The 72089-nt window shown below is 41.9% G+C and overlaps 3 protein-coding genes across 4 annotated transcripts; all 3 read right to left on the reverse strand.

Annotated features, from left to right (window-relative positions):
- Positions 1-268: 268 nt before the first annotated feature.
- Positions 269-3298, reverse strand: LOC311498784 (uncharacterized protein). The gene is made up of 7 exons (XM_084559516.1): positions 3101-3298; positions 1698-1763; positions 1540-1602; positions 1303-1374; positions 1073-1214; positions 616-752; positions 269-525 (listed from the first exon to the last, which is right to left on the reverse strand). Exons 2-7 carry the CDS (start codon positions 1756-1758, stop codon positions 464-466), a joined length of 537 nt encoding a protein of 178 aa, XP_084415642.1. The 5' UTR covers positions 1759-1763; positions 3101-3298; the 3' UTR covers positions 269-463.
- A 10923-nt stretch (positions 3299-14221) lies between these two features.
- On the reverse strand, positions 14222-16475 carry LOC311498515 (uncharacterized protein). Its single transcript, XM_084559145.1, has 7 exons — positions 16356-16475; positions 15656-15721; positions 15498-15560; positions 15260-15331; positions 15030-15171; positions 14573-14709; positions 14222-14482 (listed from the first exon to the last, which is right to left on the reverse strand). Exons 2-7 carry the CDS (start codon positions 15714-15716, stop codon positions 14421-14423), a joined length of 537 nt encoding a protein of 178 aa, XP_084415271.1. The 5' UTR covers positions 15717-15721; positions 16356-16475; the 3' UTR covers positions 14222-14420.
- An 8280-nt stretch (positions 16476-24755) lies between these two features.
- Positions 24756-33624, reverse strand: LOC311498785 (uncharacterized protein). Of its 2 annotated transcripts, XM_084559518.1 has the most exons (7): positions 33376-33624; positions 26358-26423; positions 26197-26259; positions 25942-26013; positions 25709-25850; positions 25216-25352; positions 24756-25125 (listed from the first exon to the last, which is right to left on the reverse strand). In XM_084559518.1, exons 2-7 carry the CDS (start codon positions 26416-26418, stop codon positions 25064-25066), a joined length of 537 nt encoding a protein of 178 aa, XP_084415644.1. In that variant the 5' UTR covers positions 26419-26423; positions 33376-33624; the 3' UTR covers positions 24756-25063. The 2 variants fall into 2 exon arrangements, with proteins under 2 accessions (XP_084415644.1, XP_084415643.1); XM_084559517.1 differs by lacking the exon at positions 33376-33624 and having other exon boundaries at positions 26358-27023.
- Positions 33625-72089: the final 38465 nt, after the last annotated feature.

The following is a 72089-nucleotide window of genomic DNA, read 5'->3' on the forward strand; positions in this document are numbered from 1 at the left end:
TTTGGTTGCTACTTTCGACCCCTTCATCCCATCTCCTACCTTTAATTCCCCTTAACCTGGTCAAAATAAAGATCTTTGGATATACTGCAGTGCAGTCTTGTTAGTGAAGTCAGAATTGTACATCTTTTAATGTGCAAAGACAATATCCTGGTTCCAAACCTTGATTCATCTAGAACTTTATTCATCCCTCCCTGTCAGTGTGCTGCATGAAAACCACATGCGGCCTTGTCAGTCAACGGATGGAAAAATTAAACTTTCTCAACATGGGTTAAGGTTTATAAAAATTTTATTTCAATCTTTAATCATCAAACTTCTTTACATATCCAAGCTTGGATCGTAGGCTACTGGTTAACAATCAGAAAACAAAGCAGAGAAATAACAGTTTTAACAATAATCAGGTTTTTTTTTTCCATTTATTCTGATTAATGATTGTAAAATATGTGATAGTACTTCAAGAGAGTCTTCAGTACGTGTTGTATTTCAGGATGATTTGCTCGTTGGATTTGGGAATGTAACATCCAATGCCTGCAAACAAGATCCACAGCACATTACCAGTTGAACTGTGTGTCATGGGTCATCAAGCAGACAGGTAATGGTTGTGGCTGACTCACTCACCAACATTCGGTCTTAAGATTTTGTTGTTCGGTTTCCTGACCAGAAGCTCCCAGTAGGTGCGATTTTCAAAACTACCAGGCAGACCGTTCACGCTCTCCAGGAACGGGCCGTAGTTTGGATCCTCTGTGTAGGTAAAGCTGGAAGGACGACAGAGGAGGACGTTTGAGGAGTTAAGACACAGTCAGATGCAAGTGTAATATTGTTGTCTACCTCTACTGCACAAAGTCACAGCATGACATTAAAAATGGAGATCAATATTAAGTAAAACAGAAATGAAAGCAAAAGTGACTCATGAGGACTGATATGGATCTAAATCTAACCAGTGAAACCTTAAAGTTGTCATTTCTAAAGACCTGGAAAATACACAGATGATTTCATTTTGACTCTGTGGTGCCTAACCACAACATTGCACAATATTAGCCAGCTGACAATCAAGATAAAAATCACAAGATCTTACCTAAAGCCTGAGCTGGACTCTTGCAGCCTCCTCAGCCCGCCCAGGAGGATCCCTCTGTAAACCACATAAGTGCTGAAGGTCTGATTGGGAGGGTTTGTCACAGAGTTTGCCACCAGGACGGTGATGTTAGTTTGACTGGGGACTGAAAAAAAAAAGAAGAAGGTCAAGTTTAGTACAGAAGATATAAAAAGGAGCCTGAAAAACTAGATGAACTGTCAAAGAGAGGCAACCTGTGGTGGGTTGATCGTCCTCCTCCTCCTCGCTTGATTCCCCAGAGCATTTACCTCCATGTCTGCCTGAATCTTTAAGGATACAACAAGAAAAGAAAATCACTTTACATTGTGCTGAGGGTTCGATTTGGAAGGTTTTTGCAGTTTGAAAACAGGACATGAGTTTTTGATTGGAGACCGAAAAAGGTGTTTAATGCGCAAGATGCAACGAGGAGCAGAAAAAAAAAACACGCGTACCTCCTCCGTCCAGCTCCTCCTCGCTCGAATCTCTGCCACGTTTACCTTCGTGCTTGCGAGACTCTTCAAGGGTAATACGAGAAAAGAAAATGACTGCATCACCATTCTTGGGCCAGAATTATTCATTCAGAAAAAATGAGAAAAAAACAACAACTCACTTTTAGCTTCAATCCCGGAAACCAGCAGAAGCAGCAACAAGGTGACACAGAGAATCTTCATTTTGGCTGAAGGACAGGCAGAGGACAAAATATACACCAAAAACATCATCCTTATATGATTTATTGGAAGAAGAAGGGCAGGAGTGCTACTATATGATCAATATTATTAAAAGTATTTTATTCAGTTCAAGAGTCATGTCTTAAAGCTTCAAGTTCATTTTTCTTGTCATTCAAACATATATTGTCACGTAGCCTACGAATAGAGCTTAACAAACAGATAATATTGCAGCTGAATCATTTTCCCATTACCTTGGTATTGTATAGTTATTTTTTAAAAGCTACCATTTCCTCAGTTTCATGAAATACCTCTGAGACAACACAAACACATCTGGGCCAAGTCCAGGCCACTTTTGGCACTTAAGGCTGAGATAGGGCATTGGCAGGCGTTGTGCGGGCCAGTGATGGCCCAGATTGAGCAGAATGGTGTGCGTGCACAAAAACCGGCCTGCCCAAATGGAATGCCATCACACTGCCTATACTGGTGTGATGGCAGTTAGACTTCTCTGGGTTTTTGCTATTTAGTAGTTTTAGTTCACTCTGAAAATTATCATTTCTTTCTTTTATTTATCCTTCTATTTTTTATATTTTTTTTTAATAGTCGAACCCGTTTACTTTACCCGTTGCTGGGTAAAGTATTAATAAACTGAACAGTAATTAATCTCTGATTATTTTGTTCAATAATTATTGGATGATAATTGCATATCACAAACTCAAGTCTAATTAAATCATGGCTCATGCACACAATGAAGTCATATCTGGTGCAATGACGCATACACATGCAGCAATCAGATATGCAATCCGTGTTGCGTATTTCTGCTTCTAACGGTGTGTTGCTGAAGTGGCCAATAGAGTACCTGTTCAAAGATATATGCATTTTATTTATTTGAGTAATATCTAGCTGCTAGACGTCAGTCTGGTTGTCTCTCAACTACTGGAAAAGAGGAAGAGTGAGAATATTATGTCAGTGAATTGATGTATTTTATTTTATTATTAATATTTATTTAGTTTTCTCCAGGTCACAATGCAGAAAAAAAGTTTTCCCTCCTTAGCTCTGTTCTTGATTCTGCATGAGGTAGCTTATCTTAGGTGAAATGTCTAGTGATGGATTTTTCATTGTAAATATATTGTCGTTTATTTATGTGAATTTATGCTCTTACAAATCTTGGGTGAGGGAGACAAGTGGCAGTAGTGTAGAAGCTGGTCTAATGTTTAAGTTCCGAGTCAATCTGTGATTCAGTGCAGGTAACAAAATTATCTAACAAAACTTCTTAGATTTCTCAATAAGTAAATTAGCAAGCTCAATTTAATATAGCAAAAAAAAAAAAAATGAAAACATTTCTTACCACAAACAGATGTGTAAGAGTGCAGGAGATGGTGTTCTCTCTGAGTAGATTATGGTCCCCTTGGATGAACTACGGGGCAGCAACTTTTATTCCTTTCCTCCATACGTCACCTCATTCTGAAACAAAGAATCGTCACATTACATAAGATTCCGTCCCTTGTCAATACCGGTTAGCCAGGTCACCGCGATAAACAAGTCTTGCAGAAGGCAAGTTGGTTTCAGGACACATGCCAAGATATGTACCATTTTGTTCAGCAACATCAGTGTATGAGGAAGAGCCCAGTGTGTATCATTTACTTGAGATACAATACACAATGTGGAAATAAAACCTTCCATTTCTTAGAAGACGAGGAAAAGTACAAAATTTCATTATGTCTGTGGGTGCGGTCAGAGAGCACAATGACTAATGTCACACAAAAGCATACTGGTTTATTTTTGACCTGGCCTCCAAATTCACTAGATCCCAAGGTGATCAAGTATCTGTGGGATGCACTGGAACAAGCCTGATCCACAGAGGTCCCTCCCCTCAACCCATAAGACCCAAAGGTCCCCACTAACAACATTCTGTTGTTAGTTCTGTTGTTCTAGCTTCCTCAATTAGGCATTATAAATTATTCCTGGCACAGATTGAGGAGTGATAAGAATCTGACAGATGTTCAAGTGTGACGCAAAGAGCCTGTGTTTATCAGCTACAGTGAAACCATATGGTACACAGCACCATCCTTATTGTAAACTAGTTTTCCGGTACACCACGTTTTGTCTTACGTTTTTCACGGCCTCACATCAGAATGTTATTGTGTGCAGGGATGGTTCCCACCACTCCATTTAAACGGAAATACAGAACAGTATGCCTCTAATCAATTTACACCTCCACATCAGTCTCATGGTACCATACGCTCCTGTGGTTAAAGGATCATGACGCATGGATTTTCATCTTATAGGCAATCTTATTTAAGGTCTCGTCTCGTCTCGTCTCGTCTTCTTCCGCTTATCCGGGTCCGGGTCGAGGGGGAAGCAGCTTCAGCAGGGAAGCCCAGACAGCCCTCTCCCCGGCCACTTCAGCCAGCTCCTCCGGAGGAACCCCCAGGCGTTCCCAGGCCAGACGAGAGATATAATCCCTCCATCGTGTCCTGGGTCAGCCCCGAGGTCTTCTACCGGTGGGACATGCCCGAAACACCTCTCCCGGTAGGTGTCCGGGAGGCATCCTTACCAGATGCCCTAGCCACTTCAACTGACTCCTCTCGACGTGGAGGGGCAGCAGCTCTACTCTGAGCTCCTCCCGTATGTCCGAGCTCCTTACCCTATCTCTAAGGCTGAGCCCAGCCACCCTACGAAGGAAATTCATTTCGGCCGCATGTATTCGCGATCTTGTTCTTTCGGTCATTACCCAAAGTTCATGACCATAGGTGAGGATTGGAACGTAGATCGACCGGTAAATTGAGAGCTTCGCCTTTCGGCTTAGCTCTCTCTTCACCACGACGGACTGGTTAAGCATCCGCATCACTGCAGATGCCGCTCCGATCCGCCTGTCGATCTCCCGCTCCCTCTTACCCTCACTCGTGAACAAGACCCCGAGAACTCCTCCACGTGAGGCAGGACCTCCTCCCCGACCCGGAGTGGGCAATCCACCCTTTTCCGACTGAGGACCATGGCCTCAGACTTGGAGGTGCTGATCTTCATCCCAGCCGCTTCACACTCGGCTGCGAACCGCCTCAACAAGAGCTGGAGGTCGTTGTTCGATGAAGCTAAGAGGACCACGTCATCTGCAAAAAGCAGAGACGAGATCCTCCGATCACCGAACACGATACCCTCCCCCACCCGGCTGCGCCTAGAAATTCTGTCCATAAAAATTATGAACAGAACTGGTGACAAAGGGCAGCCCTGGCGGAGTCCAACCCTCACTGGGAACAGGTCCGACTTACTACCGGCTACACGGACGAAACTCGCACTCCTTTGGTACAGGGACTGAATGGCCCTTAGTAAGGGACCATCCACCCCGTACTCCCGGGGCAGCCCCCACAGGATGCTTCTGGGGACACGGTCGTAAGCCTTCTCCAGATCCACAAAAAACATGTGGACTGGTTGGGCAAACTCCCATTTCCCCTCCAGCACCCTAGTGAGGGTAAAGAGCTGGTCCATGGTTCCACGTCCGGGACGAAAACCGCATTGTTCCTCCTCAATCTGAGGTTCAACCATCGACCGGACCCTCTTTTCCAGCACCCTGGCATAGACCTTGCCGGGGAGGCTGAGGAGTGTGATCCCCCTATAGTTGGAACACACCCTCTGGTCCCCTTTTTTAAAGATGGGGACCACCACCCCGGTCTGCCACTCCAGAGGTACTGCCCCCGATGTCCACGCAATGTTGCAGAGACGTGTCAGCCAGGACAGCCCTACAACATCCAGAGCCTTAAGATACCCAGGGCAGATCTCATCCGCTCCCGGAGCTCCGCCGCCGCGGAGTTGTTTCACTACCTCGGCGACTTCTGCCCCAGAGATTGGACGATCCCACCCCAGGCCCTCTGGCTCTGTTTCCTCTATGGAATACGTGTTGGTGGGATTGAGGAGCTCCTCAAAGTATTCCTTCCACCGCCCGACGATATCCCCAGGTGATGTCAGCAGCTCACCACCCCCACTGAGAACAGTGTGAGCGTGTTGCTGCCTACCACCCCTGAGGCGCCGGACGGTTTGCCAGAACCTCTTCGGAGCCGATCGATAGTTTTCTTCCATAGCCTCACCGAACTCCTCCCACGCCCAAGTTTTTGCCTCAGCGACTGCCCTTGCCGCATACCGCCTGGCCATCCGGTACCGGTCAGCTGCTTCAGGAGACCCACAGACCAGCCATGCCCTGTAGGCCTCCTTCTTCAGCCTGACGGCTCCCGCCGCACCAGCGACCTTGTGGCCGCAACTTACAACAGCTGCCTCCACAATGGCGGAGCGGAACATGGCCCATTCGGACTCAATGTCCCCCACCACCCCCGGGACGTGGTTGAAGCTCTGCCAGAGGTGGGAGTTGAAGACCATCTTGACAGGTTCTTCCACCAGGCGTTCCCAGCAGACCCTCACTACTCATTTGGGCCTACCAGGTCTGCGTGGCGTCTTCCCCTGCCATCTGATCCAACTCACCACCAGGTGGTGATCAGTTGACAGCTCTGCTCCTCTCTTTACCCGAGTGTCCAGAACATACGGTCGCAGGTCAGATGATACGACTACAAAGTCAATCATCGACCTACGACCCAGGCCGTCATGGTGCCAAGAGCACCGATGAACAACCTTATGTTCGAACATGGTGTTAGTTATGGACAGACTGCAACTCGCACAGAAGTCCAATAACTGAACACCGCTCGGGTTCAGATCAGGCAGGCCGTTCCTCCCAATCACGCCCCTCCAGGTCGTTGCCCACATGAGCGTTGAAGTCTCCCAGCAGGACAATGGAGTCCCCAGTCGGGGTGCCATCCAGCGTCCGTCCTAGGGCCTCCAAAAAGGGCGGGAACTCTGAACTGCTGTTCGGTGTATATGCGCAGACAACAGTCAGGACCGGTCCCCCGACCCGATGGCGCAGGGAAGCAACCCTTTCGTCCACCCGGGAGAACCCCAACGTACAGGCGGATAGTCCAGGGGCAAGCAAAAAGCCCACCACGGCCTTCCGCCTCTCACCTGGAACAACTCCAGCAAAGAAGAGAGTCCAACCCCTCTCAAGGACTTGGGTTCCAGACCCGACGCTATGTGTCGAGGTGAGGCCGACTATATCTAGTCGATAGCGCTCAACCTCTTCCACAAGCTCCGTCTCCTTCCCCGCCAGAGGGGTGACATTCCATGTTCCAAAAGCCAGCTTCCATAACCGAGGATCAGACCGCCAAGGCCCCCGCCTTGGTCTGCTGCCCGATCCACACAGCACCGGACCCTTCATAATCCTCCTGCAGGTGGTGGGCCTACAGGGAGGCAAGCCCGTGTCTCCCGTTCGGGCTGGGCCCGGCCGGACCCTATGGGCGAAGGCCCGGCCACCAGGCGCTCGCCCACGAGCCCCAGCCCCAGGCCTGGCTCCAGGGTGGGGCCCCGGTAACCCTCCGGGCCGGGTACACAGGCTCTTCTTGTTATTTCTCATGAAGGGTCTTCTGAACCGTTCTTTGTCTGGCCCTTCGCCTAAGACCAGTCTGCCTTGGGAGACCCTACCAGGGGCAAATTGCCTGCTGTCAGCATAGCTCCTAGGGTCATTAGGACACTCAAACTCCTCCACCACGATAAGGTGACGGTTCAAGGAGGAGCTTATTTAAGGTAATTCAACAAAACTGTCTATTTTTATTTGTGTTTGTTATTATTTTTAATGTGTTATCATTGTTTCCAGTATTTGTGGTATTATGAAAAACTATGGGAGAAGTCTTCTCTTCTGGTTCTCCAAATATTCTGCAGCATCACTTAAAGGGCTGCAATTACATCAAATCACACTTCTGATGGTAGCTGAAAGTTGGCAACCTTGTACCTCAGCATTTCATTGCGAGGCTGTGGAAATGAGATTTCAAAAAGTAAAAGGACAAGCTGTAGCAGCATACGAGTACATGCGAGTTAGTCCAGCTCAAGGCTTCTCAAACGTTCATAATTAAATAAATAGATAAATAACTGGTATTTAGGATCTAGTCATCACATACAAAAATGTGAGCTTTGATTCCTTCCTTTCTTTATATTCATTTCACTCTGTCACAACTTGAAATGGTGAAATGAGTATTGGGTGGTTAACCCCCCAGGTCTACAAGCACCAACAACGCCTCTGCAGTGCAAGGTAAACGGCATATTCATGTATTCAGCGAGAAAGCCAAAGCTACAGGACTGGGACAAATGTTTCCAGCGGAGGACAGGATGTGTTCAGTCAGATATATCTGTTAGATCACCGGCTTCTTATGTGTCGTTGAGTACCTGCTGCTGTCCTGGTTAGGTCAGTGAAGTGCGTGAACACAGGGATGGTGAATCATTTCTGGTGTTTACAGTTTGAACCTGAAAATCTGTCGCAGCGGGTGACGCAAGGCTGGAACTGAAATTGTCCGTGATGTCCGGGTGAGGCCGCAAAGGCAGAGGAACTGGTCACAAGTTAATAGTTTCACTCCTTTCCTTTGAATGAACCTGTTGGCTTTTTTTGGGAATCACATGTTGACAGGTTCATATTGTAACTCTGTAGATCCTACACAAGAGGGAGCCATACATAAAGCAATATTCAATATCAATGTTCACGCAAGATTTAGACTCATTCGTTATGAATCTTTGCAGTATGAACATCTGTTTAGCAGCCTGCTAAGAGCACAGATAGGCTAGAGTTGAATGCGAGTAGCAGCTCATGGAGCTCAGAGCATCAAAATGGGTAAAAGTTTCTGTGTTGTTCCCTTTGACTCTTGACTCTAAAGCACCTTTCTGAACCAACAACAAAAACATTTCAATTTCAGTGCCCGAGGATGAACCCTACCAAACTGGGTCTGTGCAGAATGTAATAAAATATCTTTGTATTTTCAGTTTGCGGCTCAGCGAGCCTCATGGGGTGGACTTAGCTGTGGATATATGACACCTACTCTCGTTGCCTCGTTCAACCTCAGGCTTCTGAGCGACATCCCTTTCCTGGAACAGACTATACTGTAGAGTAAGTGGAACAAACACGCCCAGACTTCTTTTATCTTTGCTGCCTACGAGATGCAGTAGAATAACTTTTCATGCCATCAACACTAACACTCCTAAATCTACAATCACACAAGAGAATGAACAAGTAATTCTCTAACTGTTAGTGTGGTATATAGAAAAAAAATTTAATTGAACTAATGCTTTTATAATTTGCCTTTCATTTGATAAAGTAATGAAGAAAATAGTAAGGAAGGCAGGAAAGACAAGGTAAGATCTAGAAAGCAATAACAATAACGCTGATACAGGACACAACTATGAAATACAAGATGTGCTCCAGAGATTCAAGATTAAATGTTTTATTGTCAGTGTAATATATGTATATATATATATATATATCTATATATATATATATAGATATATATATATAAACAAGACGCAAGAGAAATCTGTTAAATCAAATGCTAAAGAGCTTAAAACCTGAGTTTTAAAAGTGCTCTGTGCGTTGTGCTGCAGATACAGTCAGTGGGAGTGATGGGGAGCTGAGGCAGTGTATGAGCTGTTTATGAGGGTGGAAACTGTTTCAAAGGTCCCTGCTCAGGAGTCACTAACAGATGACGGGCTGCGTTTGAGCAGATATGTCAGAGATATCATGAGCAGTCAACTAAAAGCATGGGCAAAACTGTGGGAAGTAAGCAACTGCCTAGGGACACCCAGGATTCCCAAGAGTTGCTATTTGAGCGTAAACAACATACTCCTTTCTAGTATGACATGTCCTTCAGCTCCTGCAGGCTGTGTCAATATGCTTACATAAGATGAGAAGATACGAGAAAGTAAGAAGGACTACTGGTTTTTTTTTGTTTAGTTTTTTTGCTGCTAATTTGTGATGGATGTAGTGCTAACACTAATAGAATACACCGATCAGCCACAACATTAAAACCACTGACAGGAGAAGTAAATAACATTGACCGTCTTGTGACAATCCTATGTTCTGCTGGGAAACTTTTGGACCTGGCATTCACATGGATGCTACTTAGACACCCACCTAGACCAGACCACGCAACCCCACCCCATAGCAATGACACTCTTTGGTGGCAGCAGCCATCCCCAGCAGGATGCATCCTGACAGAGACACGCGCAGAAAATGAAAAACAGCAGAAGGTGTTGACCTGGCCTCCAAATTCACTAGATCCCAAACTGATCAAGTATCTGTGGGATGATCCGCAGAGGCCCCTCCCCTCAACCCATAGGACCCAAAAGCCCCCAGTAACAACATTCTGCAGCTAGACACCACAGGACACCCTCAGTAGGCCCATGTCCATTCTCTGATGAGTCACAACTGTTTTGCAGGGACAAGGGAGACCTACACTATTAGGAAGGTGGTCATAATGTTATGCCTGATGTGTGTATATGGCATAGTATGAAAGTGGTAATTTTTGTTAGTGTAAGAAACCATAAACAAGGACTACTGTTTTTAAGCCAGTATTTTATCTCTTCCTCTACATTGCAGGTAGTGTGATACTGTATGGCCACAGCAAAACACTATGATGTGAAACCATTAGCAATTGGGCAGACAGACAGGCCCTCCCTGAGAGTATAATAAGGCCTGTTTTATTTACACATCAACAGCAGTGAATGAATGTTCTCCTCCACCCATTTTAGGTTTTAATCCAGACAAATGCAGAGGTTTAGAACACAAACACAAGCATCAAAAAGAATGAAGACACTCCTCCCATCGTTTATTCAGTCATTTCTGGGAGCCATCAGTGTCTTCGGCTTTGACGACATACAAGTCCCTTGTCTGGTTATATGATTATAAAACTACTACAATGATGACATAATTAAAAGATAAACATTTCTTTCTTTTCTCCTGTGCTTGAACAGACACTGACACACAACGCAGCAGCCCAACTCAAAAGGTAGCCATTAGAGGATCCGAGGTAAACTCTGAACGCTCTGCTCCCGTTTTTCACTTTTCCTATAACCAGCTGTTCAGGGAGACGAGCTTGTTTACATTTCCAGATGACAGCGACGACTCTTCTGCTGCACAATGTGTCCTACCAACATGAGATAAAAATCAACAACAGCTCTAAACTCCCTGTGCAGCACATCAGTTTCAGGCTGTGTACTGGAACTATCGGCTTATATTGTGGTTATTTTGTTGTAAATGTAAACACTATATTCTGATTCCTGACACGAGCATAAGCCCTTCTAATGGTTTTGCGAAACCCAAATACGGTAGCTGGGACATTGTATTCCGGTCCATGCTGATTACTTGTGCAGATGTGGTTTCAGACATATACAAACAGAAAAACTGCGGGTGCTGACCTTCATCAGGGTGCCACTCTTAACGTCAGTATTTAAGGTCGATTTTGACACACAAACAGATCCCAACAGTAGGCGGTAATCAGACAACAGGACACTAGCATTTATCATGTATATGGTAGTCTGACTGACCAGATCTTTCTGTGTTGTATGTAAAGGCCATAATATGAGACAATTCTCATAACCATGATACTGGTGCACGTCTTAACACGTCAGTTGTATCATACTATATATGATACATGAGTGTCTGAGACCTCTGCACCAACCACATAATCAATACTTACCTAAAAACACTGTCATACACAATTTAATACTTGTCAACTACCCCCTACTGGATATATCCATGCTCTGCAGTCAGTAGGAGGCAGCTATTTATAATATGGCTGCTTTCATGAATTGACTTTCCAGATTTTTTTGCTGAGAAATCTTTGCTAATTTTGAAAAGGTTACGGTAAAAAAAATTATTTTATTCTGTTACTGACATTTCTCTCATATTTCCCTCTATAAACCTTTAATTTGTTGAAGCAAATTACCTCAATAATTCATGCATTATTTTACAGTAAAATCATGTTCAACCGTCTGATTACCAGTCTACTGTTAATCCAGGTGTGCCTGACCTCAGTAATTTTACAACTTGAAATCTATTTTTCAATCCTCTAATTTTTTACAGATAAGTGTGAAATGTGTGTACTAATCACCTTTGCTTATTAAGGACAGTGTGTACACTAATTTGATCACATCATCAGTATTAAAATACACAATGACCCAAATCAGGTTCATTTGTCATTATAATTAAAATAAAATGGTCCTCATAATGAGGCACACGTACAGTCAATCATGATTCTTGATTTGTGGTAGCGTGAAAATCTGACTGGAAATATCTTTATGACTTTGTGTTGGTGATAGCATTGATCGATTGATCGACTGTAAATACAGATTAATGTTCGGCTGTTGTCCCCGACCATGCCGTAGTTTTGATAGACATGTCCTCAGACTCTTGTGTGTGTCATCTCTACTGATTTGAAGCCATGGCTGTCCCCACCAGTGGCCTGTATCTGTCCAGCACAAAACTGTATGGAGAATAAAATGACATAAATTCTACGTTTTGCTGTAGATGTATTTGAACGCATTTACTTCTGTCTGGTTTGTCCACCTAACCAATTATGCTTTGATCAGGATAACATAAAAATCTGAAACAGTGACTAACTCTGCTCCAAAGAATCACTGCTATTATTTATTCATTGTCTCCTTATGTGTTTTTATATTTTTCTCACAGACCACAGCTACCTGCTTGCAACATCTGCGATGCATGTTTCTTCTAACATGAAAATTCATTCACCAACTCTGAATGATAAAGGAGCCTAATCTTTACTTTATATTGTTATCATTTGAAAACTAAGACTGGAATTGCAGTAGGATGAAGTAATGAATGATGAGAAAGACAAATACTTCTCTTGTTTCTCTTCTGTCCTCCTACAAACTGACAGTAACAACATGTTGAATGTTTTTCTAAAATGGGCTCTTAAGTTGTAGAACTAGAACAGTATACTTTTATATTGTCTGGAACAGAGACATGTTTTTCCTTTATTCACTCATGTGCTTCACAGTTTTAGATTTGTGATTAAACAATTCCAGTGAAGTAGGGATCCATTTTGGTATGACCAGAAAGAAATTTCTCCACTTTCCCCCAATTTCAGGCTGCCATTATGGCTGTGATGACCTGTGCACATATCAGGCATAACATTATGACCACCTTCCTGATATTGTGTAGGTCTCCCTTGTGCCTCCAAAACAGTTGTGACTCATCAGAGAATGGACATGGGCCTTCTGAGGGTGTCCTGTGGTGTCTGGCAACAGAATGTTGTTAGTGGGGGCCTTTGGGTCTTATGGGTTGAGGGGAGGGGCATCTGTGGACCATCCTACAGATACTTGATCAGTTTGGGATCTAGTGAATTTGGAGGCCAGGTCAACAAATTGTGCTACCGTTTTTGTGTGTGTGCATGTGTCAGGCTGCATCCTGCTGGGGATGGCTGCTGCCATCAAGGAGTGTCATTGCTATGGGGTGGGGGTGTCTGGTCTGGTCTAGGTGAGTGGTAGATGTCTAAGTAACATCCACATAAATGCCGAGTCCAAAAGTTTCCCAGCAGAACATTGAATTGTAACAAGATGGTCAATGTTATGTACTTCTCCTGTCAGTGGTCATAATGTTGTGACTGATCGGTGCATGACTGCAGTGGGTATTGGCTAACCTATCTTTACTGATGGTGTAACTGCTGATGATAGCAGATATAATTCTGATAATTCCTCATCATCTTGAGCTCAGCTCACAAATACCTTTAAATAACATCTGTATTGTGGAATTAAGTCACACGTGAATCATTTGATGACGAATTTAACTGTAGTGCGTAGGAGCAAATCAAGGAAAACACATGTCTTTGTTGCGATTATTATTATTATTATTATTATTATTATTGCGGTTTTATTCAGTACATCTTCTAGTTGCCATGACAAATGACAGCTGGATTTAGTGTTCTCATTCAATCTATTAAGACAGTTTACAAAGTTTAGTATCATTTCCTGGTTTTACATCAGATCCAGTTGTTTAAAAGTGCCACACTGAGGCAGTACTGAGCTGCATTTACAGGAGGGCCCTGTGTCCCTGTTTCTCCTGTGTTGCCTGATCAGGGGGCGTGTCTTTCAGAGTGGCTGGGCGTGGCTTCCGGGGACTGCAGACACACCTCAGGATCAGTTTGACTGGAGTTTGACGCTGGATTGTCTGCTTTCGTGTGGTCTCTTGCCTGTTATCCAGTTCTCTCAATTGTTCCCCACCTCATGGACATCTCCTTTGCTCTGTAATTTGTGTTTTCCCTGACCTGAGGGTTATGCGATTTCTGTTCCTGATTTATAAGTTTAAAGTTCTTTTGTTTCCTCCTTCCTCCTCCCCCGGTGTCTGCATTTGGTTGCTACCTTCGATCCCTTCATCCCATCTCCTAATTTTCCTTCCCTTTAACCTGGTTAAAATAAAGGTCTTTGTGCGGTGTGGTCTTGTTAGTGAAGTCAGAATTGTACATCTTTTAATGTGCAAAGACAATATCCTGGTTGCAAACCTTGATTCATGTAGAACTTTATTCATCCCTCCCTGTCAGGTTGCTGCATGAAAACCACGTGCGGCCTTGTCAGTCAACAGATGGAAAAATTAAACTTTCTCAACATGGGTTAAGGTTTATAAAAATTTTATTTCAATCTTTAATCATCAAACTTCTTTACATATCCAAGCTTGGATCGTAGGCTACTGATTAACAATCAGAAAACAAAGCAGAGAAATAACAGTTTTTCAGGTTTTTTTTCCATTTATTCTGATTAATGATTGTAAAATATGTGATAGTACTTCAAGAGAGTCTTCAGTACGTGTTGTAATTCAGGATGATTTGCTCGTTGGATTTGGGAATGTAACATCCAATGCCTGCAAACAAGATCCACAGCACATTATCAGTGGAACTGTGTGTCATGGGTCATCAAGCAGACAGGTTACGGTTGTGGCTGACTCACTCACCAACATTCGGTCTTAAGATTTTGTTGTTCGGTTTCCTGACCAGAAGCTCCCAGTAGGTGCGATTTTCAAAACTACCAGGCAGACCGTTCACGCTCTGCAGGAACGGGCCGTAGTTCGGATCCTCTGTGTAGGTAAAGCTGGAAGGACGACAGAGGAGGACGTTTGAGGAGTTAAGACACAGTCAGATGCAAGTGTAATATTGTTGTCTGCCTCTACTGCACAAAGTCACAGCAGGACATTAAAAATGGGTTACAATATTAAGTAAAACAGAAATGAAAGCAAAAGTGACTCATGTAGACTTGGATGGATCTAAATCTAACCAGTGAAACCTTAAAGTTGTCATTTCTAAAGACCTGGAAAATACACTGTTGATTTCATTTTAACTCTGTGGTGCCTAACCACAACATTGCACAATATTAGCCAGCTGACAATCAAGATAAAAATCACAAGATCTTACCTGAAACCTGAGCTGGACTCTTGCAGCCTCCTCAGCCCACCCAGGAGGATCCCTCTGTAAACCACATAAGTGCTGAAGGTCTCATTGGGAGGGTTTGTCACAGAGTTTGCCACCAGGACGGTGATGTTAGTTTGACTGGGGACTGAAAAAAAAAAGAAGAAGGTCAAGTTTAGTACAGAAGATATAAAAAGGAGCCTGAAAAACTAGATGAACTGTCAAAGAGAGGCAACCTGTGGTGGGTTGATCGTCCTCCTCCTCCTCGCTTGATTCCCCAGAGCATTTACCTCCATGTCTGCCTGAATCTTTAAGGATACAACAAGAAAAGAAAATCACTTTACATTGTGCTGAAGGTTCGATTTGGAAGGTTTGTTGCAGTTTGAAAACAGGACATGAGTTTTTGATTGGAGACTGAAAAAGGTGTTTAATGCGCAAGATGCAACGAGGAGCAGAAAAAAAAAACACGCGTACCTCCTCCGTCTCGCTCCTCCTCGCTCGAATCTCTGCCACGTTTACCTTCGTGCTTGCGAGACTCTTCAAGGGTAATACGAGAAAAGAAAAGGACTGCATCACCATTCTTGGGCCAGAATTATTCATTCAGAAAAAATGAGAAAAAAACAACAACTCACTTTTAGCTTCAATCACGGAAACCAGCAGAAGCAGCAACAAGGTGACACAGAGAATCTTCATTTTGGCTGAAGGACAGGCAGAGGACAAAATATACACCAAAAACATCATCCTTATATGATTTATTGGAAGAAGAAGGGCAGGAGTGCTACTATATGATCAATATTATTAAAAGTATTTTATTCAGTTCAAGAGTCATGTCTTAAAGCTTCAAGTTCATTTTTCTTGTCATTCAAACATATATTGTCACGTAGCCTACAAATAGAGCTTAACAAACAGATAATATTGCAGCTGAATCATTTTCCCATTACCTTGGTATTGTATAGTTATTTTTTTTAAAGCTACCATTTCCTCTCAGTTTCATGAAGTATCTCCATAATCTGAGACAACACAAACACATTTGGGCCAAGTCCAGGCCACTTTTAGCACTTAAGGTTGAGATAGGGCGCTGGCAGGCATTGTGCGGGCCAGTGATGGCCCAGATTTCATGAGCAGAATGGTGTGCGTGCACAAAAACTGGCCTGCCCAAATGGAACGTCATCACACTGCCTATAATGTTCTGTCTAATGTTTAAGTTCCGAGTCAATCTGTGATTCAGTGCAGGTAACAAAATCCTCTAACAAAACTTTTAAGATTTCTCAATAAGTAAATTAGCAAGCTCAATTTAACATAGCAAAAAAAATAAATGAAAACATTTCTTACCACAAACAGATGTGTAAGAGTGCAGGAGATGGTGTTCTCTCTGAGTAGATTATGGTCCCCTTGGATGAACTACGGGGCAGCAACTTTTATTCCTTTCCTCCATACGTCACCTCATTCTGAAACAAAGAATCGTCACATTACATAAGATTCCGTCCCTTGTCAATACCGGTTAGCCAGGTCACTGCGATAAACAAGTCTTGCAGAAGGCAAGTTCGGTTTCAGGACACCTGCCAAGATATGCATCATTTTGTTCAGCAACACCAGTGTATGAGGAAGTGCCCAGTGTGTATCATTTACTTGAGAAACAATACACAATGTGGAAATAAAACCTTCCCTTTCTTAGAAGACGAGGAAAAGTACAACATTTCATTATGTCAGTGGGTGCGGTCAGAGAGCACAATGACTAATGTCACACAAACGCATACTGGTTTATTGATCACAAGTCAGACAATGTATGAGCAGTGATGTTTTTGCTGTGTTGCTTCCGCACTCGAGACTTCAGCTTCCGTTTACACGTCCACATCAGAACAGCACTGCAGCCTTCTTTACAGCTTCAGTTGAGATAAACAAACAAAATGTTTTCTAACAAACTACTTGTGACTTGTGTATATATATACATGCCCATGTCTATTCTCTGATGAGTCACAACTGTTTTGGAGGCACAAGGGAGACATGCGCAATATTAGGAAGGTGGTCATAATGTTATATCTGATCGTGTAGGCACATTTCAGTGCCAACAACAGAATACACAGTATACAATATATATAGTTGCATTAACATATACTGTATCTACCTGAAATAACAAAGCATCCAGTATCTGTCTTTAAAACAGTTTCTTTTGGCTGTAGGCCTAATACAGGCTGAAATCTAAAAATGACTACAACTACAAAGCTACTGCTGACTTTAACAGGAAAGATTAACAAGTTTCATCTATAACAACTGTAGTCTGGACTTTGTTAATGAGTTCAAGTTTAGTTTGCTTCCTCCGCCGCTTTCAAGGGAATTTTGCTCCGTGTTATGAAATACCTCCAGATTTACACAGCAGCCGGATGCATGTCAGCGTCTCCTAGCTTCCTCAATTAGGCATTATAAATTATTCCTGGCACGGATTGAGGAGTGATAAGAATCTGACAGACGTCCACGTGTGACACAAAGAGCCGGTGTGTATCAGCTACAGTGAAACCATATGGTACACAGCACCATCCTTATTGTAAACTAGTTTTCCGGTACACCACGTTTTGTCTTACGAAGATTTTTCTTTTTTCACGGCCTCGCATCAGGATATTATTGTGTGCAGGGATGGTTCCCACCACTCCATTTAAACGGAAATACAGAACAGTATGCCTCTAATCAATTTATACCTCCGCATCAGTCTCATGGTACCATACGCTCCTGTGGTTAAAGGATCATGACGCATGGATTTTCATCATATAGGCAATCTTATTTAAGGTAATTCAACAAAACTGTCAAAAAAAATTTTCATTTGTGTTTGTTATTATTTTTAATGTGTTATCATTGTTTCCAGTATTTGTGGAATTATGAAATACTATGGGATATCTCCAAATATTCTGCAGCATCACTTAAAGGGCTGCAATTACATCAAATCACACTTCAGATGGTAGCTGAAAGTTGGCAACCTTGTACCTCAGCATTTCATTGCGAGGCTGTGGAAATGAGATTTCAAAAAGTAAAAGGACAAGCTGTAGCAGCATACGAGTACATGCGAGTTAGTCCAGCTCAAGGCTCCTCAAACGTTCATAATTAAATAAATAGATAAATAACTGGTATTTAGGATCTAGTCATCACATACAAAAATGTGAGCTTTGATTCCTTCCTTTCTTTATATTCATTTCACTCTGTCACAACTTGAAATGGTGTGAGCATTGGGTGGTTAACCCCCCAGGTCTTCAAGCACCCAGAACGCCTCTGCAGTGCAAGGTAAACGGCATATTCATGTATTCAGCGAGAAAGCCAAAGCTACAGGACTGGGACAAATGTTGCCAGCGGAGGACAGGATGTGTTCAGTCAGATATATCTGTTAGATCACCGGCTTCTTATGTGTCGTCGTTGAACACTGAGTACCTGCTGCTGTCCTGGTTAGGTCAGTGAAGTGCGTGAACACAGGGATGGTGAATCATTTCTGGTGTTTACAGTTTGAACCTGAAAATCTGTCGCAGCGGGTGACGCAAGGCTGGAACTGAAATTGTCCGTGATGTCCGGGTGAGGCCATACCAGTTAGTGAACACGCACAATGCAAAGGCAGAGGAACTGGTCAGAAGTTAATAGTTTCATTCCTTTCCTTTGAATGAACCCGTTGTTTGGCCTTTTTTGGGAATCACATGTTGACAGGTTCATATTGTAAGTCTGTAGATCCTCCACAAGAGGGAGCCATACAAAAAGCAATATTCAATATCAACGTTCACGCAAGATTTAGACTCATTCGTTATGAATCTTTGCAGTATGAACATCTGTTTAGCAGCCTGCTAAGAGCACAGATAGGCTAGAGTTGAATGCGAGTAGCAGCTCATGGAGCTCAGAGCATCAAAATGGGTAAAATTTTCTGCGTTGTTCCCCTTGACTCGACTCTAAAGCACCTTTCTGAGCCAACAACAAAAACATTTCAATTTCAGTGCCCGAGGATGAACCCTACCAAACTGGGTCTGTGCGGAATGTAATAAAATATCTTTGTATTTTCAGTTTGCGGCTCAGCGAGCCTCATGGGGTGTACTTAGCTGCGGATATATGATCACCTACTCTCGTGGCCTCGTTCAACCTCAGGCTTCTGAGCGACATCCCTTTCCTGGAACAGACAGCTTGAGAACTTATTATACTGCAGAGTAAGTGGAACAAACACACCCAGACTTCTTTTATCTTTGCTGCCTACGAGACGCAGTAGAATAACTTTTTCATACCGTCAACACTAACACTCCTAAATTTACAATCACACAAGAGAATGAACAGGTAATTCTCTAACTGTTAGTGTGGTGTATATAAAATAAGATTTAAATGAACTAATGCTTTTATAATTTGCCTTTCATTTGATAAAGTAATGAAGAAAACAGCAAGGAAGACAGGAAAGACAAGGTAAGATCTAGAAAGCAAAAACAATAACGCTGGTACAACACACAACCATAAAATACAAGATGTGCTCCAGAGACAAAGATTCAAGATTAAATGTTTTATTGTCAGTGTAATATATATATATATATATACACATATATAAACAAGATGCAAGAGAAATCTGTTAAATCAAATGCTAAAGAGCTTAAAACCTGAGTTTTAAAAGTGCTCTGTGCGTTGTGCTGCAGATACAGTCAGTGGGAGTGATGGGGAGCCGAGGCAGTGTATGAGCTGTTTATGAGGGTGGAAACTGTTTCAAAGGTCCCTGCTCAGGAGTCACTAACAGATGACGGGCTGCGTTTGAGCAGATATGTCAGAGATATTATGAGCAGTCAACTTAAAGCATGGGCAAAACTGTGGGAAGGAAGCAACTGCCTAGGGACACCCAGGATTCCCAAGAGTTGCTATTTGAGCGTAAGAATAAAAAAACAACAACAACATACTCCTTTCTAGTATGACATGTCCTTCAGCTCCTGTAAGCTGTGTCAATATGCTTACATAAGATGAGAAGATATGAGAAATTAAGAAGGACTACTGTTTTTTGTTTTTTTGTTTTTTTTTTACTGCTAATTTGTGATGGATGTAGTGCTAATAGAATACACCGATCAGCCACAACATTAAAACCACTGACAGGAGAAGTAAATAACATTGACCGTCTTGTGGCAATTCAGTGTTCTGCTGGGAAACTTTTGGACCTGGCATTCACATGGATGCTACTTAGACACCCACCTAGACCAGACCAGGCACCTCCACCCCATAGCAATGACACTCTTTGGTGGCAGCAGCCATCCCCAGCAGGATGCAGCCTGGCAGAGACACGCGCAGAAAATGAAAAACAGCTGAAGGTGTTGACCTGGCCTCCAAATTCACTAGATCCCAAACTGATCAAGTATCTGTGGGATGATCCACAGAGGCCCCTCCCCTCAACCCATAGGACCCAAAAGCCCCCAGTAACAACATTATGTTGTCAGACACCACAGGACACCCTCAGAAGGCCTATGTCCATTCTCTGATGAGTCACAACTGTTTTGCAGGGACAAGGGAGATCTAGACAATATTAGGAAGGTGGTCATAATGTTATGCCTGATGTGTGTATATGGCATAGTATGAAAGTGCTCATTTTTATTAGTGTAAGAAGCCATAAACAAGGACTACTGTTTTTAAGCCAGTATTTAATGTCCTCCTCTACATTGCAGGTAGTGTGATACTGTATGGCCACAGCAAAACACTATGATGTGAAACCATTAGCAATTGGGCAGACAGACAGGCCCTCCCTGAGAGTATAATAAGGCCTGTTTTATTTACACATCAACAGCAGTGAATGAATGTTCTCCTCCACCCATTTTAGGTTTTAATCCAGACAAATGCAGAGGTTTAGAACACAAACACAAGCATCAAAAAGAATGAAGACACTCCTCCCATCGTTTATTCAGTCATTTCTGGGAGCCATCAGTGTCTTCGGCTTTGACGCCATACAAGTCCCTTGTCCGGTTATATGATTATAAAACTACTACAATGATGACATAATTATAAGATAAATGTTTCTTTCTTTTCTCCTGTGCTTGAACAGATTTTAATCACACCCTCAGTGACACTGGATTACACAACGCAGCAGCCCAACTGAAAAGGTAGCCATTAGAGGATCCAAGGTAAACTCTGAATGCTCTGCTCCCATTTTTCACTTTTCCTATAACCAGTTGCTCAGGGAGACGAGCTTGTTTACATTTCCAGATGACAGAGACGACTTTTCTGCAGCACAATGTGTCCTACCAGCAAGAGATAAAAATCAGCAACAGCTCTAAACTGCCCGTGCAGCACATCAGTTTCAGGTTGTGTACTGGAACTATCGGCTTATATTGTGATTATTTTGTTGCGAATGTAAACATTATATTCTGATTCCAGACACGAGCGTAAGCCCAACAGTAGGCAGTAATCAGACATCAGGACACTAGCATTTATCATGTATAAGGTAATCTGATCGACCAGATCTTTCTGTGTTGTATGTAAAGGCCATAATATGAGACAATTCTCATAACCATGATACTGGTGCATGTCTTAACACGTCAGTTGTATCATACTATATATGATACATGAGTGTCTGAGACCTCTGCACCAACCACATAATCAATACTTACCTAAAAACACTGTCATACACAATTTAATACTTGTCAACTGCCCTCTACTGGACATATCCATGCCATGCAGTCAGTAGGAGGCAGCTATTTATAATATGGCTGCTTTCATGAATTGACTTTCCAGATTTTTTTGCTGAGAAATCTTTGCTAATTTTGAAAAGGTTACGGTAAAAAAAAAAAAAAAAAAAAAAGATTCTGTTACCGACATTTCTCTCACATTTCCCTCTATAAACCTTTAATTTGTTGAAGCAAATTACTTCATACTTCATGCATTATGTTATAGTAAAATCATGTTCAACCGTCTGATTACCAGTCTACTGTTAATCCAGGTGTGCCTGACCTCAGTAATTTTACTACTTGAAATCTATTTTTTAATCCTCTTATTTTTTACAGATAAGTGTGAAATGTGTGTACTAATCACCTTTGCTTATTAAGGACAGTGTGTACACTAATTTGATCACATCATCAGTATTAAAATACACAATGACCCAAATCAGGTTCACTTGTCATTATAATTAAAATAAAATGATCCTCATAATGAGGCACACATACAGTCAATCATGATTCTTGATTTGTGGTAGCGTGAAAAATCTGACTGGAAATATCTTTATGACTTTGTGTTGGTAATAGCATTGATCGATTGATCGACTGTAAATACAGATTAATGTTCGGCTGTTGTCCCCGACCATGCCGTAGTTTTGATAGACATGTCCTCAGACTCTTGTGTGTGTCATCTCTACTGATTTGAAGCCACGGCTGTCCCCACCAGTGGCCTGTATGTGGTGTGTGAGAATTGGATACATCTTCCAGCAACTTGGTTAATGTACCCTATTCTGTCCAGCACAAAACTGTATGGCGAATAAAATGACATAAATTCTACGTTTTGCTGTAGATGTATTTGAATGCATTTACTTCTGTCTGGTTTGTCCAGCTTACCAATTATGCTTTGATCAGGATAACATAAAAATCTGAAACAGTGACTAACTCTGCTCCAAAGAATCACTGCTATTATTCATTCATTGTCTCTGCGTCTCCTCATGTGTTTTTTATATTTTTCTCACAGACCACAGCTACCTGCTTGCAACATCTATGATGCATGTTTCTTCTAACATGAAGATTCATTCACCAACTTTGAATGATAAAGGAGCCTAATCTTTACTTTATATTGTTATAATTTGAAAACTAAGATTGGAATTGCAGTAGGATGAAGTAATGAATGATGAGAAAGACAAATATTTCTCTTGTTTCTCTTCTGTCCTCCCACAAACTGACAGTAACAACATGTTGAATTTTTTTCTAAAATGGGCTCTTAAGTTGTAGAACTAGAACAGTATACTTTTATATTGTCTGGAACAGAGACATGTTTTTCCTTTATTCACGCATGTGCTCCACAGTTTTAAATGTGTGATTAAACAATTCCAATGAAGTGAAGGATGCGTTTTGGTATGACCAGAAAGAAATTTCTTCACTTTCCCCCCATTTCAGGCAGTCATTATGGCTGTGATGACCTGTGCATGTGTCAGGCATAACATTATGACCACCTTCCTAATATTGTGTAGGTCTCATCAGAGAATGGACATGGGCCTTCTGAGGGTGTCCTGTGGCGTCTGGCAACAGAATGTTGTTAGTGGGGGCCTTTGGGTCCTATGGATTGAACGGAGGGGCCTCTGTGGATCATCCTACAGATACTTGATCAGTTTGGGTTCTAGTGAATTTGGAGGCCAGGTCAACACCTTGTGCTAAACCGTTTTTCTGTGTGTGTCTGTGTCAGGCTGCATCCTGCTGGGGATGGCTGCTGCCATCAAGGAGTATCATTGCTATGGGGTGGGCGTGTCTGGTCTGGTCTAGGTGGGTGGTACTTGTCTAAGTAACATCCACATGAATGCCAAATCCAAAAGTTTCCCAGCAGAACATTGAATTGTAACAAGATGGTCAATGTCATGTACTTCTCCTGTCAATGGTCATAATGTTGTGGCTGATCGGTGCATGACTGCAATAGGTATCGGCTAACCTATCTTTACTGACGATTTAACTGCTGATGATGAAGATATAATTCTGATAATTCCTCATCATCTTGAGCTCAGCTTACAAATACCTTTAAATAACATCTGTATTGTGCAATTAAGTCACACGTGAATCATTTAATGACAAATTTAACTGTAGGAGCAAATCAAGGAAAACACATGTCTTTGTTGCGATTATTATTATTATTATTATCATTATTATTATTATTATTATTATTATTATTATTATTATTATTATTATTATTATTATTATTATTATTGCAGTTTTATTCAGTACATCTTCTAGTTGCCATGACAAATGGCAGCTGGATTTAGTGTTCTCATTCAATCTATTAAGACAGTTTACAAAGTTTAGTATCATTTCCTGGTTTTACATCAGATCCAGTTGTTTAAAAGTGCCACACTGTGGCAGTACTGAGCTGCATTTACAGGAGGGCAGATGTTCTGATTCTGTTATGTCTCTGGACTGTGTCCCTGTTTCTCCTGTGTTGCCTGATCAGGGGGCGTGTCTTTCAGAGTGGCTGGGCGTGGCTTCCTGGTGGCTGACTGCAGACACACCTCAGGATCGCTTCAAGTATTGGAGTTTGACTGGAGTTTGACTGGAGTTTGATGCTGGATTGTCTGCTTTCGTAATTTGGGTTTTCCCTGACGTGAGGGTTATGGGATTTCCGTTCCTGACTGATAAGTTTGAAGTGCTGTTGTTTCCTGCTTTCTTTCCCTGGTGCCTGCATTTGGGTGCTGCCTCGCCACTAAACATAACAGATTAATTTAAAAGGGAATAATATACACAGTTTTGTTCCAGTTTACCTTACATCTGACATACCAATGAAGTTATATAACTTAGGTTCAGGAACAAGTCCACGCCTCAAACATCCAATTACCCGCATCTGGCTCAGTTCTCAAACCCCTCCACCCCAACCCTCTCTGTTCTCTCTTCTGCTTTACAATCTCATTTCAAGAGCCTAGGGGACACAGGGCTGAAGATCCAGAAGAGATATGCTCCCACACTGAAACTCACTCCCTGGGTTACTCCATCCGATCATCCCATCCCCTCGATCCCTTCATCCCATCCCCTACCTTTCCTTCCCCTTAACCTGGTCAAAATAAAGGTCTTTGTCTATACTGTGGTGCGGTCTTGTTAGTGAAGTTAGAATATCCTGGTTGCAAACCTTGATTCACGCAGAACTTTATTCCTGCCTCCCTGTCAGGTTGCTGCATGTAAACCACGTGCGGCCTTGTCAGTCAACAGATGGAAAAATCAAACATTCTAAACATGGGTTAAGGTTTATAAAAATTTTATTTCAATCTTTAATCTGATTTGGATTCTTGCTTAACACCAAATACCAATAGATGAGCTGGTTAATGATAATGTAAAATATGTGATAAACATGTAACATCTAAAATATGTGATAGTACTTCAAGAGAGCCTTCAGTACGTGTTGTATTTCAGGATGATTTGCTCGTTGGATTTGGGAATGTAACATCCAATGCCTGCAAACAAGATCCACAGCACATTATCAGTTGAACTGTGTGTCATGGGTCATCAAGCAGACAGGTTACAGTTGTGGCTGACTCACTCACCAACATTCGGTCTTAAGATTTTGTTGTTCGGTGTCCTGACCAGAAGCTCCCAGTAGGTGCGATTTCCAGAACTACCAGGCAGACCGTTCACGCTCTCCAGGAACGGGCCGTAGTTCGGATCCTCTGTGTAGGTAAAGCTGGAAGGACGACAGAGGAGGACGTTTGAGTTAAGACACAGTCAGATGCAAGTGTAATATTGTTGTCTACCTCTACTGCACAAAGTCACAACATGACATTAAAAATAGAGATCAACATTAAGTAAAACAGAAATGAAAGCAAAAGTGACTCATGAGGACTTGTATGGATCTGAATCTAACCAGTGAAACCTCAGAGTTGTCATTTCTAAAGACCTGGAAAATACACAGATGATTTCATTTTGACTCTGTGGTGCCTAACCAGAGAAACCAAGATTGCGCAACATTAGTCAGCTGACAATCAAGACAAGAATCACATACAGAGAACAAGAATGACAGAGATGATGTGGGGATCTTACCTGAAGCCTGAGCTGGATTCTTTCAGCCTCCTCAGCCCACCCAGGAGGATCCCTCTGTAAACCACATAAGTGCTGTAGGTCTTATTGGGGAGGTGTGTCACGGAGTTTGCCACCAGGACGGTGATGTTAGTTTGACTGGGGACTGAAAATAAAAAAAAGAAGAAGGTCAAGTTTTGTACAGAAGATATAAAAAGGAGCCTGAAAAACTAGATGAACTGTCAAAGAGAGGCAACCTGTGGTGGGTTCATCGTCCTCCTCCTCTTCACTTGATTCCCCAGAGCATTGACCTCCATGTCTGCCTGAATCTTTAAGGATACAACAAGAAAAGAAAATCGCTTTACATTGTGCTGAAGGTTCGATTTGGAAGGTTTGTTGCAGTTTGAAAACAGGACATGATATGAGTTTTTGACTGGAGACCAAAAAAGGAGTTTTATGCACAAGATGCCATAAGGAGCAGAAAATAACATGCGTATGTGTTAGAGGGGTACCTCCTCCGTCTAGATCCTCCTCGCTTGAATCTCTGCAGTGTTTACCTTCGTTCTTCCAGCACTCTTCAAGGGTAACACGAGAAAAGAAAATGACTGCATCACTTTTCTTAGCCAGAACTATTCATTCAGAAAAAAAAGAGAAAAAAAAAACAACAACTCACTTTTAGCTTGAATCCCGGAAACAAGCAGAAGCAGCAACAAGGTCATACAGAGAGTCTTCATTTTGGCTGAAAGACAGGCAGAGAACAAAATATACACCAAAAACATCATCCTCATCTTAGGATTTATTGGAAGAAGGGCAGGAGTGCTACTATATGATCAATATTATTAAAAGTATTTGATTCCTTTCAAGAGTCATGTCTTATAGCTTCAAGTTCCTTTTTCTTGTCATTCAAGCATACATTTTCATGTAGCCTAAGTATAGTGCTAAGCAAATAGATAATATTGAAACGGAATCATTTTCCCATTACCTTAGTATTGTATAGTTATTTTTTAAAGCTACCATTTCCTCTCAGTTTCATGAAGTATCTCCATAATCTGAGACAACGCAAACACATTTGGGCCTAGTCCAGGCCACTTTTGGCACTTAAGGTTGAGATAGGGTGCTGGCAGGTGTTGTGCGGGCCAGTGGTGGCCCAGATTGATATTTGATAGATATGCAATCCGTGTTGCATATCTCTGCTGCTAACGGTGTGTTGCTGAAGTGGCCAATAGAGCACCTGTTCAAAGATATATGCGTTTCAATTGTGTGAATAATATCTACATAGTTTGCTTTGCAAGAAACTTAGACATTACCAGCTAGAACAGCTGCTAGATGTCAGACAATATTATGTCAATGAGCTGATGCATTTTATTTTATTATGAATATTTTTTTCCATAATATTTTTTATTGAAAGGTTTTCAGTTTTACAAACACAACAAGCAAAAAATAAAACTTCAGCAATGCTCCTCTGTTCAGACTGGGTAATCTGTTACAAAGGAATACGTTATTTGCATTAAAGTATCAAATTTCTGAGATAAAGAATGATCCATCCCCTTTGCTCTAATGTTTAAGTTCCGACTCAATCCAAGTTAATCTGTGGTTCAATGCAGGTAACAAAACTTTTAAGATTTCTCAATAAGTAAATTAGAAAGCTCAATTTAATATGGCGGGCAGCACAGTGGCGAAGTGGTTAGCACTGATCCCTCACAGATGCAGGATATACACTATTCAAATCATTGCAAATGAGTCTGTATACGAGCCATTTCAGAATTGCGGGTACATTTCAAGTTTAGACAAAATCATTTTTCATTCCCATAGAGCAGCCTTTCTCAAACTGTGGTACGCGTACCACTAGTGGTACGCGGGCTCCCTCTAGTGGTACGCAAAATAATACTTATACTAAAATAAAATAAAATACATTTAAAAGGTGAAACACGATTTAATATATGAGAATGTATGAAAAAAAAAACTATCAACCGATGACAAAAAATGGAAGGAAATTAAGACAATAAATAAGTTAATAATTTTAAAAATCCGCAAGTGTTTCTGGGTAACGTTAGCCGATATATGTAATATTCCCGCCGTTACAGGCGCCGTTTGTAGCTGGGCTGTGATGGGAAGATGGTTTAGTTACCGTAATAACAAGGACTTTAAAAATGAAGCGTACGACAAAACTATTGTTGTGGCTTAAATCAAAGACAGACGTGCAACAGGAGATAACAACAACCGAAGAGGAGGACGTGTGTGAGCCGAGCACAAGCGCGAACAGTGATGCCAGTACCAGCACCACAACATCTGCTACTGTTAGCAAAAAACGCAGTGCATTTTAATTGATTTTTTTATTTAAGTAAAGTTTATGATTTTCCAATTTTAAACACAGTGTTCCATCTGTGTATGATTGTTACCGTGGCCAACAATATTAAATAAACTTGTTAAATAAAACTTTTAAAATGTTTTTCATGAAAACTTTGGCCTACTCCGCTACTGTACTTTAATGTTGGTCATTAGGTGGTACTTGGAGAGCCAAGTATTTTCTCAGGTGGTACCAAGTGTAAAAAGTTTGAGAACCACTGCCATAGAGAATACTTTAAATTTAACACTTCCAGCATTTGCCAAACATGTAAGATTTAAAATATTTAATCTGAAAATCATCGTACTAACAGCAAAATCAGTCAACTCTGTTGCAGACAAATTAGGGTAAATATTTATAGCTCTCAAATATAATAATATATATTGGTTTTAAAATAATACATTTTAAAACCATGTCTTTCCTATGAGAACTTTTGACTTTAAATCCACTAATTCAACTTTAAGTTTTCTAAGATAAAGACTCTTTCTTCAGGAGTAAAAACATTGACACATTTAATTGGAAAGTTGCCAGTTCGGTTTGGATTTTCTCTAAATATAGCTCCAAAAATGAATGAAATGCTTTGAAATCTCATGTAGTGAGAATGTTAGTTATGACACAGCTTCTGGTTAATTTGTCAACAATATAGCTTGTCAACATTATAGCTTTTTTGAAACAAAACTTGGTGAAACAGGGCGGCACAGTGGGGAGGTGGTTAGCACTGATGCCTCACAGCGAGAAGGTCCCGGGTTGGAATCCATGGGCCGACTGGGCCTTTCTCTGTTGAGTTTGCATGGTCTCCCTGTGTCTGCGTGGGTTCTCTCTGGGTACTCCGGCTTCCTCCCACTGTCCAAAGACATGCTGGTTAGGTTAATTGGTGATTCTAAATTGGCCGTAGGTGTGCGTGTGAGTGTGAATGGTTGTCTGTCTCTGTGTTAGCCCTGCGATAGACTGGCGACCTGTACGGGGGGGAAATCCGCCTCTCGCCCGATGACTGCTGGGATAGACTCCAGCAGACCCCACGACCCTTCACAGGAATAAGCGGTTACAGAAGATGAATGAATGAATGTCAACAAGGCACTGGCTGTCTATTAACCTGGGTTTGAAGTCCGTTCAGAAGTCCATTAGTTAAATTAATTGAAATGTGTACACTTGATTACCCTTAACAGGAATAAGCGGGTACAGAAGATGGATGAATGAATGAAGTTGGTGAAACAGAGCTGACATGAATAACAGAGTTGACAAACCATGCATAGTAACATTAAAACTTTTTAAATGTAGAAATATTTCATAGAACATCTGAAAATCTATAAATTCGTCAATTTGAGCAATAACAACACAACTGTCACCCTCCTCACTCACTCGAAAAATTGTTCACTGGCGATTTGAGCCCATATTTCTTTGTCTATTTCAACATGGCGCCCGGTCACTTAGGTTGGTTGTGAGATGATTCTGACAACATCATCAAAGGGATACCACAAAGTATCCTCACGGTTTGGCCAGTAGAACCGATTTTTCCCCACTTTGTGCATGTATGTGACTTTTGCATGTGTCTCATTGACCTCAACAATGGTCCCAGGATAAAAGTCATCATCATATTCAACAACACACCACTGTCCAATCACATCTTTGCTCTCCCACTTGATTTCCCTGCATTTCTCTTTTTCTTCCATCTCTCCCTGTCTTTTTTCCAAATTTGCTGCCCTCCTTTCAGGGTCAGCATTTCGCCATGCCCTGTATTGCCGTTGCCTTTCTGCTGCCGACACCTTCATCTTCACCTATCTAGAAAATAATAACATTTTCTTGACCTGGAAAGCGATATCAGAAATCTTGCCTTTACAATAAAATTACCCAGAACCCACAATAAATGTACAAACTAAAGCAAAATGCTTAGAAGTGATTGGGAACATCTGACTCTGTTAGTCACTGTCAACTCTGTTATCATTAAAATTTTGACACATCTAACAGAGTTGACGATAACAGAGTTGACATTTTCCACCATTTTGTGCTTTAACTCCACCATAATTTTATGAATTTTCATCATATAATTGTTTAAAAAATTATGGACAGACTCACTAGAATATCATAGTAACAGATTTGACATATAATTAATCTACTGTTGGTGTATTCTCAACATTTTGTACAAATTAATGAGAGAGAAAGTTTAACATACCATAGTTCCCTCCAAATCCTGCTGTAGGGTTTTTTTTTTATGTGGTTTTGAGTTGACCGGATCATAGGGACAGATAAAAATATATATTTTTAATATTGAAATCCCATGTATTACAGAAAATAAATACTCTGTGCAACTGACTGTATAAGTATTTATAGAATTAGCACAAAAAACTGTGAATTATACTGAATTCTTTCATGTTAATTCACTATGAACGTGTGAATCACAAGCTGAAGACAGTCAATAATTGGGGGGGTGGGAATCATTTAATGAATATTTTACATATAAATTGTGCCTAAAATACACACCAAACATTATTATTGGTGAACATTCAATGTAATTAGCAATATTATTTAAAACAGATCCAGTAAAGACTTTTTTAGGGTTTTTCTGGGAGACGCAAAATGTACCCATACATTTACAGTACAATTATTTTTACCATGACAATAATTCATCACAAACTTATATTTTAACATAAATGCATTTATTTATCTTCATAAAGAACTATGTACTCACGACAAGGGTTAGCCCCATGCTAACTCAGCTAGCGATCTTTTTGAAGTCAATTTATAAGGTTCACAGTGATACCAACAGTACGACGGTGGGTTCTAACATTAGGAAACATTCCTATCGCTCCAACTGGTTTAAGAAAAGTATGTCAATGAAAGGCATTTTCGCTCAACAAGCTAACAACGAGGCCTAGCCTCTTAGCATGTAGCAACCACGCTTACTGGAGTTTTCACAGAGGGTTCGGTGTGTTGCTGAAGTGGCCAATAGAGCACCTGTTCAAAGATATATGCATTTCATTTATTTGAGTAATATCTACATAGTCTACATAATATCTACATAGTTTGCTTTGCAAGAAACTCAGCCAGTACCAGCTAGAATAGCTGCTAGACGTCAGTCTGGTTGTCTCTCAACTATTGGAAAAGGGGAAGAGTGAGAATATTATGTCAGTGAGCTGATGTATTTTATTTTATAATTAATTTTTATTTAGTTTTCTCCAGGTCACAATGCAGAAAAAAAAGTGTTCCCTCCTCAGCTCTGTCCTTGATTCTGCATGAGGTAGCTTATCTTAGGTGAAATGTCTAGTGATGGATTTTTCATTGTAAATATATTGTAGTTTATGTATGTGAATTTATGCTCTTACATATTTTGGGTGAGGGAGACAAGTGGCAGTAGTGTAGAAGCTGGTCTAATGTTTAAGTTCCGAGTGGGTAACCTATCTGTCTATCTATGGGTAATCTATCTGTGATTCAGTGCAGGTAACAAAATCATCTAACAAACAGATGTGTAAGAGTACAGGAGATGATGTTCTCTCTGAGTAGTTTAAGGTCCCCTTGGATGAACTACAGGGCAGCAACTTTTATTCCTGTCACCTCATTCTGAAACAAAGAATCGTCACATAAGATTCCGTCCCTTGTCAATACCGGTTAGCCAGGTCACCGCGATAAACAAGTCTTGCAGAAGGCAAGTTCGGTTTCAGGACACCTGCCAAGATATGCACCATTTTGTTCAGCAACACCAGTGTTAGAGGAAGTGCACAGTGTGTATCATTTACTTGAGAAACAATACACAATGTGGAAATAAAACCCTCCCTTTCTTAGAAGACGAGGAAAAGTACATTTCATTATGTCAGTGGGTGCGGTCAGAGAGCACAATGACTAATGTCAAGTCAGACAATGTATGGGCAGTGCTATTTTTGCTGTGTTGCTTCCGCATTTGAGACTTCAGCTTCCATTTACACGTCCACATCAGAACAGTACTGCAGCCTTCTTTACAGCTTCAGTTAACAGAAACCATTCATGTCAGTGAGATAAACAAACAAAATGTTTTCTAACAAACTACTTGTGACTGCTCTTACGGTGGCTGTTGATACGATATCTATATACATACACACACACACTCTACCGGTCAAAAGTTTTAGAACACCCTAATTTTTCCAGTTATTTATTGCAATTCAAGTCGTGCAAGTCTAATGAATAGCGTGAAATGGTACAAAGGTAAGTACTGAACAGCAAGAGGTAAAAAAAAAAAAAAAGGTTTGGTTACCCAAAACTGAAAAATAATGTACATTTCAGAATAATACAAAAAGGCCTCTTTCAGTGAAAACGAAGTGGGTTAATAATTTAAAGCTGTTCTGCAGCAATGAAGGTTGAATCAGCCTTGAAAGCTGGTGCTACTAATTCCTACAGGTGTTCCAACTTTTCTTGGTTACTTACAACACCCTCTGTCTGCATAAAAGCAGTGCTGGAACACACTGTGGTACCAGACCCTCATGAGCATCAGGTGAACAGTATTGTACTGCAGAAAGTAGTGTGTTGCTACAAAAATGGCGAGAAAAAGGTAACAATGGAAGAGAGACAGACCATCATAACACTTAACAATGTAGGTCTTTCCTACAGGGAAACTGCAAAGAAAGTCAAGGTGTCAGTGAGTACAATTTTCTTCACCATCAAAAGGCACTCAGAAACTGGGGGAAACTCTGACATGAAGAGGTCTGGCAGACCCAAAGCTACAACTGAATCAGAGGGCAAGTTTCTGAGAGTTAACAGCTTGCGTGATAGGCGGCTCACAGGACAACAGCTTCAAGCACAGCTTAATAGTGGTCGTAGGAAGCAAGTTTCAACTGTGAAAAGAAGACTTCGAGCTGCAGGTTTGAGAGGACAAGTTGCAGCAAGAAAGCCATTGCTAAGATGTCAGAATGAGACAAAGAAGCTCGCCTGGGCCATGAAACACCACCATTGGACTACTGAAGACTGGAAGAAGGTATTATGGACTGATGAATCAAATTTTCAAATCTTCGGTTCATCACGCAGGATCTTTGTACGCCATCGCGTAGGCGAGAGGATGGTTCCACAGTGTGTGACAGTGGCGTCGTTAGGCCTGTTTTAGGGGGGCTGAAGCCTGCTTGCGGCTCGGTACCCGCAGCCACCCAGAGCCGAACAGAACACCGTTAGGAGAAGAACATGAATGGATGGATGGATGGATGGATGCGCAAATGGATATAAGAAAGTTTTTCAGGAAAGTAAGTATTCATCACTGCTGGTAGTAACAATTAGTTAGCTCCAGCCCCCAGCTAACAGCAGAAAGTCCCATGTAATTAATGAAATGCTCCATGTTTGACAAATAAAAACCTGGCTTACACACTACAGACAATCTCTGCGCACGTCTTACCTTTGTTGTTTTGGGTCAATAGTTACAGTCGGCTGCACTCCTGGCTGCGTCAAGCAATGGGTCAGAAAAGACTTCACAGTCTTGCAGTCATGTCAATTGAAACGACTCACTCTGCAGGCTCTCTGGTGGCGTCGGCCATCCTGTGTGGAGTGGTCTGCTGAACCAGTAGCATAGCAGAGAGGGAAAGGAAGAAGCTGGATAAGATCATCAGGAAGTCCAGCTCTGTCCTGGGCTGCCCCTTGGACTCAGTGAGGGAGGTGGGTGACGGGAGAGTTCTGGCTGAACTGTCCTCCATGCTGGACGATGAGTCCCGCCCCTGCACGGTGGCCTGGCGGAGCTGAGGAGCAGCTTCAGTGACAGACTGCTTCACCCTCGATGTGTGAAGGAAAGATAGAGAAGGTCTTTCCTTCCTGCTGCTGTTAGGCTCCACAATGAGCACTCCTAATATGTGCAATATTATTACACCAGTCTGTGCAATATGTCTATCATCTATTCTATCTCTGTCATTTCTGTATGCTGTTGCAAACTGCAATTTCCCCATTGTGGGACAATTAAAGGTTTTCTTATTCTTATTATTCCTATTCTTATTCTTAAAAAGCCGAGCTTCAGCATCTGAGTCACAACAGAGTGATAGACCAATTTGCCGCCTTAAAAACAGACGGCATTCTTTGATGCTTCCACCCACCAAGTAACCTGCAATTGTAGCCATTTTTTTGTTGTTAATGCTGTAAACATTTTGCTACTGTGCAAACCTTTGTTTATTGTTGTACCCCGGTATTAAAAAAAACAGGCTGATAATAAATACTAATAAATAACTACTAATAACTAATAAATAATGTCTCAGTCTTTGCTAGCTGTTTGTGAAATTTTGTGCTCGCGCGCTCGTTTACTCACATCCTGTGCATCTCCTTGGGGCAAAGCCCCCCCCCCCCGTCCTTAAAACCTAGTGACGCCTCTGGTGTGTGACATCAACTGTCAAACATGGAGGAGGAAGAGTGATGGTCTGGGGCTGTTTTGCTGGATCCAGGGTCGGTGACTTGTACAGAGTGAGAGGCACCCTGAACCAAAACGGCTACCACAGCATTCTGCAGCGCCACGCAATACCCTCTGGTATGCGCCTAGTTGGTCAGAGGTTCATCCTACAGCAAGATAACAACCCAAAACACAAGTCCAAGCTATGCCAGAACTACCTCAGGAAAATGGTAGGCTTGAGTGGCCAGCACAGTCTCCAGACTTAAACCCCATCGAGCTGGTTTGGGATGAACTGGACAGAAGAGTGAAAGCCAAGTGCCACACATTTATAGGAACTTCTGCAACAGGCTTGGGAAGAACTTTCTGAAGAATATTTTATTTCTATTGTAGAAAGAATGCCATGAGTGTGTTCAGCTGTTATATCTGCCAAAGGTGGCTACTTTGATGAGTCAAAAGTTTAGAATACATTTTGGTCTATAAATTGATTCCATGACTTCTTTTTCAACTCAAATTGCTTATTTGTTCTATGCTTTCATTTCAGAGTGCAATGAGACACTAAACTGAATAATTTTCAGTAAAAAACTGGAAAAAGTGTGGTGTTCTAAAACTTTTGACCGGTAGTGTGTATACAGCCACAACATTATGACCACTGACAGGAGAAGTAAATAACATTGATCATCTTGTGATCTTACTTAGACATGTAGCACCCAACTAGACCAGACCAGGCCCCCCCACCACATAGCAATGACACTCCTTGATGACAGCAGCCATCCCCAGCAGGATGCAGCCTGACACAGACACAAAAACTGTTTGGGAACAACTAAAAAACAAAACAAAAACATGAAGAACAGCACAAATTCACTAGATCCCAAAGTGATCAAGTATCTGTGGAACGCACTGGAACAAGCCTGATCCACAGAGGTCCCTCCCCTCAACCCATAGGACCCAAAGGCCCCCACTAACAACATTCTGTTGCCAGACACCACAGGACACCCTCAGAAGGTCCATGTCCATTCTCTAATGAGTCACAACTGTTTTGGAGGCACAAGGGAGACCTACGCAATATTAGGAAGGTGGTCATATTTCAGTGCCAACAATAGAATACACAATGTACAATATATATAGTTGCATTAACACATACTGTATCTACCTGAAATAACAAAGCATCCAGTATCTGTCTTTAAAACAGTTTCTTTTGGCTGTAGGCCTAATACAGGCTGAAATATAAAAATGACTACAACTACAAAGCTACTGCTGACTTTAACAGGAAAGATTAACAAGTTTCATCTATAACAACTGTAGTCTGGGCTTTGCTATTAAAATGAGTTAAAGTTTAGTTTGCTTCCTCCACCGCTTTCAAGGGAATTTTGCTCCGTATATATGAAATACCTCCAGATTTACACAGCAGCCGGATGCATGTCAGCGTCTCCTAGCTTCCTTAATTAGGCATTATAAATTATTCCTGGCACGGATTCAGGAGTGATAAGAATCTGACAGACGTCCACGTGTGACACAAAGAGCCGGTGTGTATCAGCTACAGTGAAACCATATGGTACACAGCACCATCCTTATTGTAAACTAGTTTTCCGGTACACCACGTTTTGTCTTACGAAGATTTTTCTTTTTTCACAGCCTCGCATCAGGATATTATTGTGTGCAGGGATGGTTCCCACCACTCCATTTAAACGGAAATACAGAACAGTATGCCTCTAATCAATTTACACCTCCACATCAGTCTCATGGTACCATACGCTCCTGTGGTTAAAGGATCATGACGCATGGATTTTCATCATATAGGCAATCTTATTTAAGGTAATTCAACAAAAACTGTCAAAAAAAATATTTTCATTTGTGTTTGTTATTATTTTTAATGTGTTATCATTGTTTCCAGTATTTGTGGTATTACGAAATACTATGGGAGAAGTCTTCTCTTCTGGTTCTCCAAATATTCTGCAGCATCACTTAAAGGGCTGGAATTACATGAAATCACACTTCAGATGGTAGCTGAAAGTTGGCAACCTTGTACCTCAGCATTTCATTGCGAGGCTGTGGAAATGAGATTTCAAAAAGTAAAAGGACAAGCTGTAGCAGCATACGAGTACATGCGAGTTAGTCCAGCTCAAGGCTTCTCAAACGTTCATAATTAAGTCTATAAAATAAATAAATAAATAACTAGTATTTAGGATCTAGTCATCACATACAAAAATGTGATAAGATAGATAAGATTTTTTATTTTATTTGTGACATGCACAGTTATACATAGTACAATGCACAGTGAAATGTATTTTTGTACCTGCAGCCTGTAGTAAAAATAAAGTACTACAGTAAAACAGTAGTAATTGCACATAACACACAAGATAAACAATATTAGTGTAAATGTGAACCAAGAAAAATAAAATAAAATATAGACTGTAAACTCAAAATGTATATACTCACATTTATACAGTCAGGTCCATAAATATTGGGACATCAACACAATTCTATTTGGCTCTATACACCACCACAATGGATCTGAAATGAAATGAACAAGATGTGCTTTAACTGCAGACTTTCAGCTTTAATTTAATGAACGGTGTAGGAATTACAACAGTTTGTATATGTGCCTCCCACTTTTTAAGGGACCAAAAGTAATGGGACATATTAGCAATCATAAATCAAACTTTCACTTTTTAATACTTGGTTGCAAATTCTTTGCAGTCAATTACAGCCTGAAGTCTGGAACGCATAGACATCACCAGACGCTGGGTTTCATCCCTGGTGATGCTCTGCCAGGCCTCTACTGCAACTGTCTTCAGTTCCTGCTTGTTCTTGGGGCATTTTCCCTTCAGTTTTGTCTTCAGCAAGTGAAATGCATGCTCAATCGGATTCAGGTCAGGTGATTGACTTGGCCATTGCATAACATTCCACTTCCACTTCTTTGCCTTAAAAAACTCTTTGGTCATTGTCCATCTGCACTGTGAAGTGCCGTCCAATGAGTTCTGAAGCATTTGGCTGAATACGAGCTCTTCTATCCGCGTGGCTTAGGTTGTTAAAGTTGGACTGTATGTAATGATGAATATGGGTGTCTCCCCGGTGCGTCGATCAGAACACAGGAAACTGGAATTATGCAAACCGATGTTTACTTGAAGTCAAGGGTACATTACAGCACAGCAAAGCACAAAGGGCAAGTTTCCAATGAAATGTCTATTCAACTCAAATATCTCTGTGTATATGTGTGGTCTGAAATAAAACAAAAGATACACCATATTGACATTAGTATCACCATAATTCATGATACAAAACTATACAGTCATAACACTGACTTCGCTCATACTGCTTAAACTATACAGGTGAAACTAAGTTCTTCTACTATACAACCCCTATCATGCTACAATGGTGCCACCTAGTGGCCATATGCGTCACTGGAAAGGGGAACGCACTGTCTAATTATCCAGCGACGTGAGAGTTTAAATTGGCATATACTCTGCGATATGTCTAACATGAAATACTGCAACAGAATCGACTGGAATGAGGTAAACTAATATTCTAACTGATTGCTAACTTTCCTCTGACACAAATCACGCAATATTCACACCAAACAGCAGCAGGAATCTAAATCATGAAATGAAACTTAACGGCAGAAAAGTCCTTTGAAGTTTTACAGGCGATCTCTGGTAAATTATAAACCAATCACTTAAATACTACAGGAAAAACAGACTTAACACTTAATATTTGTACAGGGTTACTTGCTTATTTTGAGCAATTACGCACACAAGGCACACAAAGGTTTCTTCTACCGAGTCACTGCTGCATCTAACTTTTTTAGCCTTCACTAATAAACGGGAGTGTTCTAACTGGCGCATGCGCACAGGGGTGGCCTTTCTAACATGAGCAAATAATATTGCCCGAAACACTTCAGAATTCAGCCTGCTGCTTTTGTCAGCAGTCACATCATCAATAAGTAAGGGAACCAGTTCCATTGGCAGCCATACATGCCCACGCCATGACACTACCACCACCATGCTTCACTGATGAGGTGGTATGCTTTGGATCATGAGCGGTTCCTTTCCTTCTCCATACTCTTCTCTTCCCATCACTCTGGTACAAGGTGATCTTTGTCTCATCTGTCCATAGGATGTTGTTCCAGAACTGTGAAGGCTTTTTTAGATGTTGTTTGTCAAACTCTAATCTGGCCTTCCTGTTTTTGAGGCTCACCAGCGGTTTACATCTTGTGGTGAACCCTCTGTATTGACTCTGGTGAATTCTTCTCTTGATTGTTGACTTTGACGAAAACACATACACCTACCTCCTGGAGAGTGTTCTCGATCTGGCCAGCTGTTGTGATGGGTGTTTTCTTCACCAGGGAAAGAATTCTTCGGTCATCCACCACAGTTGTTTTCCGTGGTCTTCCGGGTCTTTTGGTGTTGCTGAGCTCACGGTGCGTTCTTTCGTTTTAAGAATGTTCCAAACAGTTGATTTGGCCACACCTAATGTTTCTGCTATCTCTCTGATGGGTTTGTTTTGATTTTACAGCCTAACAATGGCTTGCTTCACTGATAGTGACAGCTCTTTGGATCTCATATTGAAAGTTGACAGCAACAGATTCCAAATGCAAATAGCACACTTGAAATGAACTCTAGCCCTTTTATCTGCTCCTTGTAAATGGGATAATGACGGAATAACACACACTTGGCCATGGAAGAGCTGAGCAGCCAATTGTCCCATTACTTTTGGTCCCTTAAAAAGTGGGCGGCACATATACAAACCTGATTTAGATGTAAGTACCCTCAAATTAAAGCTGAAAGTCAGCAGTTAAAGCACGTCTTGTTTGTTTCATTTCAAATCCATTGTGGTGGTGTATAGAGCCAAAAAGATTAGAATTGTGTCGATGTCCCAATATTTATGGACCTGACTGTAGTGTTGAAAGCAGCTATGTGAGTAAAGTGAGCTATGTGAGCTATGTGTGTAAAGTGCAGTATTCAAGCACCAACAACACCTCTGCAGTGCAAGGTAAACGGCATATTCATAGTATTTAAGTCCGGTTAATGCTCAGAGTTGAGCAGGCGGATGGCATGAGGATAGAATCTCTTCTTCAGCCTCTCAGTCTTTGTCCTCAGGAAGCGGAAATGCCGACCTGATGGCAGTAGAGCAAAGGGAGAGTGTCCGGGGTGACTGTGCTGTTTAAGCATCTTCTTGGCCCTTAACCTGCAATGTTTGGTATAAATGTCCTGCAGGTTGGGGAGGGGGGCTCTGATGGTCCGCTCCGCTGAACTGACCACCCTTTGTAAGCTTTGATTAGATTTTTGTTACTTTCTTCATATTCATTTCACTCTATCACAATTTGAAAATTTTTGGGAATCACATGTTGACACGTTCATATTGTAACTCAGTAGATCCTCCACAAGAGGGAGCCATACATAAAGAAATATTCAATATCAATGTTCAGGCAAGATTTAGACTCATTCATTATGAATCTTTGCAGTATGAACATCCGTTTAGCAGCCTGCTAAGAGCACAGATAGGCTAGAGTTGAATGCGAGTTGCAGCTCATGGAGCTCAGAGCATCAAAATGGGTAAAAGTTTCTGCGTTGTTCCCCTTGACTCGACTCTAAAGCACCTTTCTGAACCAACAACAAAAACATTTCAATTTCAGTGCCCGAGGATGAACCCTACCAAACTGGGTCTGTGCGGAATGTAATAAAATATCTTTGTATTTTCAGTTTGCGGCTCAGCGAGCCTCATGGGGTGTACTTAGCTGCGGATATATGATCACCTACTCTCGTGGCCTCGTTCAACCTCAGGCTTCTGAGCGACATCCCTTTCCTGGAACAGACAGCTTGAGAACTTATTATACTGCAGAGTAAGTGGAACAAACACACCCAGACTTCTTTTATCTTTGCTGCCTACGAGATGCAGTAGAATAACTTTTTCATACCGTCAACACTAACACTCCTAAATCTACAATCACACAAGAGAATGAACAGGTAATTCTCTAACTGTTAGTGTGGTATATAGAAAAAAGATTTAATTGAACTAATGCTTTTATAATTTGCCTTTCATTTGATAAAGTAATGAAGAAAATAGCAAGGAAGACCGGAAAGACAAGGTAAGATGTAGAAAGCAATAACAATAACGCTGGTACAGCACACAACCATAAAATACAAGATGTGCTCCAGAGACAAAGATTCAAGATTAAATGTTTTATTGTCAGTGCAATATATATATACACATATATATAAACAAGAAGCAAGAGAAACCTGTTAAATCAAATGCTAAAGAGCTTAAAACCTGAGTTTTAAAAGTGCTCTGTGCGCTGTGCTGCAGATACAGTCAGTGGGAGTGATGGGGAGCCGAGGCAGTGTATGAGCTGTTTATGAGGGTGGAAACTGTTTCAAAGGTCCCTGCTCAGGAGTCACTAACAGATGACGGGCTGCGTTTGAGCAGATATGTCAGAGATATTATGAGCAGTCAACTTAAAGCATGGGCAAAACTGTGGGAAGGAAGCAACTGCCTAGGGACACCCAGGATTCCCAAGAGTTTTTTGAGCGTAAGAATAAAAAAACAACAACAACATACTCCTTTCTAGTATGACATGTCCTTCAGGTCCTGTAAGCTGTGTCAATATGCTTACATAAGATGAGAAGATATGAGAAATTAAGAAGGACTACTGTTTTTTTAGTTTTTTTTACTGCTAATTTGTGATGGGTATAGTGCTAATAGAATACACCGATCAGCCACAACATTAAAACCACTGACAGGAGAAGTAAATAATATTGACCATCTTGTGACAATTCAATGTTCTGCTGGGAAAATAAATACATGTAGATGTTACTTAGACATGTACCACCCACCTAGACCAGACCAGGCACCCTCACCCCATAGCAATGACACATTTTGGTGGCAGCAGCCATCCCCAGCAGGATGCAGCCTGACACAGACACACGCAGAAAATGACTCGATCCCAAACTGATTACCAAACTGAGTATCTGTGGGATGATCCACAGAGGCCTCTCCTCTCAACCCTGTTTTATTTACACATCAACAGCAGTTGTATCAATGTTCTCCTCCACCCGTTTTAGGTTTTAATCCAGACAAATGCAGAGGTTTAGAACACAAACACAAGCATCAAAAAGAATGAAGACAGTCCTCCCACCGTTTATTCAGTCATTTCTGGGAGCCATCAGTGTCTTCGGCTTTGACGCCATACAAGTCCCTTGTCCGGTTATATGATTATAAAACTACTGCAATGATGACATAATTAAAAGATAAACATTTCTTTCTTTTCTCCTGTGCTTGAACAGATTTTGATCACGCCCTCAGTGACACTGGATTACACAACGCAGCAGCCCAACTGAAAAGGTAGCCATTAGAGGATCCGAGGTAAACTCTGAACGCTCTGCTCCCCTTTTCACTTTTCCTATAACCAGCTGTTCAGGGAGACGAGCTTGTTTACATTTCCAGATGACAGAGATGACTCTTCTGCTGCACAATGTGTCCTGCCAACAAGAGATAAAAATCAACAACAGCTCTAAACTGCCCGTGCAGCACATCAGTTTCAGGTTGTGTACTGGAACTATCGGCTTATATTGTGTTTATTTTGTTACTGGTTTTGTGAAACCCAAATACGGTAGCTGGGACATTGCATTCTGATCCATGATGATTACTTGTGCAGATGTGGTTTCAGACAAGTTATATACAAACAGAAAAACTGCGGATGCTGACTTTCATCAGGGTGCCACTGCTAACGTCAGTATTTAAGGTCGATTTTGACACACAAACAGATCCCAACAGTAGGCGGTAATCAGACAACAGGACACTAGTATTGGTAGTCTGATTGACCAGATCTTTCTGTGTTGTATGTAAAGGCCATAATATGAGACAATTCTCATAACCATGATACTGGTGCATGTCTTAACACGTCAGTTGTATCATACTATATATGATACATGAGTGTCTGAGACCTCTGCACCAACCACATAATCAATACACTAAAAACACTGTCATACACAATTTAATACTTGTCAACTGCCCCCTACTGGATATATCCATGCTCTGCAGTCAGTAGAAGGCAGCTATTTATAATATGGATGCTTTCATGAATTGACTTTCCAGATTTTTTTTGCCGAGAAATCTTTGCTAATTTTGAAAAGGTTACGGTAAAAAAGAATATTTTATGCTGTTACTGACATTTCTCTCACATTTCCCTCTATAAACCTTTAATTTGTTGAAGCAAATTACTTCATACTTCATGCATTATTTTATAGTAAAATCATGTTCAACCGTTGTGTATCAAATATGATGCAGCAGGTATAAATAGTAATTTACAGCTGAAATGCAATTCAAGATGCAATCTGCAAATTACCAATTATTTTATTTTTACTTTTTGCAAAATCTTCTTACTTAATTAACCAGATTAATTCAAACATTAGAATGCCATCTTAAAATATGCATTAATTTATTATGCAACGCAATGTAATATAGCCGTTTATGTGTGATTTTTCTAAGAAAATGAATGTTACAGATACAGAGAGATTCTCTCTGCAATTATTGTCATTTCTCGTCTTCAGCTTTCACTAGCACAATTAAATGACTGCCACAACCAACAATATATTTACCAATTTAGAGAAGAAATTCAGAGTAAACATTAGTTCGGTCTATCTTTGCATGAGCAATTGCAGAAACATTCTTGTTTTCCTTCCAAAAGGCAAAATAAAAAGGTCCTAAAAAGGATCTTATTTGGGAAAAAATACAATCAAACCACAATAGACCCCCTTTGCTGTCACGTAACCTAGTGGGCGGGGTTTAGCTGGAGGCAAAACAATCCACAGGCATTCATGAACTAACTCTAGCAGTTTGTGTAGCATTGTTTTTGACAATGGTGGAAAAAAGACGCGATTTTTTTTTTTTTTTTTTTTTTTTTTTTAAATCTTAATATGTACGTGCACTCAATCCCCATAACCGCGAGTGTTACTTGAAAAGGTTAAAATTAATGGACGGGACCAGACTGGCCGACAGGTGTCATGCCAATGTGAGCATCCCCGCCAGGAAGCGTGCCCCTTGCGCGGGAACGCGCATAGTAAGACGGACTGACGTAACTACGGTCGATTTCACGTCGTTGGCAGGTTTTGGAAAGTAACACGTGGCTTATCTATCAAAATAATTGCTCATATTCCTCTGCACATGTCATAGAACGGCAAGGCTGGTACGCAATAACACAAAGTTGGGATGGACGACGTGACAATACTGTGCAACGGTCGGACATTTAAAGTTGATAGAGAAACCAAGCGTGTAGCTACACTCATGAGAAAATGAGGGTGTATTTAAATGCTATGTCCTGAATGGTCACGAACAGTAGGCTACTTAACTTACAAAGATTTAACAGTTTAGTTTTGTGTTGTGCGAGCCAAAGTTCTGCCTAGCTGGCGTAAAAGCTTGAAAACAAACCTGCATCAGGCTTGGGTTATTGTGAACCGAACCAATGACTACGTCTGGACAGCTGACCGCACTAGCATGGCTGGGTAAGTAACCTACATGTTGTATTTTTCAACTAAGTTAAAGTTTTTGATGATCGCCTGGGTCCAATCCTTTTGTTTTAACCACATGTTTCTATGATCTTGACTCAGAGTGGCAGCTGGTATACAATAAACTTTCATTTACTCCTGCAACACAGCAAGATGACACGTTGATAAAGGTAGCCTCATATTCTCCTCTTTGGTTTCTGCCTCCAGCTAAAGGCTGTGATGTAGTCCTGACGTAGACCACATGATACAAAACATTTCATATGTCAGGCTTCACAGAGTTACATTGCGTTGTCCCTTAAAAAAAAAATAAATCCAAATTCAAACACCAAACAGATCCTCTTCACAAAAAAAAGCACAAACTAGAGTTTCTCATGGAAATTTATTGGACAGGTTTCCAAATTCTGACCTGTGTTTCTTCCCACCTCATTTATATTAGTGCAGGTAATGTAATCAACACGAAACACCTTTGCTGTGCAATCCTATCTCCGCAAAGTGGCGCTTGATAGCAAGACATTATAGTCTTATAATACCTTGCTCGAAATGACTTCTTTTATTTTATTGTTTGTTATTCCCAATGTCCTCTAACTGTCGGACTCTGACTGCATCAGAAATTAGCCGGTACGTCTGTGGCGAGGCTGGCGCGCTCATGCACATGTTGTGGCTTTGCCCTGTTGTGAGGATCTGTCACCAGTGTTGAATGTGGACATTTCTTATCGCCCGACCATATGTTAGCTTGGGAAAGAACATGAGAATGTGCAGTGAAAGCAGACAGTGCCTTAGGATTTACTTGACACATGTAATGAGAAAAACAAAAAAGAAAACGGTAACGGTAACAGTTTCTCCCTTTGTCTTGTCTTTATTACTGACAGAATATATATATATATATATATATAATGTTGCTGGTGAAAATGTGCCACATATATTAAGGCCAGGAAAACTACAGATGTTACTTAGTTATCGCCAAAAGATTATATTAAACGCAGTGGATGAAACTCAAGCTACATCTCTGTCTGCTTCACTGAAACACTGAATCTAATGTTTATTAAAAAGCACTTACCCATCAATCAAATGAGCTTGATCAGGACTCCTCAGCTCTAGTTTATGGCAGTGATAGGACACCATGATAAATCAAACACGAAGACCTTGGGTCCCCGTAAAAATCCAAAGCAATTATTGGAGAGCAGTGAATCTCTGCAGTCTAATAGTGCTCTCTGTGTTCTTTTCCAGCTTTTAAACTAATTCGTGATTGATTGCTAATTATCGGTGACGGGGCCCTTAGAGACAGCCGGGCCCCTCCTTCCCTTTTTTCCACGGCGTGAGAGCTGCTATAACTTCCAAACAGTCGACTCTGCTGCTTGTACTCGCAGGTCAATAGTTTTCAAGACGTTTGAATAATCATCGTGGCCTTTTTTTCCCAATAAAGAAGGTGGATCCTCCCTACAATAAAGCACTGGAATCCCAATAACACCTGGCGGATGGTGCAATAGTCTGGGCTCAGGTAAATAGCCTTAATGATCAAAAGCAGTTTGACTGCATCATAATTTTCAGGAATATGTCCATACCAATCAGCTATTGAACTTTAACCCTCAAGCTCGCTATCAGAAAACCCCAGCTGCAGTTTTTCTCCCTATTGACTGCAGTGCTGAATCAAAAACATGGAATTGATAACCTTCTCTCCGTAATGACAGGAGTGTCTCTTAATAGCTCACCAATTGATGTTGGCTGTTTGGATGTGATTCACTCCCCGGACCCGCCAACAAAAGCATTAACAAAGAACATCATCGATGACAATGTATTTATTTCTTTCAAGGTCAGATCAATTGAGGCGCGGGTTTTGTCTTGGAAATCTATTTCCCCAATTTGCCCTGTACAGCAGGATCCAGGCTATAAAAGCGGAGCTGGCGAGGTGATGCTGCTCAGAGACGCTGTCCTGCTTTAACAAGAGGCACTCTGAGGGCTTCAGGAGCTCCTGCTAGACTACAGACTAGTGAAGGTAAGGTCATGGGATTGTGATTAGAGGATTACGGAACATTTTGAAGGGAGCTTAAGGGGTTTAGGTTAGGTAGAAGCTAGAAGAAGGGCATTAATTATCTAAGGCCAGTTGATATGAATATTGCAACAATACAGCTTTTGAGAATGCAGCAGTTACTGAATTAGTTGAGAAAAGGAAACATTGTGCATTTTGGACAGGTTCGTTGCAGCCTGATAAGCTGTTAATGTTATTATGGAGCTGGTTCTGCTGTTGGGAGTTATGGATGCCAAAAATGTCCTTAATGAAATAAAAAGGAAGAAGACAGTCATACCTGTGTTAGATCTTCCCAGCAAACACCTCAGTGAACTTATAAATAAACCTATAAACATTTAGTTAAAAGGCTGATGAATAATGGCTGCCTTCTGCTCTGGTTCCGGGGTCTTCCTGTTTTAGAGACGGAAGTTGGGGGTCTCTTTTCTGGTTTAAATCTTTTTCAGTTTAGCTTCAAACTATGTAATGGTTTAACCAGTCAAATCCTGTTTATATACGACTGATTTGCATTGCATGTGTTTTATTTTATATAACAGCCAGATTAAGTTATTAGCTATAAACACACTGAGGAGATGTTGTACATTTATGTTTGTGCAAAGTGCATGTCAACTGACATTAGATAGTTTTCTTCCAAAATATCCAGTCTTAGTAGAGTACAGTACTGCAGCATCAATCAATTATTTTATCAGAAGCAGAAATACTTTAATAACCACAGTATAAAAATACAAAAACAGAATTTTTTTATATATATATATACATATATATATATATATATATATATATATAGAGAGAGAGAGAGAGAGCGCACTGTATTCATTGCACATTGAGGTAAAAAGTTTGATGGCCACAGGTACGAAACATTTGCTGTGGCATTCTGTGGAGCATCTTGGTTCGACGAGTCTCTGACTGAAAGTACTCTCTGTCCTTGGCGTTGTGGAGCAAGTGGGAGATGTTGTGTATAGTATTTCGACAATGGTAGTGGAAAACTGTCGGTCTGTTCAATTGTAGAAAAAGAGAAAAGAAAATGTTCTTTAACTTGTTTGTTGTCCAGGAGATGTCTCTTTAGAAGTAACACCACTATCTGCAGTTGTTTTGATTAGTTTGTTTTGCAATTTAACAAAATATGGCAAGTACATGGTTGAAAAAGTGTTCACATGCATATATATATATATATATATATATATATATATGAGAACTTTTTTATTTACTGAATTTTCTAACTTTGGCTAGAAGCACAACACTCTCCAAACCTGTCCTCACAAACAAACTGTCTGGACTGCAGTATGTCTAATCTCCAAAGGGGGGCGGTAGTGCTCCACGTATGGCTGCGCTCTACATGTAGAGACTGTTTAACAGCCTGTGCAAAGCACAAGAGGAAAATGTTGAGCACCATGTCTCACTTTCCTGTGTCTCCAGTATCTGCAGCCTTGTCTCAAAGCCTGCAGCATCCTTTATGTCTGATAGTTTCACCCGAGTCACTCGGCTCATCCTTCAGCCCTACACTCTGCTGCAGATAAGCCCAGAGCAGATCACATCTTGTTACTGCTACGAAAACACTAGAAGTCTGAGCTCGTGTGATATGCGGTAATAGCGTGGAGCCGATGCGGGAAAAAAAACAAAAAACATTTTCAAATATTTACTGCTAATGATGTTTCGAGCGTTTTGTCAATATGATAGCTTGTAACCACGTCCATCAACGCCTGGCAGGAACGGATCAGTACTTTTGCGAAATCAATTAATTGTTTTATCAATGAGCAAAAGTGTTTCAGAGGGATTATTTAAATTTCACATCCTCTCAATTAGCCCAGTCCGAGCCACATAATAGCTCTTTGTCCTTCCTCGACGGGCTTTTACTTCCGCCCATTTAGGAGATGGAAAAAAAAAATATATATATATATATATATATGTATGGCAGAACCTTAAGCGATCATATTCCCAAGCTAATTGGTTTAATTAAAGGAACATTCCACTAAATCCATACATTGTAATAGCCTCCTGGAGGTAGAGGTTTTAATGGATGCCCTTATTTGCCAAAATTGATCTCCGAGGCCCACTATGTACTGTATGCATTTACTTAAATTTGAAACTTGCCTCTCGGGAAACATCAACGTCACAAAAAAACACTGAAACCTTTGCTGGCTCTCTATGGTAGTGACTGGTTGGGGGAAAAAAAATAAAACAATGAGACGCTTGATGGGGGGTGGGGGTGCCTTACAGTGGTGGCATTGATTTCATTTGCTTTGTTTTGTCACATTCATTAGAAAGCTGATCACAGTGAGCTGGTTGTCAACACTCTGCGTGCAATTCATTTCTTATTTCGCACCAGTAAGATAAAATCAATACAGGGCAGCGACATACTCGCATACAGGCACCACACTGCTTAGCAAGTTCAACATGTCTGTGTGTTCTTCAGCTACTTGCTATTGGTTTATCGACTGGGGGAACGAGAAGGCAAACAACTGCCTTGCCACCATTATTGCTTTTAACCCCCTCTCACTATGCACTTAGTGTTGCCTTGCTGCACTTCTCCAATATTCTTCACACATCTGTTTCTGCGGGAGCAGGTGGATGGACCCCGTCCCTCTATTGCCTTGTAGACAGCTTTCCTCTCCTCGCCCTCTTCAGATGACTCGGTGGCGGACGGGTGGTCGTCAGGGGGGTTAAGGTTGACCAGCGCCGCGCCGTGTTTGTCTGTCCCACTTCATTTCACCCCAGACAGGCCGCGGGGGCTGTAGGTTGTGGCGCAGAGGGCAGCTGAGTCAGAGTTAATGACAGGGCTTTGTTTGTAGCTTGGTCTCTCGTCGGGGTAGACCCGAGCCAGACAATAGCCGGGGTCACAGGTCCTCTGAGACCCAGGGTGAGAGGGCTAATGCTTCAGTATCGAGCCAAGCGGAGCAGGTCAGTGTGGCCTGCAGCCGCTGGCTCAGATGGTTCTGACGCAGCCTCGGCCAGTTTGTCTGTGCTTTTTTTTTTTTTTTCCTTCCAGACAGGAGGCTACCAGGCCACCGTTTTAATGATCTATAGCTGAGCCTTTGGCATACTGTTTTGTTTTTTAGTTTTTTTTGTCTTCTTACAGATGTAGTTTGTCTCGAGGCTGAAACTTAAGACAACTTCTTAGGGGTCAAGGCTTCAGGTATGAACACTAAATCTCGGGACGGCCTTTCTGAGTCCGAGGTCACCCGAGCCAGACTGAACCCATGAAGACCTCGTGCATCTGTGTCATTTAGGAGACACAGCTGCATGTTTGGTTGTATTCACATTTGTCCGGTTTGAAGCCGACCACAAAGACAAGGACTAATAAATATACTCGTTTAAATTTACGTATAGGTAAACCTAAAACACTCGCCTGGCAGTGTCTGGGGGAGGAAAAAAATTATATTTCTGACGCAGGAATCTCACATAAACACTGTTTTTGCATTCTTCAAATTTAACATGCACAGCTGAGTGCGACGCCATGAATACATTAAGGAATATGACTCATTACGTCAGCTGTGGAGCAAAATCAAATGTGATGCTGCCACAGTTAGCTTCAGAGCAGGTATGAACACCGTTTACCATAGATGTGGTTTGACAGCACCTTCCAATTAAGTTAAATCGACACAGACGATATTTCTGTGCGTTTTCCTCGACCGTGACTCCTTCAAGCTCCACTGACCAATATCCTCCTTTGTTGGGCTTGGTAGCTTTTTAATTTTGATCTTGTTACTCTCCCACCCCCCACCCGCCATCCTCAAATTAACCGCGGCCAAATGCGGCACATGCGGCTCTGGCTTATCCAGCCGTGACATTGACCTCTCATCTTCATACTGACCCACTGTTTCCCATGACCTCTGACCTCTCGGGATCAAGCCTTCAGCCGTCTGAACCTCCTCCTCGTCCACCTCCTCCTCCACCTGGCTCCTATCGCCGCCCTTCAGATGCTCCAGATGGATTACTCTTTGCTCAGGGATTACATTGTTGTCTCAACAGACAGGATACGCGAAGCTCCAGGCCAGAGCAAGCAGCTCCGGCTACGACATTATTTTAGTGATTATTTTGCTGTCAAGCCCTGAATTGGCCAGTTTACCGTTTATTCCAAAGCATTTCGTTGAACTTCAATTGTCCCCTTTCACTTCGGAATAATAAACCACAGACGCCGCGGGAACTTTCTCTTCCTGTCTCCCTTTCTCTCTCTGGCTGTGGCTCACAGAACTCGTTGTCCTCATTCCACAGCCTGGTTTTGATACATAGTGTCCCGATAGTTTGCTGGGGGAGAATCTGGGTCAGCGTGGGGAGCCTGAGATAGCGCAGGCACGAGGCTGACTCGCTGACGAAACACGTCACACATCGCTCCACAAAGACCCGGAGAAAACAATGCGTCTTTCTTTGCAAGTTTAAAGAAGCAAATTCCACATACCTAACATAGAACCGCGGCGTCCGCGTATCTACTCGAGCTCTAGAAATATGCCGCCGTGTGCACCGGTGGGGGATCGGTGATACGGCCAAGAGAGCCGGGGCCCTGGCAGACTTTAAATAGGATGTCGCATGCTGTAGGTCCACATAATATTTTTATCTCTCTCGAGCAGAAGTGATGCAAGAATGTGTTCACGTGAGCACATTTCATTAGTTTGATTTCCTTGCCATTTTGAGTGACATGCCCATCAGTTTTGGATTAAATATTACGTCACTAAAGTCCAGATTATCTAAAATGCACGTGATTGAATTTCATGGGTTGGGAACACACCGAAAGCATGTAATATTTTTAGCAGTGAAAGGACATATTTTCAAAATTCCCTTCCCAATACTCTCCTTTTCGGGCTGTTGTGTTTAAAGTGAGGGTTATTTATTTATTTTTTCTCTATTTTCCTGTTAAGTGGTGCTTGCCCCTCGGAGCTGAGTGGACTTTGGTCCGGCTGAAGCATTCCTGATCCCTGCTGAACAGAGAGCTATAGGGAGACGGGAGGGAGGGAGAGAAAGAGCTGCGAGGGAGGAGGGGGAAGGCAAGAACAAGAGAGGAAGTGAGTGTTCATTACAAAGTGCGCTTCTCGTTGTGGGCATGCCCAGTAGAGTTCGCCTTGCAGCCTGAAATCCAGCCTCTAAATTTGAACAGGAGGGATACGAGGTGACTGAGCAGACTTTTGTTGCTGCTCTCTTTCTCTCTCTTTCTCTCCCTCTCTCTGACTCCCTCTCTCTCCTCGCTCTCCCTCCGTAATGTTATTTTTTCCCCCTCCTCCCCCAGTAGTAAGTGTGTGGAGAGATTTTTTATTATTTTTTTTTGCCATGGAAGAGCAAGAGGAGGTGCAGAATTTCAGCTGGTGCAAAATACAACAAGAGGGAAGTAAAGAAAATAAGAAGAGGAGGAGGAAAAAGGCAAGAGAGAGAGAGAGAGAGAGAAAAAGACTTCACCCCCATCTTCCTCTTCCTCACTCCCTCCTCTGCCAACGACTTTTACCTCAGAAAGAGCGGAGGGACCAACTTCAAAAGGCAGTCAGGAGGGAGCTGGAGTGTGAAACGTGAGGAGAGAAGCAAGATGAGAGGCTGACCGGCGCTGTGTTTGCTCTGCTGTCCAGGTCAGTGCCCAGGAAACACTTAACAGCCGCTCACTCTTTTCCTTTACTTGCTTTCCTGCGTGCAGACTCCTGAATACTTTGTGCATCCAGTCATTTGTACATTTTTCTTTTGCTAAATATCTAAATACATGTACTGTGTGCACCGGTGTGGAATTGTGTGTTAACAAGACTGACTGAGTGACTGACTGAATGACAAGCTGAACACCGGCTCCTCTCAGCTCCATCCGACCGGTGTCATCCACAGCAGAGTGAAAGTAGTTAAAAAACTCCAGCTGCTCTCCTTTCGTAGCGCCACATACCTGTGTACCGTTTTGGTCCGATCAGCTCGGACGTTCGCCGGCGAACACGCGCTGAGGTACGACAAACTCGCCAGAGAAAAGCGGCCACGTGGTTACGGCAGGGGAGAAATCACAGAGGCGCACCGTAGGCTGGGCACTCACACGCACCCACTCACGTGCGGGGCGTCTGGCGGGCTTGCGGGACAGGTACAAAGACGTGATTGATTTTTGCGTTCCGCGAAGGGACTTCTGAATGCTCGCCTTTTTTTTTTTTTTTTTTTTTTTGACAAGTTCTTTGCTCAGAAAGAAGTAGCGGACGCGTGAGGAGTTGGTGAGGTGAAAATGACTGATGTGGTTCCTCAATTTCCCATTTTTAATTTGAACAATTATAACGTCCCAAAAGTTTTGCAGACAAATATATATATATTTTTAAATAGTGCAGTTAACCACTTCCTTCATATTATTAATTCAATTTTTCACAACTTAAACCTCACGATCGATTTTTTTTATTTTTATTTTTGAAATCCTCAGTAATACGGTTATTGATCATTATTTAACTCATATGAGAGCCGTCAGGCAGCTCACCTGTCTCTTACTTGTCCTCTGTCCGAGGCACCCCGGAGGGCCTGTCCCATTAGCTATCCCAGCATGCCTTGCCACTGACAACCAAGTGTCAGCAGCGGCCTCCCAGGAGACTTTGTTGTTGACAGGTTTATTATTCCTGAGCTGTGGGGCACATAACAGATCCTATGGCACCGAAGCGTTTTGTATTTATAGCTCATTATTATTACATTCACATCTATTTTCTGAAACCAAACTATTTTCTCGATTATTTTCTTGGTCTGTAGCAAAAACAAAATCAGGAATTTATGAAAATTCCCGCTGTGAAACAAACCACGCTCTCTGTCATGATAACCAGTTCTCCGCTGTGTTTACAGTAGTAGTGGCTGTTGTCGTCATCTCTGGCATACCAGACATACTGTAGCTGACCCTCTCTGCCCGATCTTCATGCCTCTGATGGTTTCAGTGGGAGTTGCCCTCGGCCTCCCAGTTTCGTACTCACTCGCAAGACTGTCTTCACTAGTTTCAGTACTTGTCATGCTACTTTTAAGGTCTCCCCGAGGATAACGTCCTTAGCTTGACGGAACGTGGATTGAAGGCCACTTTATGATCTATTATTCATTATTATGATTTAAGGGTCAGACACTTTTAGTAAACCGCGTTAAATCGCTTCTGATGGACAGATGAGAATCAGCCTGTCTTGGGAGATAGCATCAGTATTAACATATTTTCACTAGCCACAACTTTGGAATTATTACATTTTTCAGGAAATTTCAGACTAACTGAAACAAACAACAACAAAAAAAGACTACTATGTAACAAAACAAACCTGCTATAACTGAGTTTTAATTATGTGGGCGCAGTGCAAACAAGTTGTGAACACATGCATGTCAGAGTTGTTAGCAAACTGTTTTCATATTTAGCAGTTATAAATATTGGCCACCTGGCGGGCTGCCTCCAGTATTCGGTCCCTTTTTGCTCTCTTTTGGTCTCCACCAGCTCGTCAGGGCTAAATGCTCCACCCTGTTTGCCGGTTCGTCTTTAACTGTGTCTGCCACTGTGAGAGTGATGAGAGTGAACCAAAACACTGAAGTTGTGGCTGCATTACGAGCAGCCGCTTTCACGGCGTCGCGCTGTCTTCATGTTGATACATGTTGTTAATGTAAAATATCGCTTAGAGCCTCGAGAACTGTTCAGCTGCGAGGAGTTAGCACAGTTTAAAGGGAAACTCCAAAGACAGGCACAGAGATCAATTCATTTGTCGTGGCTCGTGGACTCATGCTTTCTGGAAATATGCGATACAGGGATTTGAAAGAGGAGCCCATAAAAGATTTCACTGGGCTATATTATAGGAGGTGTAGGACTCAGGATTACTGTTTCGTCACCTTTATTTAGACATCTGCATTTAAGATTAAATACATGCTTTGCTCTGCACAAAGGGATGTCAAAAGCATCGGCCCTTCATAGCGGCAGCATTGTGGCTCCATATGGAGCGTCTCAGAAAGCCGTTGAAGCAGCTTAAATCAGAACCACCAGGAGTTCGTTTATTTAACTGGCAGGATGACTCCCTTCTTCCCAGGAGACTGGGTTCCCAGGCGTTCCTGCCCGGGTCCCACCCCCGATGGCCGCATCTGAGGCTCCATGATCCATCACACAGTGGGCAGCCATGTTTCCTGAAAGGGCTGTGAACTTGTTACCTCCCTCAGCCGGCCTGCCTGAATGTCAAACTCATTTCTCTTTTCTGGTGCCCCCTTTCTCCGGTCTTCCCCTTCCCAGGATCGCGGGTGTATTGAAGTAATTGGCCCGCATTCAGAGCGACCAGGTCTGCCAGTGCAGCTTCTGAATAGAGATATCAAGTTTGGAGCCACAGTTTCCCTCTGACCTCCCTTTCAGGGCTCCTTCCTCCGCCTCCCTCTGAGGTCGGGACGGGTCATCATCATGACTCCTGCCTCTCAGTACAATGACACAACATCCATGGTACATTATCTACAGTGGGTCAGCCGGCCTGGAGCTCTGTCTATAGACTATTCTTCCCTGCTCCGTTGTCTCTGGGATCTCTGGATCCAGCCTGTTCAACATGGCACACATTCAAAATGGCAACCTCAAGGGGCTTTTATTCCTCCAGCAGAATTCAATCACTTTTCTCTCGTCTTTTTGCCTCTCTGCTGAGTTATTCAGAGTTTAATGAGGGAGGGAAGATAAAGGCAAGCTTATGGTTTGCCGGATGATGGAGAGGCTGCCTTTTTGTTTCTGTTGGAGGAGCCACACAGCGAGCGTTCATGTGAAATGAGTTTTTTTTTTTTCTAACTGGGGGGAAGGTGATTGAGATGTCTGAGAAAGAGCCAGGGAGTCTGGAAAAGCAAGGGGTCATTGAAGTGTCAGAGGAGCTGCAGCTCTTCAAATCTTCCTCTTCAGACACAGCCCGAGTTGCAAGGGGTTGGAGCGAGCAGGGGATTTTGTCAGGGGCAACGTAAAGAGGTTTAATCTGCTCCGTGGTATTATCAAACATTAAAGCACCGGTTTCAACATGGGCATCAAATAGTTATGCGCCTCTACACCTCCAGCGCCGTGCATCATTTTAATGACTGCACAGGATTATCCCCTTATGTAAGAGAGTGGGCGGTTTGGAGATGGCTCCTGACAGTGTGGGAGGGCATCAGATCGGACCCGAGGAAGTGCCAGGCTGATGCTGGATGATGGGGCTGTTGTTGTGAGGTTCGGTGCGGGTCAAAGTCCATTACTATGTATCAGCTGTCAGAAAGTGTGTTTGCTTTACTGGCCGTGCGGGCGTCAGCAACGACGCAGGGTTCTTCTCTCTGACATCAGAAACAGCACTCAGAGTGAGGGAGGTAGGAGAGTTCAGATGGCTTACACACTTCATCTCTCTCTCTCTCTCTCTCTCTCGCTCTCTCGCTCTCTCTCTCGCTCTCTCTCTCGCTCTCTCACACACACACACACACACACACACACACACACACAAAACACAGCACTGTCACTGAGGTCAGAGCTGGTCTATCTCTCCGGAGCTGTTTGTTACTTTTGCCTCGAGCAGTTGTAGCAGCCAGCTGCCGTGGACGTGGAGTTCCAAGAAGAAAGAGGCGTGTTCGTGGTAGACGGGGACAGTTTCAGCAAACCCTCAGAGGGATTCTGACAGGTGAATCAGGTCTTTAGGTACACAGATTATTATCACACCACAGAGTACATAATACAGAGTTACGTACTAACTCTTACCAAATGCAGCGGGTGAGTCTGAGTCAAATTAGCAAATTCCTAAATAAAAAATATAAATGAATTAAGCTTTAAATATAAAATCTGTAAAGCTCGTGGAGTAAAGGGCAGCCTGGACAACCAGAGTACTCATTTATACTTTTGTGTCGCAGTATGGATTATAAACTGTCCGCCAAGTAAACCACATGAAAGGTTTATTAAAAAGTGTATGAAACAGGGTTGTACTAAGGATTTAAAATCAAATCAGCAAATGCTGTATGAATGTATTAATCTGTATATAAAGTAGGTTATACATTTTACATTTCAAAAAGATAAAAATAATACATTTGTATGTAAACTGTATAGAAGGGGAAAATATTATTATATATATTTTTTTAATTTTTCTATTTTGTGTGTGTGTTGCTGCTGGGCTCCCTGGTGTCTGAGGGCCCCCGAGCGGCTGCTTGGCGCTAACTTATGTCTCATGCTGCAAACAAAGCTTTTAACTGTGAACCTTTTGAAAGACACAACAACAAATGAAAAGTTGAACTCGAGGAATGGAACACACCGTTACGTAGATCAATACACTCGGGGGGGCTCTGACGCTTCACCCTCTCCTGGTCCGTTATGAACACGAGCTTGGTGGCTAATGGTAGCTCTCTTAAGCTTCGTATTGCTTCGTAAGTAGCATTTCTGAGTCGGTTCTCTTACTTAATTACTTAAACCACTCTGTTTTAACCATAACAGATTTGGTTATTCCCATTTCTAGAGGTGAAGCCTTCTTTACATTCTTAAACCACAAACAACAAACTGAATCTGTACATTAAAACAGTCCTGATACAAGTTTTATCCAGAGGCCTAACATTGATTGTTGCGATTAGTAGCCAATATTTAGTGTTTCCAACATCTAAATATCCATTTCAAATTTATAAATCACTGTAAATGCAACCAAAAATGACCTAACTTTGCTACATCAAGTACTTGTGGCTCATGTCGGTATTGCGCATGTCCAGTTAAGTCTTACTGAAGTATGTTTTTATGAGCTAAAATTTATGGTCGTCATATAATCATAGAAAGCCTGGACAGCAAACTCATTTATCTTTTAAGAGAAAATAATAGGATTGGCCCTTTACAAACCAGCTCTGAGTATTTCCCAGTCCAAGATCAAAATGAATCCATATAACGGCCGAACTGTATATAGTAACTGTGCCGAGAATCCAAATGGAATAAAACCACTGGCTGTTTAATTTTAGTAATTTGAGAGCATAAATAATTTAATTAAAGGGAAGGAGTAAAGTAATCTTGGCTACAAATGTCTAAACAGAGTCAGCAAGTTCAGTTTATGAAGTCGTAAATTGAACAAATGTACAAATTTATGTAATTTCACCAGTGATTTATGAGCACCGTTCCCTGTGAGACGTTCTCTGTGTGGCTCTGAACAAATTACTCCTGATCCCTTACGATACATTCTTCTTAGAGTTGACTTGTCAAGCCAAGAGCCAAAGCTTTTCTCCTTTAATTCACCAAGTATTCGGTTTTGTGTAATGTAAACAAAGCTGACATCCGTGTAGATACTGGAAAACAAGACGGTTACATGGAGGTGTCAGAGATAGATTCTGAGGGCTTTCATCTAAAAGGGTGATTATTCTTTCTCTGTGAGTCAAGCCTCTAAGCAGACTGTAATGTTGAAGCCGTGCGCTTATAGCCGACACTCTCTCTTTTTAACTCTCCCCCTGTCTTCATCTCTGTCTGCCTCTCCAGCCTCCTTCCACCTGTTCTCATACCCCTCACCGTTGCGCCTCGGCGGGGGTGAGAGTCGCAGGTTGACAGCCTCGCAGGCCTCCTCATTACGCCGTGTCTGAACCAGCGCAGATTTATAGAGATGATAAAAGCAGTCTGGAGGGCAATAATGACCATGGGCTCTGATGCAGGAGGAGGAGGAGGAGGAAGGAGGAGGAAGGAGGGGAGAGGCAGGGCTCTGTCTGGCTGCTCTCTCTGCCTCTGATCACTCTCTGTGCCGCCTAAATGACTTTGCCTCCTATGAAATGAAACCGCAGGGAAAGTTAGCCCCAGTGTCGACTGTTGAATATATTCATACATTATCTATATATCTATATACCTTTTATTCTATGCTACCCTCCTTTTCCCATCCCATCATCACATGTGACCTCCAGGCAGAACTCAGCAAACCATCATATTTAAATTTTCATTTAAACATTTATTCCATATATGTACAATTTTATAAAGGTAAAAAATATGAATGAAGTTAGATCCCATAAGAAAAATAAGTTTGAAATCTTTATGACAATAAATTAGGCTTTTTTTTAAATGAAATGCTAATGCTAACCAGAGTCTGACCTTAACCCTCAAAACCTAAGCCTGAGTTAGGTGTGGTTAGAATCTGGTCATTATTTCACAAAAACAGAATTTTTCTTTCAGCTTGTTGCGAAAAAATGTGCGTTTTTTTTTTTTTTTAAATGAGACGCAAAGTGAAAATTTGTGGTTTTCTGAGGAATACGCGAGAGCTGAAGTGAAAATCTGTTGCTTCATCAGCCACATTGTCCTTTCATTGCATTTCTTTTTAAATAATAAAAAAAAAAAAAACCCAACCCATTCCTTCCTGGAAAGGGATGTGTAAAAAGATTTCTCCAAACTGTTTTTCCCCGCCTGTAATGCCGAGCCATTTCAAAATAGTACGCTCATTTTAATTACCTGGACGGGGTTTTTTGCACTGCCTGCCCGCCGTACGTTCGTTCGTTCGTTCACGCTCTCCGGGAGGGACTGTACGTGCAGCAGCCTAAAGAAAAGAGAAAAGTTGAGAGGAGGGGCTGCGGAGTACACATGGAACCACTTGTCTTATCTTGCAGATCAGAGGTAATAACATACTGTATGGTGTGTTCACTGTTCACAGCGCCGTCCCCCATCACTCTCTGTCCCTTATCTTTTTATCGCAGTTATGGATCAAGTGTCCCTCTCTGGCCGCGGCTCCCTTCGGCTGTGGCCTCAGGCTGAAGGACAAAGACGAGCAGCACCGCTTGTCTCGCCTTTATCGCAGCTCCCAGCTTGGACGTTTATCGAAAATCATCTTCCATCCGTTTGCCATAATCAAGTTCCTCATTTAGATGAAATCTTTTTAATATTTGCGTTATTTCCGTATCTTTTCCTGAGCATCTTTAAAACAGTGTTACCCTTCAACAATCCATAACCCACTGAATATAAATACACGCACGCAGTCTGTTCCAGTTTCACTGCCTTGTCCTCTTTCTAAATTTGCACCGTAACGGTTGGAGAGTGTGTGTTTCGGGGCTTTCTGGGTGTGGCTGCAGCTCCATACAGTGCTGACTGCTTGTTGTTGTCTCTTCTTACTGCTCCTCTGTTCTAACCTCAACGGTCGCAGCCTCCTACACCACCACCACCACCACCACTGGCAGCCCCACCTTCATTCATCTGCGTACACCTGCTCTCCCCTGGCACTGCACTGCACTTCACCTCTCTTCCTTTGTCCCCCATCTGTGCTGTGGGGTTAACGGAGGACAACACTGATGCTAACAGAAGCTAGCTGCTACGCTTGCTAGAAGGCGTTTTTTTTCTTCTTGCTAGAAATATAAACCTAATGTTTAAAATGTTGACTGATTGCAATATCTGGACAGATGATGCCAAATATTTTCTCTTAAGCTGTTTTTGCTGTTGTTTTTCCCTCTTTGGCTATTTTACGTGAACATTTAAAACTAAATTCAATCAATAACGACAGCATAATAAGGTTTTCTTATTATGAAGCCCTTATTAACTTCGAATTTCACGCATTTTTACATCACATTAAATATTTGTGACCTAATAAGCAACGTTCCAGTTCTAAAACACCTCATTTATTTATGTTGAATACTGAAAATCACATTTTTTGTGCACAGAAATATGTGATAGCATTTTTTTTCAGAGAATCTCAGTCATTTAATGCAACCAAACTTTATAAGAGACAAATAATGTATTTTTTCAGTACTTTATTCCTCATAGAGAGAAGCTGATAACAAAAATGTGTTTTAGAGGGTTTAGAAATAAATTAGTTTTCTTATTCTTCTGATTTCCTTTAAATTTATGTGAAAGACCACCCAAACTCAGTTTTTAATATCAAGTAATGATTGGACAGTTTTAGGTCTATAATCAAACCAATCATGCAGTGGCAGAGAATTAATCATATTCATATTCACCAGGATTACCTATCTATCCTATGGCTATATGTATTCATTGCAACAATGGTCAAAGAGAGAAGTATGGCAAAGGGAGGGAATTTTTATAAACACAAGGGAGCGGGCGAGAAAGAAGGGCTGAACACGTGAGGAGTTTAACCAGGCACAACGTGCTGGAGTTCTTCCTGTAGTTTCTTGCCAATCAGATATAAAAAATGTTGATGTTTCAAGGTTTGTCCAAGAATGCTCATCTGACAGGTTAGACAGACTTCGCTGTAAGGTCGCAGGTTTGAGTCCAAGCCAGCTTCAAGACGTTTTCCAGCTATCGTACCTTCTCCTGGTGTCACACAGTGACCTGCGTGTTTGTCCGCGAGACCTGAGGAGATACATTTCCACTCCCAGCGAGCGAGAAATTAACAAAGTGCTCTAAACTGTGCCATTTCGACTTGACTCGCTCACTCCTGTCTCCCTCTCTCTTTGCTCCCCGTTCCGTTTTCTGCTCCATTCATATGGTAATAGGGGTCAGGAGATGAGGGGGTTCTCACGTTCAATGTGAAACTTGGCCCTTTGTGTAGCCGCGGCTCAAGCTGCCGCGACAGAGGCCAGAGGTGAAATTGAATTCAGCTGAAATTCCCCAGTGAGTCTGGCCCTGGGCTGGACTGTGTTAGACTGGACTGGACTAGCCTTGTTGTAGGGAGCAGGCCACCGCTCTGTGTATGGCTAGAATTCTTGGCGTTAGGAGATTTTGGCTTTGTGCACCTGAGGCTCAGCCAGGGCTGAAGGGAACCATGCCATTAAGCTTTGACTGGCATTTTTGTTAAAGAGTACACAATAAAAAAAGTTTGGACTTGAACTGCCAAATTTTCACATGATTTAGGCCTTCCAGTGCAAAAGTGAAATATAATTTTAATGTTTATGGCAGAATTACCATCTTTAAAGTGCCGAAAAAAGCATTTCAAATATATTTTTCTTCAGCAAACAGAAACTTGAGCAATAAAAAGTAAATTCATGTTCTACTCTCATGGGTCAGTACTGGACAATTCTGCAAAACCCTAAATCACAAATTTTGAACAACAGTCTTACGGAGAAAGCTAGTGAAAGGTTGTGTTATGCCAAAAAAAATAATAATAATAATAAAAAATTTAGATTTAAAGATGGACTGTGGTTACAGTTAAATAAGACTACAGCATTAAAGTGGAATAAATGCTGTGAGAATGATCATGCGATTATTCTGTAGAATAAGTTGTACAACTCCATCAAGTAGAAGATTTACTGATATTTTAAAGCGTTTATCTTCTTGGAAAAAAATATTTTTTTCATCTGTGGGCCATGAATATCTGTCTAACATTTTCTTGACATTTTCTTCAGTCAGCATTGAAAGACTGAATGTGTAATTGTCCAATAAGTACATAATTTCTTTGACTTCTCTGGGAATTGACAGCTAAAATAGCCTAGGTGTGTTAGCGCCTTGGATACCTTTTTTTATTTATGCACCTTATCACCCCAGAGATATTCTAAAATTGATCAGAGTAAAAATATTAACAATTGGACCACATCTACTAAACTACTGGCGCAGGATCTCTTTCCCCCTATTTGACTGGCTGTAGTCATCCTGGTCTAAAAGGTCACCGCAATCACGATGATCTGACAGTTCAACTTTCGACAACTAGATTTAAACATCCTACTACGTCACTATGTGACGGCTTTGCGGGCAAAATGTGCTAACACACCATTGTCTGACTTTTAAAATCACTAAGCTACGTCATCTGTACTCCAACATTTCTCCATTCTTTCCTGGACAATGCTCTCGGCCTCTCGCTCATGTTTACATTGTTGTTTCCTACAACAACTCATCTGTCTTGTGATATTCTTGAACGTGACGACTTCTGCTACGTAGGTACGGAGATTCTTTCCCTGACGTTGTTTGTAAGGTCATTCGTAACAACAGTCTAAGCTCGCAAGTAGCAAAAACAAGCAGTTTAAATGATGACGCAGGTAGCTGCCCCGCGGGATTACATTGTGACTGCTTAGAGGTTTCTGGGTATTCCGTTCTTGCTCAATAGTGGACCAATTGCCAAAAGATTTATTTTTTTATTTTTTTATTTTTTTTTTTAATCACCATCAGTCATTTGCACTTAAAATAAATGTAAATATAAGGCTCAGGTTCAAAGTTAAAGTCATGCTTTTCAGCCGGGTGAAACAAGCTTTATTGCCGGTTTTATAGACTTATACACTTATACAGGAAAAAGACCTTGTCTCTGTCGGCAAAGCAATATAATGTGAGATCCGAGCTGACCCAAGGCTTCGACACAGGCTAAGTAACATTTAAAAAGGACCTTCAAAAAACAAACCACCTGTAAAATATCACTGAAATGAGTTAAAGGTAAAATTGCACTTCTCAGTAACAGAATAACGGGATAAACTATTGATTTAAACATGGTTCAAAGTTATGAGATCCATTTTCCTTTATGTCTTATGTACTGCACCGCTCCAAACTGACCTTCACTTACTTGCAGAAATTGTTCCCAAAAATTCAGAAAATAGTTCGATGCAGTGACGAGCCAAGCTGCTGATTGGAGAAATACCTCATTGGATTACATGCTTGTAATTCAGAGCTTGAAAGGAGCTTGTCCTTTCTGAGTTAGACCTCTAATGTTACCCTCAGGCTCCATCCAGCGCGACCTGGTAAACATGATTAAACACTTTGCCATGCCCTGCAATCAAAGGCAATTTTCATGAATTATGTCATAATTATGCATCTCAATTCATATCCAGTTTGTTATTCTTTTTGCCCTTGCCTGAAAAAGACAAATTACATGTGAAATCTCAAGCCGAGTAATTGTGCAGGAGTAATCACATACTGAAGGTTGTGGGTAGATAACTCTAAGGTAATTTTGGGAATGACCTCGTTAAACTAGCGGCGGATTTTTATGAATAGACTCCCGTTTTGTTTGTGTAACCTTGAGTGCCACTGAGGGCCTCTTCTTCATAAAGACACGAATCCAACCCTGCCATCCCTCCTTCAAAAACCTATGTTTGTGTCCTTGGGGCCTTCTGCAAACACGAGCCAGAACTGAATTTGTCACATTTATTTTAGCAACACAAACAAAGTAATGTGGGTTGCAGTTGCGCAGCAAAGCGTCCGGTGACGACCAAACTTTCGCTGATGTTAATTGCAGCAGAAGTTTCAAGCCCCGCCACAGATGTGTACATATTTCTTAAGCGGTTACTCCACTTAACTATAACACCTTTTCCTGTTCAGTGTCCTGTTTCAGGAAAGACAAAGAAATGAGAGGTGCTATTTTTCAAAGTGCTTTCAACATCCACCCACAGCAGTAATTCTGGGAAAGAGGAGACGGCTGGTTCCAGCTGAACTAATGTTGTTGAAGGCCTCAGAGAGAGCAGCAACATGGCCTCAGACTGATAAAAAAAAAAAAAATAAGACCGCAGAGAAAATTCATAGGCGCCTTGCATCATAACTCAATTATATTTGTTTATTTCTTAGTAAAGGGAGTTATGATCTGAGTAGAATCCATCAAGCCTCTCAAGGCATTCCTGAGAGAGAGAGAGAGAGACACGCACACATACGTTATATATTAGGTATCAGGGAGGGGGTGTGGAGGGTTCATGTGGTTCAAACGAAAATCCTGTTTACAGTAGTAGCCAGTGTTTTGCATAGGAGGAGCCCGCGCTACCTGTGACTCTATGTATGTATCTACACTTGTATGGTGCAGGGGGGGGGAGCATGGAAACAATTACAGACTGCACACATTTGGCTCCAGGTGGAAAGAAAAGTAAACCAGCAGTATTGTTCAATATGGTCACACTTCTACGAATCCCAAACAAGGTAGGGAAGCAGATGTATGAAGGACTATTCCGCCACCAGCACCAGCATGGGGTTTGAAAATACGTGACTGTTGATGCAGATTAGATTATGAAACGCAACCAAGTCTATCCTGGAAATGAATATTTGAATGTGCTTATTATTTGGTCACAAGGGGAGAGGAGCAGACACAGAGCAACATTACCCGGGGAATGGTTTTTACGTCCAATAATGCCTTGCCTTTTAGCTCTGTTTTTGGTCGCCACCTGGGAAATATTTGTTCGTTTAGCTAGGGTCTGTCAGCTGTGATCAGATAAGATTTGTGTGTCTAGACATCACCACCCTATCTGCATGCATTGCTGTGGTAACAGCGTAGGCGTAAGTAAACGCGTAGCTACGCTACTGGCAGCTTTAAATCATCTCGGTCCCGTTAGATTCCTACCAGCTTCTCCTGCTTTTTCCTGGACAGAAGCCTCCGGCAGAACATTTAGTTCAGCATCTGTCCACGGCTGTTGCTATTCAAGTTGCCCAGCGTAAATTGTACACTGCACTTCTGTCACTCTGGACTTTATGTCGTCGTCTCACATCATGTTCGTGAGTGATGCAAAAGATATGAATTTTGAGTGGCAAAAGCATCTGGACTGAAAGTCATCAGTAGAATCTCAACCTGGATATGCCAGAAAATGCAATTGGATAAAGCAATCTAAACAATGGTCTTTGGGAACTCTTAATGGCCTAAGTAGTTTTTATGTCCAAGTCGAGACGCTGAAACACACATAAACAGTAATGAGGGGATGCATGCAAAAGCTGTTTTTTGCAATAACGTGAAGACACACTTTAGTAAGTTGTAGACCATAAAAAATTTGCTGTAAGGCGCTAAAGAGCCCCGCCGAGTTGACGGAACCTGCAGAGATCAACACTTTAACTTGCACCATTCCCCTAAAAATTATATATTTTCTTAAAGACAAATTCCAGATTGACCGGTTTTCAGTGTTTTAAATGAAACACTTTAATCCAAACTAAAATATGGTTTAAATAATATGTAATGATTGGGTGCGCTTGAGTTTGATCAACATTTAGTTCCGATGAACAGCTTCCCACATCCCACACAAGTATTAAACCAAGGAACCATAACCCCTGGTCAGTGCCATAATGTGTAGCTTGTAATCAGATTCTGGTGTTTAGCAAAGAATTCTCCTCCCGAGTGAAGCCCTGCTGACGTATGTGACAGCAGCCTGACATGGGGATGATGGAGAGAGATGGATTTATTTTATCCCTGAATGCTGGTGTGGCACCAAGCACCACAGACCACGCGGGTTTTGTCATGAGGCATGTGAGAGGTGGCCTGTGAACCGGAATGAATGTCCTTTCTTCTCGGATCCGTCCACCAGTGCGTCAGTCAGGCCTCGGACCTGACAGCCCAGGATGGCTGCTTTAGATTTGTCCTCGGATTGTGCGGTTTGATATTGGGAGGTTTGAACTACACGGCGTTAAGTGGTACATGATGTTGGAATATTTTTGAACAGATTTAACAGCTGAAGGTTCAAAAAGATGTGTAAGACTTTAGTAATAGCAGCATTAGCAGCATGCATCATTCACAATCTTGTCAGTAACCTTTGGTTTAAAAGACACTATTTATTTAATACGAATTATCGCAACAAGTCTGGATGCAGAATCAACAAGGAGAGATATACTTTGTCTGTCTTTCTTATTATTGTATAGTCTCTACTTGTGGTTGAAACAATTAGATATACTTTTAATCCTTTAGATATTACATACATTGAAAATACTGACTAAACCACATGTACATCCATGGAAATGAAATGTTGGTTTAAGCCTGAAGTTGTGACGACACAAGACAAAAGATTAACTATGTTTCTGAGATCGAAGTGGAAGTGTGAGGTTTGTTTCAAATTACACAGGAGGCTGCAAGCATTTATCTGGCCATTGAATATCCTATTTAGTTTCTTGTTCATCATACTTGCCTGTAGTTGCTTGAGTGGTTCATGCGTAAGCCTGCCTGACATGATTGACAGCTGGTAATGAATTGTGGAGAAATGTGAGAGTCCAGCGCAGCAAGAGGAAGTGCAATGAAGGAAGATAGGCGAATGAGATTGCAGTAAATTAAAGCAGAGCGAGCGAGGGCGGGTAAGTAGACTATCCCCAAGACTACTTTATTTCATGGTGTAAAAATGACTGGTTCTCACCACAAACTATCACCCTGTGTGACAGGTAATTATTTTGGTGGCCAGGAGACCTTCCTAAAGCTTCCCTGCCAACCCGTCTCGGGGGGCCATCTGCGCTCAGCTACCCCAGATAAGTGAGAGAAATGTCGGGCAGCCATGCTGTGCTGCGAGGGGCTCGCCTGGCACTTTAGATCCTGGAGGCTGGGGCTCCACCCGGACTTTGTACATAATGGCTTAAAGGGTTTTAGGAGGGCGTGGCGGACAACGGGGGGTTTTAGGAGAGGTTGGATCCAGGTGGTGAGTGAGTGCGGGTGTGTGTTTCCTCAGCTGAGAAATTGTGAGAAATAAGCACCAACTCTAAAATGCAGATTTGCGTTGCAGATGCAGGTTTAATGTTGTCCACAACACCAGCGTTACCTGGCAAAACCATGAATAGACCGATCGTTTTGTTCCACAAGCAAAATTCAGACATTAACATTTGCATAGAGTTGAATCTTGTCATGTTAAGAAAAGACCACTTTTGTATTTTTAGATACCACTTACATGTAAAATTCAGTACGTCTGGCATTCACTCTGGCACTTAACCATCGAAAGGGCTAGAAACACTAGCTATCTTTTATGCAGGGCTCAAGTGGGAATTCAGAGAAATTATGTTTAGTTCTGTTTAGTATCAAGTTGTACAAATTAAGTTTATTCCTGCTGTAAAGTTGATAATTTAAATATATATATATATATATATGATATGTGGTATTGGAGAGAGAGAGGAAGTGATGGGGTGAAAGAGAGGGGACGACATGCCGCAAAAAATTCATTATGGTCTTCACTGCACTACGAAGGCTCGGCTCCAGCCCAGAGATTTTAACATGGAGGTCCATATGGACTGACTTGACCAACTTGCTCCATCCACAAACGTCTTGTAGAGCAAAGCTGGTCAAGATTAGCTCCTTTAAGAGCTGATTATGCTCCTGCAAAGATCTGCCGGGGCAATCAAATCGTTTGGGCGGGCTTTATGCAGCGATGAACAGAAGAGCAACATCAAAGTAGTCATCCACGTCGTCTGCGTGTCGTGGAGTTGAATTTGTTGGCAGCGAAATGGTTCTGAATGGTTGTATGATAATTCAGTTGTGTGCAGAGGTATTTTTTTTTTTCTCTGCATTGTTTGAAACACCCCCATAATGAAATCCAAAAGACTCATATTCTTATAAGAAAGATTTTTCTGAGAAAATCTCTAGTGGCCTTTCAAGGAACTGTAGTTTATGGCACTTCCACATTGGCTTCATTTATCAACCCTTCAGCTTGATTCATGTGTAAAATTATAAGTTGCAGTCATATAATGTTTAACAATCAAACTAACTTTGATGAAAGTGCACAGATTATGTATGTATAGTACATTAACAGTTTCTTTTATTTGAGTTTGCTCGCTTTGAACTGTTGCACTTACAGGAATGTGACCTGGGTGCAGACATGCTTCAACGCCTGCAGCTGGCCTCTTTTCTTTTTTTTTTCTTATAGTATTGACTGTTCAGCACAGCTAGAAGCAGGTCAACGCTGCATGGGATCGGCACTCAGTGGCCACCTCAGTGGTTTCTTATGCTAATAACTGCAGTGCTTTAGTCACCTTGCCAGAAGACAAAAGTTTCTGATGACCGAAAATGTGTCTTGCAAATGTGAGTGCAGGGCACATAAAAGAGATTCCATCTGAGATTTTGAAATGCAGAAGTTGAAATGCTACTTCTGTGGGTTTTCCAAAGTATTTTGTGTCAGGAAAAAAAAGTAAATAATATATATGGCATTAGCATTTAACTGCAGTGAAATCTGTTTTTTTTTTCTGTTTTGGTGAAAGTATGTATAAATGCCAGGGATATAGTTGAACTAATGTTCAAAGTGAAACAGATCATTTAGAAAGTCAGGCTAATTCAGAATATGTATAAACAAAAAATGTGCAGAATGTAGTCCTTATCAGTGCAGGTAAAATAAATCATAAAGTCAGTCTTTTCCATTAGTTCAGAAACTTTTTGATGAGGTGAGTCTTAATGAGTGTTTGCAGGATGCTATGCGGGTTTGCTTTATCCGTCGCCAAAATAGCATGTCCTTACATCTCCTTGTCAAGGAATTGGACATAATAGCGATGAGGGTGGAACACAAAAAGGGATTTCAACCATCTTCTTCACCTGCATCTTCAAGACTGAAAAATATGAGCTTTTCACACTCCCATGGTTCTGTATCTACGTGGAATAATTGAATAATTAGGGTATCTCATAATGAAGATGAACTGTCCATCAAAATAACCAAGCAGTACTGTCCCCTGCATGTACCGGTTAGGGTTAGACATTATTTCTATCATTAGTCTTCTATAGCAAGATATTTACACTGGCACAAATGGCACCAACACATTTTGTCAGAAAATAGTTGTATACTATTTTATACTGAAAGAGGCAGTCAACGTTGTTACATACGCCGCAAGTAGCGAGAAATTTGTTCTTGTTCCTAGGGCTGCGAGAACATGAAATAAGTTTGTTCTGGCCAGGTAATTACACATCTGGAGAAACTCAAGTGCAGAACTCTGGGGGAAGTCCTCATAGGGCCCTCCCACTGCAGCATACGCCACACACACACAAAGCATTGTGGGAGATGCGGACGAGAGGCACTTTTATTATTATTTTCGGGCGTCGGCCAGTTGTTTTTGACAACAGTGTCCGTCGGATCACGCCCTTCATTCACTGACTGCCGATCTCTAACCAGGAGAGATTGGCGGTCAAGCATCAGTGAGCTCACAGAGCAGCTGCTAGCATTTCTGCTTTTCCTCATTAACCACGGCCACTTTCAATTACTGAACAATCAAAGAACAGTTGCTGGACACCACACAAGAAAAAAGTTCTGTCCGGTTGATATGTCGAAAACTCCCAAACGAGGAGTCCTAGGTGCGGGGACAACAAACACGCTTCTCGCTTCTCGCACAGTATGTCAGCCCTTAGTCATAGCAGTAGCACCCACCATATGCATCTGGCTTCACCTGTAAATAAGTGCAGAGAAGTCTTCCTCGCAGTCCAACGTTACTAGCTTGCGGAAATAAGTTTACAGCTATCTAATACTACCAGCCAAATTTTCATCTCAGCCAAGGAACGCGTTGTTGATGTCCTTTCGTGAGGACGAGTCTCTCTTCGTGTGTAGACGTATGCTTCTTTCTGCACAGTGATCCAGTTGGTTGGTGAAGTTAGGCAGGCAGAAAACTGTTCCAACATGACTGTGGTCACAAGGTCTGAGAATTTTCTTCAGTAATAATTCCTGGAAGCAGCGGTGTTGAAGTTTTCTCACGTATCTTTTTCCCTGCTTTGAGCACCACCAGCTGAGTGCCTCCTAATTTCATTACACTGAGGAGAAAGCACAAGTCTCTGCGGCCAGTGTTTTCCAAAACCGTACAACTTACATCAAAACAATCTATACAGTAAGATATTACTGAAAACCAGGCGAAAAACATGTGTGAATATTTAATTTGGAGCAAACTATCCTTTTAATGTTGAAACAGAGTGCACATATTCAACAACACAACAGAAAACGTAAGAAACTACTGGTGGGCAATGTACCCACTCTTACTCAATAACTGCTGCTGCCATTGTTGCAGAGGTTTGCGTGATTAAACTGTTGCGTTGTTTATTACCACAGAATGTATAAAAAGCCGAACATGTCTGTGTTGTTGTGACTTGATGGTCGAAGCTTGGTATGGAGGTCCTTTGTCTTTCTTCACCTAAATGTGAGCACATGGCTTTTCAGTTCCATGTAGCCGAGCTATCTTGACTGACTTTGATGCTAACGCTACACTGCTGGTTAGACAGTTTAACTTCAGAGACATAAGGTACATGTCAGTACAAAACGCAGACGTAAAATGGGGGGAAAAAAAAGATGGATAGATGAAGAAAAATGGTGTCTACTGTATATGATTGACAGGAATCTCATATTCAAACGCCTTTTGTTGTTTTAGTGTGCGTGAGAGCCAGACACTAACTTGATACTGTGCTTCACCACATCAGTCAGTCATTCAGTCAGTTGGGTCATCCAAGCAGTCAGTCAGCGTTTCATCTGCTCAGCCAGTCATGATTCAGCCAGCCAAGCAGCCACTCAGTCAGTCAGCATGGCGAGGAAGCAGCAGAGGAAAGCATAAATAAAACAACTGTACAAGTGAAGACTTTAGAAGTATCGAGCTCCTCAATTCCTCTGGGCGCCCGGCAACTCATTCTCCCTCCCTCTGTCCCTCTTCTTTTTTTCTTTTTTTTTTTATTCTTTCAAACATCTTACTTTCACTGCGTTACTCCACATGTCTTCATGTCTCCTCAGTCTATTTCTCTTCTGGAGTTTACACTATCTGCAGTATCTTTGCAGGTTAAAGGAAGCAAATCACTTTTTTTTATTTTTTATTATTGAAATACAAATAATTTACCTGCAGATATAGTTTCTTACATTAATACCTAGAAATGTTCCATTATGGCGGGGTTTCCGTCCAACATAATATATTGGAAACAGCCATTTTCCTCTCCAAGTTCATGGGGTTCATTGTGTCGTTACTCCATTTTCTCCTCGGCTGCCATCTCTATTTATTTTACCGCCTTCAGTGGAAAACGTCCTCTCTTGTCCGTCTGCTTGTTTCTCTCTCTCTCTCTCTCTCTCTCTCTCTCTCTCTCTCTCTCTCTCTCTCTCTCTCTCTCTCTCTCTCTCTCTCACACACACACACACGCTTCCTCTTGACTTCCTCTGCTGAGCCGTTAAGAAACACTGCACTGCTCTATATGTGCTTCAGCAGAAGGTGCGGTATAGTGTGGCGACTATAGCAACTTATGAGTTATGGCCCTGCGAGGGAGCCTGGAGCTGGAACACGCTGAAAGGAGGGGGAGTGGAGGGGGTCTCTTCCGTCAGTGGTGTACTACAGGAGGTGACAATGCGTGTGTGTGTGTGTGTGTGTGTGTGGGTGTATGTGTGTGTGTGAGGTCTGTGTATGTACGGGGTGTAACGTTACTCTGTGGACCCTATGTGTCTGTCCCCCTGTCCCTGAGACATATACAGCAGCGTTGATTGATTTGAGCATGTTAATGAACAGGTGAAAGCATTTCCAACTCCTCTTTGAGCGGTACATGCCTACCACCTGCATTATGGAGCGAGCAAATCTTTGATGGTTTCCTTCTCAAACAGTGAAGTTCAGTGTAAGAAAATTGAACACAAAAATTCTTTAATGCTGTTTAAGAAAAAGTTTTACTGTATATCATATGGCTGTTTTAACGATGTATATTTTTTTCAACCTACGCACATTCCGGTATTACGAACTCGGTCTGACCATAGTTCGGGAAATCGGGAAGTGATCAAAGCAGCTGTGGACAGCAAGCAGAATCGGAATTACAGTTCTAGTAAATAATTGTACCCTTCGGAGGGCAGTGAAATGCGCGGAAATAGTTAGAGAAATGGGTCTTTTCATCAGCAAGTTAAGCTCAAAGTGGTTAAAAATAACCCTTTGCAAATTTGCAATCAATGCGCGATAACTATCGAAATCATGCGATTAAAATTAATCGCGATTAAACATTTTCATCAATTGATCGTTTTCCTCTGTGGTTTGCTCCCAACTCACAAAAATGCGCAAAAACCTAAACACGTCTACAGTTGTCAAACATTTGGTTGTCGTTTTTGCACTGGTGCCAGCAGAAACACTGGTTCACATCATGGCTGTTGGCAGGCATGGTACCTTCAGATGGGGTTGTGTTTATCGTGTTCACAAGAAGAGTTGATTAGAGTGCCTCTTGTGGTAATCACAACCTTAAGGTGGGGATTTTCTCGAGTTGTTTGCTGACATTCTTTGAAATTTCATATGTTGGACAATGTTGATTGTGTTGAACAGCCTCATCTTCTGGTTTCCTACAGTATGTTACTCGTTAGCTTGCTAAGTTGTTATCATATCATATAACATGTTATCATAGTTACCCCTTAATCATCAAGCATTTTGTGTACTTGACTTCCCTTGTTGTAAGCACATGCACCTTTGAAGGTGGCAACAGCTAATAAGGTGAGACAGTTACTGTGAGCATGTTTACTTTATTCAGCAACCTCAATTTGAAGTTTTTCCGACCTTAACGGTGTTTGTACAGTCGTTTTCCTATGCTAACTTCCATGTAGTGCTGAGAAGGATGCGTATGGTGGATTTTGTTGGTTCTGCTTAAAAACCTCTGCTTGATTCTATTGAGAGTGTCTAGAAAGTGTCGGACAAAAGGTGAGCACGGTTTGCCGATCTTACCACTTCCATTCATCTATCCCTTCCTTTATCACCCCTCTCCACCAACCCCACTGTCCGCTCTGTCATTCCCTCTGTCCCCTCCGTCCCCTCTCTGCTCTTGCCTTTGTCTGGGTCCGGCCAGATCCAGGCGGACCCGGACAAAAGAATGCTGCCTGTCATG

This window comes from Chelon labrosus, assembly GCF_963514085.1.
Source record: "Chelon labrosus genome assembly, chromosome: 13".
NCBI classification, from domain to species: domain Eukaryota; kingdom Metazoa; phylum Chordata; class Actinopteri; order Mugiliformes; family Mugilidae; genus Chelon; species Chelon labrosus.

Bases quoted from the DNA above. Each gene is read 5' to 3' on its own strand.
- LOC311498784 (XM_084559516.1), bottom strand. From the start codon at position 1,758: ATGAAGATTCTCTGTGTCACCTTGTTGCTGCTTCTGCTGGTTTCCGGG. The intron at 1,215-1,302 runs GTTGCCTCTCTT...TTTTTTTTTCAG, and splicing joins GGACGATCAACCCACCACAG to TCCCCAGTCAAACTAACATC. The intron at 526-615 runs GTGAGTGAGTCA...TCTTGTTTGCAG, and splicing joins AATCTTAAGACCGAATGTTG to GCATTGGATGTTACATTCCC.
- LOC311498515 (XM_084559145.1), bottom strand. From the start codon at position 15,716: ATGAAGATTCTCTGTGTCACCTTGTTGCTGCTTCTGCTGGTTTCCGTG. The intron at 15,172-15,259 runs GTTGCCTCTCTT...TTTTTTTTTCAG, and splicing joins GGACGATCAACCCACCACAG to TCCCCAGTCAAACTAACATC. The intron at 14,710-15,029 runs GTAAGATCTTGT...TCGTCCTTCCAG, and splicing joins GAGTCCAGCTCAGGTTTCAG to CTTTACCTACACAGAGGATC.
- LOC311498785 (XM_084559517.1), bottom strand. From the start codon at position 26,472: ATGAGGATGATGTTTTTGGTGTATATTTTGTTCTCTGCCTGTCTTTCA. The intron at 26,260-26,357 runs GTGAGTTGTTGT...TTACCCTTGAAG, and splicing joins TTCCGGGATTCAAGCTAAAA to AGTGCTGGAAGAACGAAGGT. The intron at 26,014-26,196 runs GTACCCCTCTAA...GTATCCTTAAAG, and splicing joins GGAGGATCTAGACGGAGGAG to ATTCAGGCAGACATGGAGGT.